This window comes from Arvicola amphibius, chromosome 1 (assembly GCF_903992535.2).
Source record: "Arvicola amphibius chromosome 1, mArvAmp1.2, whole genome shotgun sequence".
Classification (NCBI taxonomy): Eukaryota; Metazoa; Chordata; class Mammalia; order Rodentia; family Cricetidae; genus Arvicola; species Arvicola amphibius.
The window spans coordinates 142,056,476-142,124,952 of NC_052047.1; the positions used below are offsets into that span (position 1 = coordinate 142,056,476).

The 68,477-nt window shown below is 49.6% G+C and overlaps 5 protein-coding genes across 6 annotated transcripts in view; 1 reads left to right on the plus strand and 4 right to left on the minus strand.

Annotated features, from left to right (window-relative positions):
- Positions 1–2,325: 2,325 nt before the first annotated feature.
- Positions 2,326–6,465, minus strand: LOC119827935 (60S ribosomal protein L37-like). Its single transcript, XM_042054289.1, has 2 exons — positions 6,335–6,465; positions 2,326–2,668 (listed from the first exon to the last, which is right to left on the minus strand). Exons 1-2 carry the CDS (start codon positions 6,463–6,465, stop codon positions 2,368–2,370), a joined length of 432 nt encoding a protein of 143 aa, XP_041910223.1. The 3' UTR covers positions 2,326–2,367.
- Positions 6,466–20,306: 13,841 nt separating this feature from the next.
- On the minus strand, positions 20,307–25,540 carry LOC119806465 (sperm flagellar protein 1-like). Its single transcript, XM_038318185.1, has 7 exons — positions 25,405–25,540; positions 24,876–24,987; positions 23,767–23,917; positions 23,203–23,404; positions 22,790–22,877; positions 22,611–22,707; positions 20,307–20,441 (listed from the first exon to the last, which is right to left on the minus strand). Exons 1-7 carry the CDS (start codon positions 25,538–25,540, stop codon positions 20,307–20,309), a joined length of 921 nt encoding a protein of 306 aa, XP_038174113.1.
- A 357-nt stretch (positions 25,541–25,897) lies between these two features.
- Adam8 (ADAM metallopeptidase domain 8) lies at positions 25,898–40,145 on the minus strand. Its single transcript, XM_038343308.1, has 25 exons — positions 40,052–40,145; positions 38,999–39,108; positions 37,960–38,036; positions 37,766–37,844; positions 37,615–37,691; positions 36,905–37,088; positions 36,609–36,671; positions 36,459–36,527; positions 36,075–36,241; positions 35,825–35,906; positions 35,427–35,575; positions 35,167–35,344; positions 34,783–34,872; positions 34,487–34,676; positions 34,329–34,404; positions 33,953–34,118; positions 33,434–33,511; positions 32,984–33,077; positions 32,393–32,507; positions 31,602–31,761; positions 31,093–31,146; positions 30,768–30,821; positions 27,122–27,196; positions 26,803–26,877; positions 25,898–26,380 (listed from the first exon to the last, which is right to left on the minus strand). Exons 1-25 carry the CDS (start codon positions 40,089–40,091, stop codon positions 26,330–26,332), a joined length of 2,553 nt encoding a protein of 850 aa, XP_038199236.1. The 5' UTR covers positions 40,092–40,145; the 3' UTR covers positions 25,898–26,329.
- A 3,118-nt stretch (positions 40,146–43,263) lies between these two features.
- Positions 43,264–66,033, minus strand: Tubgcp2 (tubulin gamma complex associated protein 2). Of its 2 annotated transcripts, none has more exons than XM_038310166.2 (18): positions 65,752–66,033; positions 61,763–61,946; positions 60,357–60,485; positions 59,284–59,460; positions 58,027–58,186; positions 54,767–54,974; positions 54,363–54,562; positions 53,837–54,026; positions 53,021–53,166; positions 52,087–52,267; positions 51,628–51,808; positions 48,594–48,766; positions 48,168–48,296; positions 46,627–46,747; positions 46,148–46,291; positions 45,363–45,491; positions 44,064–44,227; positions 43,264–43,428 (listed from the first exon to the last, which is right to left on the minus strand). In XM_038310166.2, the coding sequence occupies exons 2-18, from the start codon at positions 61,910–61,912 to the stop codon at positions 43,293–43,295; spliced, it is 2,718 nt and encodes a 905-aa protein (XP_038166094.1). In that variant the 5' UTR covers positions 61,913–61,946; positions 65,752–66,033; the 3' UTR covers positions 43,264–43,292. The 2 variants fall into 2 exon arrangements, with proteins under 2 accessions (XP_038166094.1, XP_038166084.1); XM_038310156.2 differs by having other exon boundaries at positions 65,653–65,765.
- The window catches only part of Znf511 (zinc finger protein 511), a 4,443-nt gene continuing 1,778 nt past the window's right edge, over positions 65,813–68,477 (plus strand). Inside the window, exons 1-4 of the mRNA XM_038310177.1 lie at positions 65,813–66,011; positions 66,251–66,324; positions 66,602–66,803; positions 66,898–67,022. Of these exons, the coding sequence (XP_038166105.1) occupies positions 65,859–66,011; positions 66,251–66,324; positions 66,602–66,803; positions 66,898–67,022 (554 nt within the window). The 5' untranslated portion in view covers positions 65,813–65,858. The remainder of the gene's footprint in view (positions 66,012–66,250; positions 66,325–66,601; positions 66,804–66,897; positions 67,023–68,477) is intronic.

A 68,477-nucleotide genomic window follows, 5' to 3' on the forward strand; every position in this document is an offset into this window, starting at 1 on the left:
TTAAAAAGTGGGTAATTTCGACAGGGCAGTCATTCCCGAATCAGCGGGGGGTAGGGGGGAGGATGCAACCCCTTCCCTTCCCCACTCCCCCCCCCACCCCACGCAGTGGGTACCTTGACTATAGATGTTTCTGAACCTTGTCTGTGCGGACATAGGAAGAGCACTGTAGGATGCATTAAACAAAACTGTCTGAACAAAACAAAAGGAAACCTTGGGTCCCTTGGTCATGGGGCTGAGTCTCACTGGACTCTGCTTCATACGCGCAAGCTTTCTCACTGGCTGACTGTCAGTACTGCATGGGATGCTGGAACAGGAATGGGCAGCTGATGAGAATTTGGCCTCTGGGCCATTCCATTCCCTTCGTCTGCTCACCACCTGTAGGCCCCAAGCCATTGCAGCCCTTCTGAACTAGGAAACATGCCTTATGTGCACAGTCTTTAAGCCCCGTGGACCCAGTGTTCCCTCCTCCTCCCTAGGATTAAACAAGGAACCTCTCACCCCACAGCACCCTGTACATACTTAGTACTTTGGAGGGTGTCTTTTAACCCCATTCATTCCTAGGGTTCCTAGAACGGGTAAAAAGTGCAGGTGGGCGGGCCAACATCAGGTTGAGCTGGGCTGGGTTCTCACTCCTACTCTGGGCTTGTTTATTTCTACAGATAAACATGGTTTCAGAATCATCAAATGAAGCAAAGGTCCAACTCAGGACTCCCCTCTGAATGCACTCTTCTGGGGACATCAGCATACACCATGACTTTCTCCCTGTCTCCCACCCTGGAACATGACTCACAGCTACCACACCCATGAGCACTCTTGCCCTGGCTCCAGGCTCTCATGGTACCCCTGACTCCTCTTGGGAGTTCGTCAAGTGGGTCAAGTCCCCAGGCCTCTGCCTGCCTGTGCATCCCACCTCCCACACCCTGGCAGCCAGGTACACACACTGGGATCAGCTTTGCCTGTGGGTCCCTGGGTTTGTGGGCTATGCCCATGACAAAATGTGTCTTTTGAGGAAGCACTTCATTCTGTGTCTTTCCACTGGCAGAGTTCACAAATCGTGCCTGGTAGATCTGCTAGGTGTTCTTTTGTTTTGTTTTGTTTTGTTGTGACATGGTTTCTTTGTAGCTTTGTAGCCTGTCCTGGAACTAACTCTTTTTTTGTTGTTGTTGTTTTTTTCGAGACAGGGTTTCTCTGCAGCTTTAGAGCCTGTCCTGGAGCTAGCTCTTGTAGACCAGGCTGGTCTCAAACTCACAGAGATCCGCCTGCCTCTGCCTCCCGAGTGCTGGGATTAAAGGCGTGCGCTACCACCGCCCGGCTTAGATGTTCATTTTTTACATTCCTGGTATGGTAGCCTCATCCCGTACATCGTGGTATGAACGCTCCCATTCCACGGAAGGGACCTGAGCTCTATCTAAAATACTAGGGAATTTATGACCGAAGAAGTTTGTTTATTTTTTTAAACTGATCCTCCTCCCTTCCCCCACCTCACAAGGTGTAGCCCTGGCGTCTACTCTCTACTCTCTCTGTAGACCAGGCTATCCGCAGACTCACAGAGATCCACCTGTCTCTGCCTCCTGAGTACTGGGATTAAAGGTGTACACCACCACTCGCCATTTTTATTTCATTTGCTTTGGTGTTTTGCCTACATGTGTGTCTGTATGAGGTCACTGAATCCCTTGGACCTGGAGTTACAGACAGTTGTGAGCTGCCATGTAGGTGCTGGGAACGGAACCTGGGACCTTTGGAAAAGCTATCAGAGCTCTTAAAAACTGAGCCATCTCTCCAGCCTCGATTTTTTTTTTTTTTGGTTTTTTTTTTTTTTTTTTTGAGACTCTGTAGTTTCTAGAGCCTGTCCTGGAACTAGCTCTTTTTTTTTTTTTTTTTTTTTTCGGGACAGGGTTTCTCTGTGTAGCTTTGGAGCCTGTCCTGGAGCTAGCTCTTGTAGACCAGGCTGGCCTCAAACTCAGAGATCCGCCTGCCTCTACCTCCCGAGTGCTGGGATTAAAGGCGTGCGCCTTTTTTTTGTTTTGTTTTGTTTTTTTTTCGAGACTCTGTAGTTTCTAGAGCCTGTCCTGGAACTAGTTCTTGTAGACCGAGCTGGCCTCGAACTCAAGAGACCTGCCTGTTTCTGCCTCCCAAGTGCTGGAATTAAAGGCGTGCGCCACCACCGCTCAGCCTGAAGAAGTTTAAAAACTTCTTTCACTGAAAGGGTGGATTTGTAAAGTAATTGATAGGTGAGTACACAGATTCATAAACCAGATGTGGGCTTGTTATGTTTAAAGTACGTGTGCGTGTGTGCGTGTGTGTGTTCTTGTTTTGTTTGTTTTGTTTTGGAAACCAGAACATTTATTTTATGACAGACTGAAATCCTCAAGATGAACTGGATGCTGCAACAGCTGCCCTCTTGGGTTTAGGGGTTGTCCCTTCACTGAATCCATGTCTGAATCTTCGGTAGACAATTGTTAGGTGCCTTCTCCACCCAGTCCCGGTAGTGTTTCGTCTCTTAGCCTTGGCACTCCAGTTATACTTTCTCTTGCGCTTGGCAGGGTAGCCACATTTGCCACAGGTAGACTTCTGAAGGTGGTAGGCCTTAGAGCCACAGCGGCGGCACAACGTGTGCGTCTTGTTGCGACGCTTTCCGAAGGATGACGTCCCTTTCGTGATCTTTCTTCTGCCACCGAGGCCAAAGAGACCGGAAGAGTGTGTTCTTGTTTTTTGAGGCAGGATCTCTCTATGTACTCCTGCCTGTCCTGGAACTTTCGATATAGACCAGGCTAGCCTAGAACTTAGAGGTCCTCCTGTCTGCCTTCCGAGTGCTGGCATTAAAGGTATGCACTACCAGACCAGACCTCTGTGTGAAGCTTTTTACCATAATCCACAAGGATAATTTACTTAATAAAAAGTGTTGGCAAGCCTGGCGGTGGTGGCGCACGCCTTTAATCCCAGCACTCGGGAGGCAGAGGCAGGCGGATCTCTGTGAGTTCGAGGCCAGCCTGGTCTACAAGAGCTAGTTCCAGGCCAGGCTCTAAAAATGCTGCAGAGAAACCCTGTCTCGAAAAAAAAAAAAAAAAAACAAAAAAAAAATAAAGTGTTGGCAAAACTGGTTTTCCTACTGAACAAAATAAAAGTTATCAGCCTCACAGGTAATAAAGAGCTATGGAAGGAAATGCGGGTGATATGTTTTTCAGCTTGCACTTGAGTTTCTGAAAGCCCTCTAACGAGGTCCTAGCCAAGGTAGCAGTGGCAGCCGTGAGCACAATGGCCGAAGATCAGCAGCTTCCTGTAGGGGGTGGGGGATGTGGTTGTGATAATATGCACTGGTCTAAGGTGAACTTCCCCTTGCCTGTCCAATACTGAGGGTCTGCACAGCGGCAGCTGGGATGTAAGTTACTGAAACACGAAACACGCAGCAGACCCTGCTCAGTCTTTTTTAATATTTATTTATTATGTATACAATATTCTGTCTGTGTGTATGCCTGCTGGCCAGAAGAGGGCACCAGACCTCATTAGAGATGATTGTGAGCCACCATGTCGTTGCTGGGAATTGAACTCAGGAGCTTTGGAAGAGCAGGCAATACTCCTAACCTCTGAGCCATCTCTCCAGCCCCAGTCACTCAGTCTTTAGGAAGATAAGGTTGACCTGCCTGAGTCATGCCCACATGCACCACAGGTTATAGTGAAAGAGGAAATAGAAATCTGTTCTAAGGTTCTGCGTTCTCAGAAAGCCAACCTTGGACCGTGGAGCACTTAGACTTCTCCTTCTTGGTGTTCATGCTGTGGGAATGTTTACAATGAGCCCATGATTATATATAATCTACCCTGAGATGTACAATGACTAGTGTCTAGCCAAAGCCCCTGAGGACTGTGGGAGTTGGTGATAGCTGATTAGAGATAGGTCTGCAGGTCAATGGGGTGCTGGCCATGATTTGACAGTTTGCTTATTGTACTAACCAAGGACTCAGTCCTGAGTGTCACCACGGCTCCCTCAGTGGGTGAGGACTTGCAAGTTGGGCACCTCGTGGACTAACAAGTTTGAGCTAGCTGTTCTCCCTGTAGCAGACTACCCTGGAAACTACATTTGAACCTAGAGGGTCCAGCAAGCTCCAAGCGAGCAGTGAGGCAGAGAGCTTGGGTTCTTGCGACTGTGGCCTTCTTCACAGGTAAGCAGCCTCTACAAAGAAGCAGTCACTGGCCAGCCCACCATGCGGGGACAAGTGACTCCTATAGGCTTCTGACCTGTTTTCTGCCTCGCTGCTCTTCCCTTGTGAGTCCCTCTCGTGGACTTCGTGGCATTGGTGTTCCCGGGGGTTTGAGCCACATTTTCTTTGCTCTATGGAGCCCTTGTTTTCCCCAGATCTGTAGTGCTCCCATAGGCAGGCTGGATCCTGGCACTTCCCCCATCTTTAGTCATTATACTCAGGGCTTATCCTAACAGACCCTGCGGCAGCTGCTGACACTCCTCCCTCTCCACCCCTCCCCCCAATCTCTCCTCCTACTGAGCAGCTAGTGGCTGGAGAGAGAAGCAAGGAACTTTCCTCTGGGAATCCCTTCAATACTTCCTCTCCTCTTTCCCTTCCCCATACTCAGATAGTGGCCCGGGAAGGGAGATGCCCACTGGTGGCATTTAGAAGAGGTTAAGGAACAGGTGAGGCACAGCCTGGGGTGGATAGTGGGCCGTGCTGCTGGTCAGAGCCAGTATCTTGCTGGGCCCAATGTAGGCTAACGGGATGAAGGGCCCACACCCTCTGGGACCAGTGACTCAAGCTGCAAAGGCCTCAGGACTCAGCAGCTCAGTTCATGGAGGCTTGTGCTCCTCCTTCATAAAGACCCTGCCCTAGACTCACAAGTTTTCCAATCCTGGGTTCCACCGTTCCTGTTTCCTCACTGAGCAAGTTCCCAAGAGTCCAGCCCTCTAAAAAGTGAGGCAGTGTGTTCCAACCCCAGAGTCCTACTACGGAACCGGAGAATCCTCATCTCTTCATGGTTGAACATTTTGATCATATCTCCCAGTCTGTTCCCTTGATGCCCCATCCCGTGATACGGGACTCCCAGTATCCCTCACACTAATGTGACTCCCGCAATGTGACACTACCAATGTCTATCTTGCCCGCAATGTGACACTACCAATGTCTATCTTGCCCGTGTGATATCCCTCATGTCCCTCCCCTAATGGGACACTCCCATGTGACAAACCCCATGTGGTATTGTAATGTCTGTCCCTTTCCCCATGTGGTACCTCTGATGGCCTCCCTCCTCGAGAAGACACTTTCAGTCTGGCACGGGTGATGTCGCTCCCTACAGTGAACACCCTACCCACCCATACACCCCCCACACCAGTGTCATGGCAAGAAAGAAGAGTGTAGCAGAGCGGTTTGGTCCAAAAGTTTTATTTTTGTCAGCTTTCCTGATTTTTATTTTCTCTCAGTTCTGGAAATTGAATCCAAGACCTCTTTACCCATCAATGGAAAGCATTCTGCCACTGAGTGGTACCCAGCCTCAGCCTGAACGTCAGCTAGAAAAACAAAACAACCAACCACACCCATCCTTTTAAAGTCTACTAATGTGACAGCACAGACTGGACCCCGCACCCAGTGAACCCTCAGCAGGCCCTTTAACCTCCTCCAACATCAGACCCACGCTCACCCCCTACTATGAAAACGTGTTCGTACACTGAGTTCACACCTGTAAAGAAAATTTCCAAGAGCAAGTCCCGAGCCCATCCACCCCTCTAAGGCCTCCAGAACCCAGGATTGCCAAAGCGCAAACTCCTCAAACAGATCTGCCTCAGTTGCTGTTCTAACACTTTCTGCAAGACCTGGGATCATTTGCATCTGCCCCAGAGTTCCCCCACCTAGCACAAATCCTCCGATTCTAAACCTGACTGGTCCCCGAGATCTGCTTTTGTGGGGCCAACACTGTTCCCTCAGAGGCACAGGAAAGGCAGTGCGGCTCTTCTCATACAGTGTCCAGGAGCGGACAGGAAAGCGCCCAGCCCCGGGTCCAGTGGGAGTGAAGCAGAAGTCGCCTGGTCAGGAAGCATGTCTATCCTTCTGGCGGGGAAGATCTCACTGCTCCATTTTCCCATGCACTATACCTCTTTAGACAAGATCCACAAAGAAGTATATGCATAGGAAAAAGGAACAGCCAGCGAGTCCGTGCTGGCAATTCTTTCATACTTGCAGGTAGCGGCAACCACCAGAAGGGCCGGTCTCCTGCAAAAGACAACCAGAAATAGCTTAGGACTGAGGCCAGGGTCAGCAGGCGCTGCCATCCTGTGGGTATAATAAAGGAGCCCAGCTAAGCCCAGGTTGTGTCCTCAGAGGCAAACCGGTCTTACCTAGGTCCAGACTGCCGGGACACAGGATCCTTGGTGGCCTGAGAGTCAGGCAGAGCTTTGGAGTGGTGGAGGACTTGGCTGCTGCTCAGTGGAGTCCTACTCCTTGCTTCGGGGGCACCCCATTTATGCATGGCTGAGACCTTGACTACAGCAGTCCCATGTGGTCAGAGAGCTGTTCCGTGCCAAGGACCCTGTCCCACCCCCGCATGTGCGAGGCCGGGGCACAAAGACCTGCTATGAACAAGCGGGTCTTTTGGCAGTGGGGCCCCCGGGGTAGGGGGCTGCCGGCCCAGGAACTGGGACAGGGCCAGTCCTGGCCAGCTGCCCCTCAACACTTTATCTCTTGCTTGCGTCAGGGGCCTGGGAAATGGATACTGAGGAGAACTACTTGTCCAGGGAGAAGAGCCCTCCTCCTCCTGTCCTGGACCTGCCCGGTTCAGTGATAATTGTGTTTCTAGGTGCGCCTGCAGCTCTGAGGCTGGACTTTGCTAGGTACCAGGCTTGAGGTCTGTAAGACAGTGTCTCATAACTGTCCTCTACTTAGCTGGGCACTGAGATGCAGACCTCTGCCCCTGGAAAGTCCTCTTCTGGACCTCTGGTGGCTTCTGTACAGAGGGTCAAATGGATGCTGACCAGGAGGAGCCCCAAGGCCCAGGGAAGGTTCTCTGTTACAGAGCTGACCTGTCACTTTCCCAGACCCCCCAGGTGGGTATGGAGGACATTGCTAGAAGATTTCAGGAGCAAGAAAGCATGGCCACATAGAGAGGGCTCTTCATAGAGACAGTAAAGAACCAAGGACACGCACACAGAGACCTCAGAAAAGGGTCATTCCCTAGCATCTCATGGACTAGCCCTGGCCGGGCATCTTCCAGGGTGTGGGCCGTCAGAGGCTGCCAGGGAGCAAAGCCAAGGTCTCTGTGCTCCCATTCCTGGGTTTGTGTTGGCCTCAAGCTCCAGTCCTGATCTGCAGAATCAGAGACCAAGTACAACAGACATCCAGGCATACGCAGCAATCTTTGCCCAGGCTGGGCAGCTCAGTTCTCACAGTGTGCGAGAATCAAGTGGCCAGTGCTAGTCAGGGCTGGGGATAACCAAACCCACATGACAAGTGTCCATAATATTCAGAGGGAGGCCACACTGCTTTGTCTGAGGTTAACCAGGCCTAAGGCTGCATCTGTAACCATGAGTCAGATGTGCCTTCCAGCAGCCCTTGGGTAGTCCTTGCTCACCTGGGCAGAGAGCAGGGTCTGACAGATTCTGAGAGCAGTGGACAAGGACAGGACTCGCAGTGATGGGCACATGCAAGAAAATTCAGGGAGGACCAATAGCCCAGAGCCTTCCTGACAAAGGCCTCAGCCCTGCATGGTAACACACAGCAGAGCACTTGAGAGCTGCAGGTGCTGGGCTGGCATAGAGGCTGGGGCTTAAGGATCTCTTGGGGCTCTAGGGGAGACAGGATCTGCTGACTGAACCCCGTGAGGCCTAGGCTATAAAACCCTGTGAACCCTGTCCTGGTGAAGAGCTGTTTCACAGAGAAGGGGGTACAACCCCAAGAATTCAGACATGCTCACATTCACACACACACGGTGTATACAGACCTACGGTTTTCCTCTCTCTATAGCTCTAGCTGTCTCAGGACTCGCTCTATAGACCAGGCTGGCCTCAAACTCACAGAGATCCACCTGTCTCTGCCTCCTGAGGGCTAGGATTAAAGGCGTGTGCCACCATGCCTGGTTTCAGACACATTTCTGAGCTCCTTGAGTTGGAGGAAGTGTTCTCGGGGACACTGGTAGGTAAGAGAACCACTTATCAAATTATCATGGGCCTAAAAGAGAGCACTCAGAACCAGTCTTCTGAACCTGAGCCCGAAGGGCCTGAACAGAGAGCCCATCCTCGTCTACCGCCTTCTAGCGGAACGTCATGAAAGTGGCCTCTGCTGTCTCCCTTCTACAGCTGCAGCTACGGGGGTTGTTCCCAACCTTGGGCTGTGTTCTTGTCCTCACATTTGGGATGGAAGAGAGAAGAAGAGGAGGGAAAAGGAGAGATGGGTGGGTGGGGGGGCTGAGACTTTGAGTGACAGAGACTGAGAGAGGGTGAGAGACAGATGAGGTAACACATGAGGCGAGTCTCGGACACCCTCTAACGCTGCTGCATTCGCTGCTTTTCTCCGTCTTCTCCCCTCTTCCAGATTATAAAGCCAACACTTGGTAATGGCAAGGCCCTGTAAAAGACCAGAGGACCTCACAACAGGAGAGCTAGACTGTGGCCCAGTATGGGAACGGATGTCCCTCTAAAAGTATATGAGGTACTGTCCTTCTCTTGGCCTGGCCCCACAGCTGGGCTTGCTGAGGATGGGGGTTGGCTAGGTAGTGGCCCATTATGTTTCCCATGGGCCACAGGGACTCACAAACATTGTGGAGGCTAAGTGACCCATGTTTCAGAGACCCCTCTTGGGTTGCTGTGCTGATTTCACTTGGAGCCAGGAAGTTAAGGTTGAAGAAGACTTTAGCTTGAGCCTGGCCTTCTTGGCCATAACTTACAGAAGGTCCTTTGTGTGACCCCTGGGGTCTCAGCCCCTTTCAAGGACTGCCTATCCATCAGGTTTACCCAAAGGTACCCCTTTGCCAAGTTCCTCCACGTCACTCCTATACTTTGAGTGACCCCTAAACCTGTTAACAGGATGCCTGGACTGCCTAGGGCAGCCCCACTGCCTGCAGAGCCAGGCTCTCACCTGCCCCTGGGCTGGAGCCTGAGATCTGCAGTGTCAGGGAGAAAGGGCCTGAAGGCAGAAGGGGACACTCTAGCTAGACATGGACCCTCTTCCCATCCCTCATGGTGAGTTCTCCATGGGTATCCTTTCAGCATCTGGTAAGGCTGGGGGGGTTGCAGCCTGATTCCAGCCCCAGGAAGACCCCCCCCCCCCAGTGCTCACATCAGAAGATCCCTGCTGCCAAGGGCACCACGTAGCCCCCAGCTGTGGCCCCTGCGCTAGCACACGAGGTTGCCTCCCTCTGCTGAGGAGACAGAAAGTATCCTTGTGCATCAGGAGGACGTGCTTGGCACGGAACTCCGACGATAAGCCATGGCCTTCAGGCTGCCTCACTCACTCCTTCCATCCCGTGCCCTTCAGAGCTGGGGACGGGGGGGGGGGGGTTAGAGGGGAGCTGCAGCTGTCCTCACACGTAGTACCAGGCTGCAGTCTCCAAGACGATAAACCCTCAACCTTGTTGCACTCCCCGGCGGCCGTTCCCGCCAACACACCCAGGAAAGGACCTGCCAGCCTGCCTCGGTGGAGATCTCAGTCCCTGCACTGGCCACTGTGTAAGGCTGAGCCCCTCCTCCAGTCTCTCCGGTACTCCAACATGCCTTGCGCCCTAGCATGTCTGGCAAACCAACATGACCCCTAACCTAGTATGCCCCGTGGCTCAACAAATCCCACACCCCAGTATACTGCACTGCCCACATTCCCCAAATTCAAGTATGCTTCATGGCCCAACATGCCCCGTATCCCTCCATGTACCACAGCCCAACATTCCCACACTTCAGTATGCCCCACAGACCACAGGCACCACGGCCAAACATGTCTCACACATCAGTGTACCCCACACCCAAGTAGGACTCACACTGTATGTAGCATGTCCTATAGCCCAACGTTCCCTGTACCCCAACATAACCACATACCAGTATGCCCTGCATCCCAACTTGCTTCTCCTCCCTCCATGTGACTAATATTCTGGGAATAACCACATTTCAAGCCCAGGACAGACTAGGCGGACTGCCAGCGGTACCCTAAACAGTAGCTCACCACAGCCATGCTGCTCAGCCATTTCTTCTGGCCTCAGTGTACCCATCCACCAGAATAAGTGCGGAAATGGCGCAAGCCCTGGGAGTCTTATAAACTTGCTGCACCCAATGGCTGGACAATTTTTACACAAGATGTGTGCCCAAGGTAAGAACACTTGAAGTCGCTGGTCTCCCAAGAGTGAAGCAAGGATGATCCCAAGCTGGACCCCACTCCACAGACCACAGGTAGGGTGAGAGCCATGAAGAGGGGACCAGTAGGTAGACGCTGCATGTGTCATCACGATAGACTTGCCAGGATGCTGTGTCCCAAGAGGTGATGCTCACAGCTGCAAGCACTTGACAAATCCCAGGATAGTGAACCTGAGAGGTTTGCTTGTTTTGGTGGTACAGGGGATTGAACCTAGGGCAACACATATGCCAGGCAAACATCCTACCACTGAGCCCCAGTCATGAGGGGTTTGTGGGTCACACCAGATGCAAAACAGGTCTCAAAATAAAGTAGAAATGCAATGAAAGCTGCCCGGCGAGGTGGGGGAGGTGTCCCTATTCTGAGACAGTTTTAATAGCTGATCCCATAAGGCCTTACTGAATAAACACGAGCCAGACTCGGGAGAAGGCTCGGTGGGTCAAAGCACCTGCCTTGGAAGCAGGAGGACCTGAGTTCAAATCCTCAGTATCTGTTGAAAAGAAAGCCAGGCATGGGTGCACGTCCTTGCAACCTCAGCACTGGCAGAGACAGGCAGACCCAGGGAACTCTCTGGCCAGCCAGCCTAAGAGAAACCTGCCTAACTTCTGGTTCTGTAAGAGATCATCTCCAGGAACAAGGCAGAGAGAGTGAAAGAGGAAGATACCAACATCCCCAAATGTGTGCCCACCGGTGCAAGTGCGTGTGAGCACACACACAAGCCTGGGACACGTTTGGGAGCCGTGGTCAGATTTGAATCTCAGAAAACACGAATGAGGTTTTTTTTTTTCCCTTTTTCTTTTTTATTATGTAATTTGGCCCACGTATTGTGGACCTGGGATGTGTCAAATGGTAGCACTTCCCCTGGTCTTTGAATTCTTTCAGACTTCTGTCTGCAAACTTGACTGTGACAGCAGAAGCGGCGTAGGCCAAGCCTCGCCAGCCACTCATTCCGGAACCACAGTGCCAGGTGCCAATGGCACAGAAGAAGCCAGTGCACGTGGTGTGCTGGCTGATTTCAGTCCACCATTTCCCGGAGGAACACACCATAAATGTCTCATTTTTGAGACAACTTTATTTTCTGTGTATATATGTATGCGCCCCATGTGCATTCCTAGTGCCCACGGAGGTCAGAAAAAGGTGCTGGATCTCCTGGAACTGGAGTTACAGATGGTGGTGAACCATGTGGGTGTTGAGAGTCAAGCCTGAGAACAGCAAGAGCAGCAAGTGCTGTTAACCAAGCCCTTAGCCCCAGCTGCTTCTGTATTTACTAATAATCCTGACCTCCTTGGTTAGCCACGCCATCATGGCCTAGGCCTGAGGCTGGAAAGAAACATGGGCAATTTTTTAACATAAATACTTCCCATTCCAGGATACCCAAACCAAAAATTACCCTTTCGTCTGAACTTTGAGTTCAACTGGTTGTTCTGGATTTTCACCTGCTAAATGTAGTAACCTTAATCCAGTTTATATAGAGAATATGGATTTGAGGCCAGGAGCTAGATCTTGGTCTGCACCCTCAGCGGCGAAAGACAGGGGGCAACATGGGAAGTCCTCAGGGTTTGAGAGGGTTTTGTGGCTAGTGCTGCCCACCCTGGAGGTGGGGGTGGGGGTAGCACAGATGGCCCTGGGCTTTGGGTGGAGCTGGTCCCTGCCCCAGGGCTTCATTTCAAGGCTGAAGCCTGTCACTCCCTTCAGGGAAATAATCTCAACTTCTTGATGTTTCTTTCCCTCTCCCCTGCCCACACCAACAAATCAGAAAAACTCAGGCCGTGGGAACTCCTGCTGGCCCTCCAAGGCCACAAAGCAAACAGTTCTCCAAGTTCCACCCTAGGAGAACTGGGATTGCGTTGTCCAGCGTGCTCACCTGACTGCCCACCGCAGGGGACCCTGGTGCTGGAAGCCAGAAACCTGCACCTGAGCTGGGTATCCTGAACACAAATGCACGGGCATGCCACCCCCAGGAACACACATCATACATACTCCACGTGCACGTGCAAGTCCCTCCTCGCATGTGCACACATCACACATATACACCCGTGTATAACACATGTCAGCCTGCATGTTTGGTTGACATTTTTCTGTCCTCATGGATCTGGACACCAAACTCAAAGCGTAGCCAGTCCCAGGACGCTAGCTCAGCATGGTCACTTCCGTTGATTCCTGGAACCTGGGAGTCTCTTGGGAAAGAGCTAAGCTTCCCCATGGTAGGGAGGCATCAACACTTTAGGTCCTATCAAACCCTGCCCTTGTTCCCTTAACCAGCTGAACCGGGAATGACTCTAGGCTGACTGTGGCAGGTTCGCTCGTCCCTGGCTCAGGCCTGGGTCCCTCAGCATTGCCTGGGCCTGTGGCTTCTTCCCCATTTGCTGAGAGGAAATTGAGGAACAATTAGGCACCGGTGCCTAGCACCCGTGTCTCCTGATTCCAGCGTCCAGAGTATCTCAGGAGACCTGTCCCTCCTGATCAAGGGAGAGGCCACCTGGCCTGACCTGGCTGGGCTGAAGGCTGTCGTCTCTCCAGGGAGCTCCCAGGCCATGCAGCCAATGCAACTCATGCCCTGGGCCTTGGGATGGCTGGAAAGGCTGTGTACCTCCTGAGTCTGGAATGGTCTGGGTCCTCTGTGTTGGACTCAGGGATGCTGTCCTTGAACTTATTTCCTATACACGTGACTTGCCTTCCATGGTGCCCACTACGAGGGAGTCCTGATAGGTCCTGCTGCCAATCACTTTGAGTTTACCACGGAGAGATGCGACCTCCAACAGCATGGAGGGAGAGGGAGTGCCACAGGAACATTCTCAGACACTCTGAGCATCAGAACCCCCCATGAGTACTCTGGGTCATGGTCCCCCCCACCAGAGTATACACTCATATGCATCTTTTTTAATGTTTTCTTTATTATTTATTCTGTATACAGTATTCTGCCAGCATGTATACCTGCGGGCCAGAAGAGGGCATCAGATCTCATTACAGATGATTGTGAGCCACCATGTGGTTGCTGGGAATTGAACTCAGGACCTTTGGAAGAGCAGGCAATGCTCTTAACCTCTGAGCCATCTCTCCAGCTCCACTCATATGCATCTTTCACTTCAAACAAGTTGTCCACTATGGCATAGGATCCTCTCCTCTCCTATTTGCCCATAACACCTACTTCTGATTTCCTTTTATTGTTAAGTCTTCTGGTATAATCTCTGGCTTGACCTAAAGCAGTTGGAATGAAACTTTCAGTTTTTTTTTTTTAAATTTGTTTATTATGTATACAACATTCTGCCTCGCTGTATGCCCGCATGCCAGAGGAAGGCGCCAGATCTCAGTACAGATGGTTGTGAGCCACCATGTGGTTGCTGGGAATTGAACTCAGGACCTCTGAAAGAGCAGCCAGTTCTCTTAACCTCTGAGCCATCTTTCCAGCCCGAAACTTTCAGGTTTTAAATGATGTTGTTTCCTCAACATGATATCACAGCCGGATCTAAGTGAGTTTTTTTTTTTTAATTTTTTGTTGTTTTTTGAGACAGGGTTTCTCTGTAGCTTTGGAGCCTGTCCTGGAACTAGCTCTTATAGACCAGGCTGGCCTCGAACTCACAGAGATCCTTCTGCCTCTGCCTCCCAAGTGCTGGGATTAAAGGTGTGCACCACCACTGCCTGGCTGAATTTTAAAATTTTTATTTAAAAAAAATAAATAAAATAAAATTTTTATTTTTAACTATGTATTTAAGGAGTCTAGAGGAGAGTGTCAGATCCTCTGGAGTTATAGGCAGTTGTGGATCATAGAAATTCAACTTGGGTCCTCGGCAAGTGCAGTGTGAGCCCGTAAGTGCTCAGCCATCTCTCCAGCTCCAGTGATTAGAGAGCACTGTCATGCTCTACCAACCTCTCTTAGCTGAGAAGGTCCACTGTGTGCACCCAGCACTTGCTGACCACACTCCCGGCCAGCCCCACCTTTTAAAGTACTCCGGTCGGTCTTCGGTTGGAACTCTAGGCAAGGCGAGGCTTCTCTGTTATCAGGAAGTGCCAGAGGCCTCTCACAAGCAGGCCCAGCACAGGTCGTCTTTAGCTTTGAATACATCAGAGGGGCTCCGCATCCCAGGTGCCCTCCCCAGGAGACCTTGCAAATGGTTGATGTGAACATCAACGTGAGCCCGAGTCCTTTCTAGCCAAAAAGGGGAAGAAATTAAAAGAAAAATGAGGAAAATGAGACTTTCTCATTGTGAATGCCAAACTTCACGGAAGGGAGATACCTAGATTGGCCAGGTGGGGTCATCCGGAGATGGAAGGCAGCTGATCTTGCTGAACGGCAGCTGCAAGCGTCTTAACCACTTCCAGTCCGCCCACCCGTTGGAGTCACACCCTGCTGTATCACCCCGGGGAGTCTGTGTTTCTCATTTGCAAATGAGGAAACTGTTCAGCTGGGCTCTCAGGCTTCTGCCGACCTGACCAGGCACGAAGGGACTAACAGCAGGTCATTTCCATCCCTGTGTGTCCTTGAGTGTTAATAGTTTCAGGACAAAAGCAACGGGAACAGGCTTAGCTACTTCCCTGGTGTGCCAGTCAAAGAACTCAGTAGTGGTGAAGGATGCCGAAAAGGGGTCTCAGCAGAGTGGACACATTGGGAAGAAGAGATAAGGGGTTCAGTGACCCGAGTCCATCTTCAACGAGCAAGTGGAAACTAAGATGTTACCGAAAAGGGAAACAAAAGGGGTTAGGTTCGCATAGCTGATGGAGCTTGGTCCTGGTCAGTGGTCTGACCCGTCAGAATCTCAGCTCTGCGGAAATGGTTCCTAGGCGCTCACTCCTCTTCTGGGCGCAGCCCTGGTGTCCTGACAACCACTCTCTTTGCAGGGAGTGTGGTAAGTCCTGCAAGAGTGGATTCCACCGGTTTAGTTTTCCTTCTTTTCATAAAGACGGTTAGTGAGTGCTGACCCCCTAGAGTGCACTGTAACTAAAGGGCAGATGCAGGAGGGACAAAGTTTCAGGGGTGACAACAGCTAAGATGGGGCAGTGGAGTTAGTGGCACAGAGAAGTGTTCTTCCTAAAGCTGTCCTCTAAGACAGGCCTGAAGGCTCAAGACTATAACCTCCACGTCCAAGTGGCGGAGCAGGGCCGCAGAGGTTGAGGCCGTCTGAAGAGGATTGCTTCAAGTTTGAGGCCGGTCTGGGCTGTATAACAAGACTCTCCCCGCAAAAAACAACAAACGCCTTTAATCCCAGCATTTGGGAGACAGAGGCAGGCAGATCTCTGAGAGTTCAAGGTCAGCCTGGTCTACGTAGTAAATGCCAGAAGAGCCAGAACTACTACGCAGAGAAACCCTGTCTTGAGAAACAAAAACAAAACAAAAAACAGCTTGGTGTGGTGGCCTATCCCTTTAATTCTAGCACTCAGGGGCAAAGGCGGGAGGATCTCTGTAAATTCAAGACCAGCCTGGTTTTCAGGAGGCCATATTAAAACAACAACAACAAACAAACAAACAAAAACCCTAGGATTACAAGTGTGTACCACCACGTCGGGAGTGAATCCTTCCTTTTTCTTTTTGTTTGTTTGAGACAGGGTTTCTCTGTAGTTTTTAGAGCCTGTCCTAGAACTCATAACCAGGCTGGCCCTGAACTTGCAGAAAATCCACCAGTCTCTGCCTCCTGAGCGCTGGGATTAAAGGCATGTGTCTCCACTGCTCAGCCTGAGTGAATCCTTTCTTATGGGCACTTAATTTGTTCTGGTATTTTTCATATTTCTTTTATTGCATAGCAGGAACAACTATAATTTTTTTTTTCAGAGACAGGATTTCTCTGTAGCTTTGAAGCCTGTTCTGGCACTAGCTCTTGTAGACCAGACTGGCCTCAAACTCACAGAGATTCGCCAGCCTCTGCCTCCCGAGTGCTGGGATTAAAGGCATGTGCCATTATCGCCTAGTTTATAAGGTGAAATTTAAAAAGCAATCACAGCAAGGACTGGGTCCTGTGGCTCCACTTAGCTTCTCTCTATACCTAGCCTTTCATGGGCTTAGCTCTGGCCCTAAATTCATGGGAGACATTTCCACCAAGTGGGAAGTGACACCAGCTGGTTCCTTGTACCTCACCAAAAAGTCTCTAGTTTCTCTGAAGTGGGAGTGAAAATGGGTATTTCCATCAGCAACCACTGAGAGCAAAGGGAAAACCTGGGGTCTGCGATCACTTCCTGGGGCTTTTGAGCTGGCAGGGCAGGCTGACCTCCAGGCGTCTCTCTCCTAGGGGTGGGAGGTGAAGGCCTCAGCTGCCCTTGGAGAACTTCTTTATTTGGGTCAGAAGAACAACCTTAATGACCCTTAAACTCTAAGGATCTCAGGGTCCAACTGCGTGCCTTTAAGCCCTTGGGAGGCAGAGGCAAATGGATCTCTGTGAATCTGAGAACGGCTTGGCCCACATAACGAATTCCAAAACAGCCAGGGCTACATAGAGAGACCCTGTCTCAAAACAAACAAACACAAATAAACAAACAACAATAACCACTCAGGGTCAAGATGTCTTGACACACTATGTAAGGTCCCTAAGGGAAGAGACCCTGAGACCAAGGTAGAGAATGTCAATAGATCATGAAAGCTAGAGTCCTCTCCAAAGAATGCCCCAGCAGCCCCAGGAATCATGCCAGGTCTTGCAACGAATTTTCTATCCAAAGATACTGGTAAATCTGGGGAGGGGTACTGTAGTAGGGGCCTTGATTCGTCATCTGTCCACAACATTTTTTTTTAAGACAGGGTCTCTTTATTATGTAACTCTGGCTGTTCTGGAACTTGCTCTGTAGACTAGGCTGGCCTCAAACTCACAGAAACTCACTTGCCTCTGCTGCCCGGGTGCTGGGATTAAAGGAGTGTGTGCACAATAACGCCAGCTTTGTCCTTGGGAGACTTTCATGGACTAGGTTCCTCCTGCACTTGCAGCACCACAAGTCTCCTCCAGGTGGCACCCTAGGTTCTCAGTCTCTCTCTCTCTCTCTCTCTCTCTCTCTCTCTCTCTCTCTCTCTCTCTCTCTCTCTCTCTCTCTCTCTCTCTTCTTCCCCATTCCCTGTGTTACCCTCTTCCCATCAGTTTACAGAAACCAGGTGCCCCTAGCCAGGACAAAACAAGGATTTATCCCTGAAGCAAGCAGCCTGGTGTATTCAGTGGCTCCAGCCACCCTATCCCCAAAACTGTAGTTTGTAACTGTTAATTTTGTCAACTTCAATCTAGAATCACTTGGGAAGGGTCTCAATGAAAGACAGTCTATGTGAGTATGTCTATGGGGATTATCTTGGTAACACTAATTGAGGTGGGAAGACCCACCCACATTGGGTGGGACCATTCCCTGGGTTTGGGTATAATAAAGCAAGCTGAGCATAAAGTATTGTGTGCATTCCTCTCCCTGTTTCTGAGTACAGTGCAATAGGACCAGCATCCTCAAGCTGCTGCTGCTGCTGCTGCCGCTGTTGCTGTTGTTGCTGCTGCTGCTGCGGCTTTTCCACTGTTGAAATAGACCCTTTCTCCCCTACATTGTTTCGGCAGGATGTCTTGTCACAGTAACTGGAAATGAAGCTAAGACACAGTCCTTTGTGACTCTAGACATAGCGATAGCATGGGTGGTACTCCTGAGAGGACACTGGCCAAGAAGAGGTCAGATGATATCATGGTCAGGGATGCAAAAGAGGAACCTTGGAGTTGTGGGCACAGGGAGTGACCAGGATTGAGTTCTCAGTCCTGCACTTCGTTGGTCCTGGGCAAAGTCAGCTGAAGTAATTGCTCATCCTGGAGTCCTCAGGCACAGTAGCCAAGGGTTAGCATCTTGTGGGGTTGCCATCACTGTGGTCCTGATTCCTGCTCTAGCATGACTATGTGACTTCTTTCAGGTCACCTGGGAGTGGGTATCCTAGTTCCTCATGCCTGGGGTATTGCAGCTCAAGTCAGGCTCCTGCCCTACCCATTCTACTCCAGGTGCTTCTTGGGGTGCTGGCCTTGGGTGGGCAAGGCAGGGCTTGCTGGTGAAACCCCTGAGGTCCCAGTTACCTAAGCCCCGCTTGCTTATCTCTGTTTGTCCTTGGCACAACACTCACTCCAGTATTGAGTGAGTCCCGCCCCAGGGAGTGACATGATCACCCCAAAGCCTTGCTTTCTGTTTTCCCAGTTATACTTTCTGCCCCGAAGCCCATCAGCTGGCCCAGGCCCAGCTCGTGAGGCCCAGCAGGCAGTCCTGGAACAGGGAGAAGCAGCCAGTGCGGGGCACACTGCCTGTCCCGCCAGCATGAGAGCCACAGCCTCTCAGGCCCCTGGGCGGCGTCTCTGCCATCCATCTTGGGGCTACCATTCTGGCACCTCTACTGGCCATCACACTGTATATATTGTCACATCTACAGTCACATATATAATCACACAGTGTCCCACAGTCAAATACACCGCCACACAGTGCCACTGCCACTCACAATGCCAGTTATATGCAGTCATACTTTGTCACGGCATGAGGAACATAGTCACAACAGTGTTACCTATAATCATACACAGGATCACACTGTCACATACAGTCATACACATCGTCACACACTCAGTCACACCAAAGCCCACAACACTGGCCTCTGCTTCCGGGGATAGTCTGTTTACTCCTAAAAGAAGCAGCCTCCACACGGGTGCAAGCGTGTTTGTGTGTGCTACATGTCTGTTCATGCAAGCATGTGCACACGTGTGCATGCAGCTGGCCCGGAGAAGCTGGCCTGTACTGTCAACTGCATGTGGGGACTTGGAGGGCGGGCCAGATCTAGAGCTGCCTGGACCTGTGCTAAGCTCCTTGGCCCTTCTCCTGAGGTACAAGCATGACTTTATTATATCTAGAGCTGTGGAAGCCCCATCTGAGAGGTTCTATAGGGATTTAAGGAAGATTCCCTTGCTTGGACACTAGGGACCTAAATATGCCACATGCAAAAGAGATGTCCCCCTCTATAATGTACTTTGGCTAGGACTGTGGGAAGACGATAGAGACCATTCTCCTGGAGGTCCCCTGCCTCAGCTCTGAGCACCAAGCTTCTCTTTCCAGGCAGCTGACCAGAGGTGACCACTGCTGACAGAGCCAGTCATTAGGAATACTACTGTCTTCCTGACTAATGTTCTGAAAAGTGACTCAGAGTGGAGAGGGTGATAGACCTGCGGCTAGTGACGTGCTTCTGATTCTGACTCAGAAAGGAAACGGTGCCTGGATCTCTGGGGGCAGTTGTAAAACCATGACCTCAGTCTGGGTCTTCTATTACTACTTCCTGAGACCCTTCCGGGGCCAGCCATGGCCTAAAGGCACAGAGGAGGCTGTCCCTGGGGAGAGTGGTGACTGTGAGGGAGTAGAGGAGGCCCCAGTCAAGCCCCACTGCGGATATAGGAGCAAGGCAGCTAAACAGCAGACAGTTATGCCCACTCCCCTGGGATGTGGCTGGCGTCCAGGAAGGTGAGGATGTCCCAGAGCCTAGTGGAAGCAGCCAGGTCTTGAAACCAAAGAGCGGTACAGTTTGCCATGGCCATCTAGGCTCAGGGTTCAGGTTCACCTGGCTCCCCAAACTTTCAGGGCAAAGTAAGTAACCAGCCTACTTTAGAAGTGGTGTGGCATCCTCTCCTGTAGCCCCCCCTCCTGCCATGCCCTGTGACCTTCCCCATTGTGTCCACCTGCAGTGGAGAAGCCCAGCAGGCTCAGGCCTGCAAATTCTTCCAGAGGTCCCACCCATGGAGTCTTCAGAAAACTCTAGTGTGGCTGTCACTGGGGCGACATGGTTAACACTGCCCACCCACCCTGGAAGGCGACCCTGAGACATTGCCCATCCCAGCACCTCGTGAGCTCACAAGTGTGCAATCAATAATGATGACAAGACACTGGGGGATTGGGAGAACCAAACTCCAATCTGTCCAAATTTGGCCCCGGCCCCAGGGTGCTCTGGCCTTTACACCTGTTCTGCATTCACTTGTCCCACTCTGAAGCCGCCTGGTCAGTGAGAGGCTCCAGCTGGGCTCGGGGTCAAGGTCTGAATGACTCTGGATCGGGCCCCCTCCAGCTCTGATGCTCCTCGGGCCCAGATCTCATCATCTCCCAGATCCGTTGGTCCTTCAGCTGTACCAGATACTCCAGCCTCATCACCTTCATCTGCAAAATCTTCAGAAAGTACACAAGTCTGAACATAGCCAGAGATGCCCCCTACATACCAGTTAGTCCCCCAAGCCTAGGTCTCACGGTTAGGGGCTGGATAAAAGGCTCTTTGTGGGGGCACTGAGAAAGATGAACACCAGGATCCTTGGGGAAGATTCTACAGCCAATGAGCCTGAGGAGCTTAGGGGGCTGGCAGGCCAGGAAGGGCTGGGTTTTCCTCCTGTTCCCTGCTGGGATCTCTCTGACCTCTCTGTCTACTCCCTCTGTGTCAACTAGAAGGACTAGATTCAGGGCAGGGCAGAGAGGGAAGGGCAGAGAGGGCAGGGCAGGGCAGGGCAGGGCAGGGCAGGAGCCTTCTCTGCTTTGAACCCAGCCGAGGACTGCTAGGCTCAGGTATCTAAGGTTCCTCCACACCTGTTTCAAGGACGACCTTGTCTCAAACCTTCTCCTATCAGAAACATAGACCCCACCACACTCCTCAGGCAGAAAAAACGGGATCTACCTCATTCCCAGGTAGTGTGAAGGAAGGAATCTGTGGAGCCAGGTGGGGAGGGAGCCAGCCTCACAGCAGACAATACAAGTGTGACGCTGTCTATAGCCAGTATATAAAGCCTATTTTCTAGACACCTTCCTATGACTCCTTATTCAGTGACAAACTGAAAAGCCAGGGAGCTGTGGCTAGGCCCAGCAATCGAATCCATCCCATGTGGCCCAGCCACATGCGTGATACATCCTGTCACCACATATTTTTCCTATGACTCCCGGTGTCTCTTCAACTCCAAAGTTGTGTATCTCACTTAGTGGCCACTTACAAGTGGTACTCAACCCTTAAATGGCCAGTTGAGTGTCAACCCTTAAATGGCCAGTTGGGTGTCAACCCTTAAATGACAAGCTGTTCTGTTTCCTCTCTGGGTCTCGAGTGAAGAGTTAGTTCCCTTGGTCAGCATATGAGCCTGGGCGGCAGTGGGGCGAGCTGGGCTGTGAACAAGCAGGGCAGACGGAGGCAGCAGCTTCAGTTCTCCTTACTGCTTCCTCTCTTCTGCTCTGTAGCTCCAAAGCCACAGTGATATCACATCACTTTCCTGTTTTCACAAGAAGATAACTCATCAAGATTCGGGTACAAGTGCAAGAACTGAGATGGTATCGCAATTTCCGACAGCCCCTGTGACTCTGAGGCCCATTGGCCCAGACTGTCCACTCTTCCTGGTTGTCTTAGCTCTTGTAATCCCGGGGACCAGGAGAGGGAAGAAACAGCAAGGGGCACTGGAAGTTGCTGGTGAAAGAGTAGCAGGACAGATGTGTCTGCAGAACCGAATGAATGCTCTACCTCAGAGAGTGAGTCATGCACTGCATTCCCCATATATTGCAGAACTGGGTGTGTACTCACAGAGCCAGGAGTTCATCCACAGACCCGGAGGTGCATCTGCAGTACCAGGTATTAGCCCACACAGCATGGCATACACCACAAAATCAGGTGTGCACGGCAGAACCTAGATATGCACTACAGGATCAACTGTGTATCCTAAAGCCAGATGTGCCCTGCAGAGCTAAGTGTGTTCCATAGTACCAGATGTGTACCAAAGCCACGTATGCATGCACATCTAAATGCTCACTAGATTCTCCATGTGGGTTCTTTCCAGGGCCCTGGTCTTTGGGGATGGGAAGAAAGATGGGGCCCAGTTCAGGCTAGTGGGAGGTAGGCAGGAGCTTCTCCAGTAAGCGTCCCCTTTTATGTGCTTTTCAGATGCTCACCCAGAACCTGCTTCCTGAGATGGGCTTTAGTCCATACAGCCATCCTGTACCCCTGATCTGAACTTGAGTGTGGTGTGGATAAATAAATAAATAAATAAATAATAAATAGATAAATAAATAATAAATAAATAAATAAATAATAAATAATAAATAAAGCAGATGATGAGTGCATCAGGGAACCACCATATCATTTCTGCCTCAGAGAAGGATTAAAATGTTCCACAAACTGTTTCCTAAATAACCCTAAGAATGTCGCTTCTCTCTGGTCAGGGCCCTGCACTCCCCTTATGCCCTTCACTGGGTCAGTGCCAGCTCTGCAGAAACTCAGCCAAGGAGTCTGAAACTGGGGCAATGGGTCCCTCTGCATCCTTGTCTTGCAGTTCAGATGGTTCAGGCAGCAAGGGATGCCCAACAGGACCATACCTTGACTGTCTCCTGCAGAATGGCTATTGCTTGCTCCTTATCCTCCAGCTGCTGCTGGATGCCGGCCAGGTGATCCCAGAGCCCTTCAACTGGGTCCCTGAAAGGTAAACACTGACCTTTAATCCAGGATAGGGATCATGAGGAGTTGGGCAGGGAGAATTTGAGAGATAAGGGTTCACCCTCTGCAAGCACAGCAGTCCATTCTCTCCGGATCCTTTTGACTCTGAAGGGTCTTCGTGCTGACGGGGGTTGGAGGGCTCTGTAGGCCTATATGACAAATAGACACCATCAGCTGAGGACCCTGCTTCCGACTGGCCCCTACCAGTGATAGTAAATATGGATGAGGGGACATGGTTTACATAGAAGGTAAAGCAAACCCAGGATCATCATAGAAGGACTTGGTCCTAGCCTGGTGTCAGGGCCCTGGCAAGCTTGGAAATGGTTTCCTTGCATGACACACAGGCTCCCCCTTGGATGGTTGCTCTCTGGGTATTGATGGAGCCAGGACCTTAAGTATTCTGCCTACACAAGTGAGGGTGCCTTCCTCAGAAGCCGACTAGCCCCTCTAGGCCCAGGGTATACCACAGCATACCTGCCCTCTTTTGAAGATTTGTGAGCTCGTGATTGTCATGTGTCCAGCCTTCAGGAATGCAGCGACGTTCTCCATAGGAGTCCCAGAGGGGCTCTGACAAGCTGCTATTATCCACATTAAGATTTTGAGTCCTAGTGGTATATGAGTGGGTGCTTAGCTCTCCCCGAGGTCGGACAGCATCCACACTGGAGAGGCCTGGTTCCTGCAGAGTACAAAAGTTGGGAGGTGAGGTGTAGCAGGGTTGCACATGTCTGGTCTCCACTCTGGGTGGGGTCTGTGAACAAACTGCAGAAGAAGAGAGGGAAGGACTTAGGGTGGTCGCAGTTGGAACAATTCTCAAGCGCTTTCACTGTCTCAGGTAGGTGGTTCAGGCTGGGGAGGAGATGGGGGTCTGGGAAGATCCCAGACAGCAGGAAAGTCAGGAATGAGCCTCAGTGGCTACTGTGACCTCATGTATGGACTTCGTTTCTCTGTTTTATTCTCACACAGGCAGATCGTCTGACTGTGCTCAAAGCGCAGCAGGCACAGCCCACTTGGAGGCTGAGCTGATGGGCAGACACTTACAGCTGCACCGGCCGGGCCTCCGTGAGCGGTGCCGGCCTCCATTTTCTCCTTCAGCGAACACAAGATAGACTCGATAACCCCAGGCTTGTTGGACACCACCTTTTGGATATCGGCCTCTGAGATACAGAGGTGCAGCTTTTGAAAGACTTTCCTGCAAAAAAAAAAAAAATGGGGGTGCACTCTCAAAACAGTGCCGCCAAGGGCTGGGAGTGGAGCCTTCCAGCCACAGGACAGCATCTAGCTTTCTCAGAGAGGAGAGGCTAACAAGGTCTCCTCTTTGCTCTGGCTGTCTCCTTCATGGCCTAGTGGGCCTGTGTCTCAGGAGATCATAGAACACTTGATGCACTCTGTTCCACCAGGCCAGGTTCTCTGCACCCAACCTTGTTTCCCTGACTGCTTGCCCTCTGCTCTGGAAGTCCTGTTGATACAGCTAGACAGTGCCAGAACTCGGCGGCTGGGCCCGCTCAGGCATGATCACCTCCCTTGAACCTTCATTCCAGCTCTCACCTCTTTTTTTTAAATATTTATTTTTATTTATTATGTATACAACATTCTGTGTGTATGCCTGCAGGCCAGAAGAGGGCACCAGACCTCATTACAGATGGTTGTGAGCCACCATGTGGTTGCTGGGAATTGAACTCAGGACCTTTGGAAGAGCAGGCAATGCTCTTAACCTCTGAGTCATCTCTCCAGACCCCAGCTCTCACCTCTTAAACATAAGTTCAGGCCTGAGTCCTTCAGTGCCCCCAATCCAATCTGAGCCATTGTTGGGGGGCTCTGACGTCCCCCATGCAGCACCAACACGTTGCTCTGCTCAAGCACCTCCTGGGTTCCCTCTTGATTTGACTACGTCTGACATGCCCATCCTACTCTGGTTGTTCTTGGTGTCATGTAGCACGACAGACACACAGGTAGGGGCTTGTCCGAGGACAGTTTGGGAGGTGGAGTAAAATGTGCCTCCAATAAATCTGTGAGAGATCAGGCTACCTGGTGGGCTGTCCCATCAGGGAGTCCCCAGGAACCCTGGTTGTGGCATAGTCAGAGACCCGCAGCTGGAAACTTGTCGGGAAGGGGCATTAGAGAGTGTCCCTGGGTCAACCATGCCTTGCCTGTTGAGAAGGCTCCAGTTGCTCAACTTCTGGTCTGTACTGCAGGCTGGTACGTAGCTATGCAAGTTCACCAGCCGAGGGTGGAAGTGCTTCACAATCTCGGCCACCAGCACTGTGGGAATGCAAGGTGAGCTTGGCTTGCTTGGCTAAGACCCCGGGTTGCAGCTGTAATCTCTGACCACAGGGGAGGCACGGAGTGAAGGGGGAGGGCACGAGCTTGTCTTGGGGAACCTGTGATTGTCCCTGAGAGTTCTCGGCACCGCACCTAGACTCTGGGACAGACCAGGGGGTAGGATGGCCTACGAAGTTACCACAGCGTGAGAGCCCAAGAGGAGCCAGAAGAGCCACAGGAGGCCATGTCTGACACAGCCTTTCCTAAGGAGCATGAGTCTGGACTCAGGAACCACCCCCCCCCCCCCCCCCCCGCCCATCACCGCCACGCCCCGGTATTGTGGGCGTTGGATTCAAGAGAGGCCCTTATCTGAGCCCTCTCGTCATCTGCCCCATCGCGCCTCGCCCTCACTCGCACCACCATCACTGAAGTCCCGAGCCAGATGGCGCTTGGGGCGGCTTAGTGGAAGCCGGTCCAGCCAGGCGCAGAGGTTGTGAATAACCTCAGGCGGTGGCATGAGCCCAGCAGAGCTATGCCTGAAAGCACTGAGCATGGTAGAAGGGTGTGTTTACAGAAGCAAAAAGCGGCAGAGTAAAACGGGAGGCTTCAGACTGTTGCTAGGAGACGAGGCACAGCCGGAAGGGGGCGGGGCCCACGCTGCACCCGGCCCTCCCTCGAGTCCCAGATAGGCTTGGTCCTCCTGTACGTCAGTCAGGGGACAGGACTAAATTACGATGGATGGTTAACATAAAAGAAGGTAGGCGAAATAGTTTGATCTGGTGTAATAAAAACAATCTACTTTTTAGAACATGGTCTGTAATCTAGTGATAAAATAAAATCTTTATTAATGACTAGTGTTTAGCAGTAAGTTAGACAACCATTCTGTTCCAGACTCGGAAATGAAGGCGATTCTGGTCCCATACACCCTCTTCCCCACGTCGGCTTTTCCTGCCTACGTCTCCTATGTGACTGGGATGTAGGAGATACAGGAACTGTGCAAATCTGCCCCGGCTTTGGGGAGGAGTCACTAGGTGAGGGAGGATGCAGAAGTTGCTGGGAGGGGGGCTCCTGGCACTTTGTCCACACCAGAAGACAGGTACACTCGTCACCCCAGCCTAGCAACTGCAGACAGGTGGCCTAAGCTGGCCAAGGCCAGTGAGAGGACACTGGTTCAGGTGGGCATCTGGACAGCAAGAGCCACATAGAGATTATTCCTGAGGTAGGAACAGCTGGACTGCAGGTCAGCCTGAGCGGGGGCTGTTGCTGACGGAGCATGTTCATAGGAGCACTGGTATCTCCAAACTTCCACAAGCCTGCAGTGGCCCTGGGGTGCCCTAGCTGGTCACCTCTTCTGGACAGGGACCTTCAGAGCAACTTTTGGACCAGCAGTGCTCTGCCAGGAAAAAGGGGAAATTGATGTTATGAGCATTTGGTCCGCTATAAGAGGTACAGCTAAGTAATTCCCATTTATAATTCTTTAAATTTAGATTCTCACTTCCCCTAACAGCAGAATTAATGACCCCGTCCACACAAGATGACTACACTAATACTTCATACATGGTGTAGACTCATTGCTATAGGAAAAGGAAAAAATGATAGCCCCTGATAGCAGCAAGCTCCGAAATGTTTTGACAGATTATAAAGCAGAATCAGTCTATTACTGAGGGTTTTTTCCCCATTTTCCTTTCAGATGTCAACAAAACTTACCAGTTAATAACCCTCCTCCCCCCAAAAAACCCACTCTAGCCTCCAGAGCATTGCCATGGTCAGCAGGATGTTGCTGGTAAGCTAGACTCCCTCTCTACGGGGGCTCACCTGAGTCACCCCAGGCGTGGTCCCTCCAGTCCCAGGCTTGACTGGTGGTGTTGGAGGTGCAACGTTTGGCTTGACCTGAGAGGAAGCAGACACAGCAGGTGGAGGGCGTCTCCCAAGAAGACCAAGTACTGCCCAGCTTTATCCTCCCAAGGCTGCCCGTCTCCAGCTGAGCCCTGAGGCCTCTGTCTTCACACAGCTCTGTAGGAAACCAGTTAACAACAACCCCCCCCAAAAAAAAACCCCACCCCTACCTCCAGAGCAGTGCCACAGTCAGCAGGATGTTGCTGGTAAGATAGACTCCCTCCCTATGGGGGCTCACCTGAGTCACTTCAGGCACGGCCCCTCCAGTCCCAGGCTTGACTGGTGGTGTCGGAGGTGCAATGTTTGGCTTGACCTGGGAGGAAGCAGACAGAGCTGTTGGAGGGCCATACCACTCTGAGGATTAAACCTGAACCTGGCAGAGCTCCTCTTCTTGGCTAGCTGTCCTAACCCATCTTGCAGCCTCGACAGTACCCCACGATGTTACCAGAAGCTCGAAAGGAAAGAATTAACTACTAAAACACATTTCTTTGCATTTCCACATTCCTAGAGAGGATGGTAACCTGGCATTGGCATTGGTTGGTTTTAGCATATCTTGAAGGCTTTGCTGAGCTTTCCTTCTGGGCGAGGCACATTTTGGCCTTCCTCCTCATCCAGTTTCTCTTAATCCTTGCTCAGAAATCCCTGTGCACTGCCCTCATTTTGCCTTTAGGATTGCTTCTAGGGTTTTCTTTTCCTTCCTTCCTTCCTTCCTTCCTTCCTTCCTTCCTTCCTTCCTTCTTCTTGTCTGTCTGTCTCTCTCTCTCTCTCTCTCTCTCTCTCTCTCTTTCTCTCTCTTTCTTTCTTTCTTTGTTTTTTTTTTTTTAAATTTTGTTTTGTTTGGTTTTTCAAGACAGGGTTTCTCTGTGTAGCCCTGGCTGTCCTGGATCCTCTGTAGACCAGGTTGGCCTTGAACTTAGAGCTCCACTTGTCTCTGCTTCCTGAGTGCTGCTATTAAAGGTGTGATATGGGATTACCCTCTGTATCCTGTGAATATGTTTTATTATCATTGGTTAATAAAGAAGCTGTTTCTGCCAATGGCTTAGCAGATTAAAGTCAACAGGAAATCTGAACATATATATATTCGAGTAAAATGTGCCTCCACTAAATCTGTGAGAGAGAGAGAGAGAGAGAGAGAGAGAGAGAGAGAGAGAGAGAGAGAGTAGGCAGAGTCAAAGAGACACAATGTAGCTCCCAAAGGAGGCAGACACCATGTAGACCCAAGAAGTGAGAGGTAACAATCCACAAGCCTTGTAGTAAAATATAAAATAATAGAAATAGGTTAATTTAGGATGTAAGAACTAGCTAAGAATACATCTGATCTATTGGTCAAACAGTGTTGTAATTAATATAGTTTCTGTGTGATTATTTGGTCTGAACAGCCACAAAATGAACGTGCAGCCTCTGTCTACAAAGGTGTGTGCCACTACCACCACCTGGCTAGACTTTTTCAGCTCTTATGTAAGTCTAAAATTAGTCCCCGGCTAAGCACAGTGATGTGCATTTTTAATCCCAGCACTCAAGAGGCAGAGGCAGGTGGATCTCTGTGCGTTTGAGACCAGCCTGGGCTACACAGAGAGCTTCAGGCCAGCCAAGGCTACATAGTGAGGCCCTGACTAAAAAGCAAATAAATTAATAATTCCCCTCTTCCCTCCAGAAATGGAAAAAGAAAACCAGAAAATCACACCTATAATACCAATACTCAGAGGCTGAAGCAGGAGGACTGCCATGAGTTTAAGGGCCAGCCTGGGATACACAGTTAGTTCCATATCAACCTGGGCTAGAGTGAGACTAAATTTAAAAAACAAAACAAACAAAAACCAGGGGCTTGTAGGATGGCTCACTGGGTAAAGACACTTGTGCAAGCATGACAATCTGAGTTCAAGCTCTGCAGCATATGTAAAAGTGGAAGGAATGAACTAGTTCTACAAAGTTGTCCTCTGATCCTGCTTGCATGCTATGGCATGCATGCACACATCACAGCACACCACACACAATAATAATGATAATAATTAATAATAATAAACAGCAGTAGCAGCAGCAGCAACAGCAGCAGCAGCAGCAGCAAGGGCCACTCAGACCGATCACCCAGTAAAGGTGCTTGCAGCACAAGCCTGACGACCTGAGCTTGAGTCCTAGAACCAAGTAAAAGTTGACCTCCATGTGTGCATACATGCCCACGTACATCACACACACAATAATAAATAAATAAAGGAAGAAAACATGAAATTGCTATAGCAAGATATAGTGACAATTGTTAAAGGCTAAGTGTCAAACTTTCCAGAGATGTGGAATTTTAGGAGTCTCCAGATGGGGACTGGAGAGATGGTTCAGGGGTTAAGAGCACTGGCAGCCCTTCCAGAGGTCCTGAGTTCAATTCCCAGCAACCACATGGTGGCACATAACCATCTATAATGAGATCTGATGTCCTCTTCTGGGCTGCAGGCATACATGCAGGTAGAACACTGAATACATAAATAAGTAAATAAATCTTTAAAAAAAATTAAAAAAAGACCTCTTGAAAACAGTGAAAGGAACGCAAGAACAGAATGAAAAGGTCAGGGGGGCTGTGAAGGCCAATGTTGGTGCTGGTAAAAAGCCAAAGGAGTAGATCTGCAGTGACTTATTTGCTGTGATATACCGACAACTTCCCAGAGGACAAACAAACTAAAAGCTTATGTGTCTGGAGTCTGCTGTTTATTGGATGTTAGAAGTATCAGGTGGCTGGGCTAGAGAGATGGCTCAGGTTAAGAGCACTGACTGCTCTTCCAGAGGTCCTGAGTTCAATTCCCAACAACCACCTGGTGGCTCACAGCCATCTATAATGAGATCTAGTGCCCTCTACCAGTGTGTAGGCAGAACACTGTATACATAATAAATAAATTTTTTTGAAAGAAAAAAAAAGTCTCGAGATGATCTCCCAAGCATTCATTCCTTTCCCTAGACATCAGTTCATTTAGTACAAAGACAGTTCCCAGCAAAGAACTCACTGGCATTCAGACCCCTATCCTGTCTTGGTAACTTTCCATGCTCTTCCTGCTAACAGCGTATCAACCCACATCCACTTACAATAAGAAGATAAGAAGTAGACAAACGGAAGGACACTCAGAAAACTGCCAACTAGCACTTTCCGAATGAGCAGTGTAGACTGAAAGCCACTTGAGAGTCACAAGTACCCAGAGAGCAGCTAAGGCCCTTAACAAGGTCTCGGGCAGAGCAAAGAACAAATAGTCACCCTTCAGGTCCCACAGGTCAGGTGGGCAGCTGACCTGTGCAGTTAAGGCCTGTGTCAGAGTTCAGGGGCTACTGGGTACCTGTCCTGCTGCTACCTTGCATTTGCTCCCTGGGACAGGCAAGCCCATGCACCTGCACACAGGTTCTCTTCTGGTCCAGCCATGACCCAAGAATAGCTACCTAGGGCTGGGGCTAGAGCAGGGTCCCACGGATTCTCAGAAGTAGGAGAAGTTGGGGGGCATGCCCAGGAGTCCTGGATTGTCTGCCTGGAAGTGACTTCACCACTGTCTCTTTTTCTCCCCGTGGGTGTGATACCCAAGCCCACCCCAGGACTCTCCAAACCCCTACTCTACATGGGGGACAGCAGCCTGCCCGATAAAAGCAGGCCTCCAGGCCCTGCAGAGGTGGTTTCTACCAAGTGGCCTCCGAGACCCAAGACACACAGGTCTAAGAAAAGGGGTTCCTGTTCATCTAGAGGTGAGGAGCCTTGCTGGGAATAACTCCAACACCGCTTTAGTAAGTGGCTTTTTGAGACCTTCCAAATCTCTATAGCTTCCTCCCAAGGAAAAGCGTAGGATGATTTGTCTCTGGCGCAAAGGTCCACAGGCCTGAAGGAGGGGGGCGTCTCCTCAGAGTTAAGGCTGTCTCTTTACCTGCTTGGGTTTCAGCTTTGGGAGGGGCTTGGTAGGCGGGACAGGTCTAAGCTGCTGGAAAAAAGAGATAGAATCAGGATCTACAGACCAGAGCAGTTCAGGGATGGGGGGTTAGAGCAGTAGTACCCCCTCCCTCCCAGGCTCCCTGAATCCACCCTTAGGTTCAATCTACTATCCTGGCTAGGCAAGGGTAATTTACTTTGCCAGTACAGCAGCTGTTTTCCTAGGCCCCAGGCCCACAGAGTCAGCCACTAGACGCCACCTAGGAGGTTTCCATGTCCTCAGAACACACATGGCTGTTTCCCAAGGCTTACTAATTTGTTACCTGCTGAGTATAAACTGGAACTGGAAGTGGTGGACTGGACACAGGAGCTGGAGGCTTCAGGGGACAGAGGTGTGAGCCTGGGCCCAAGAAGCAGTGCTTGCCCCCAACCCATGTCCACCAGGTCCCCTGCTTTAGGACCCAAGGCTCTTACACTTCCCAAATGGTACTTCCCCACCCCCGCTTTCCTGCTCACCCTAGGCGAGATGCATGGCCTATCCCATTTTCCTCTCACAGTTCAGGTCTGAGAACCCTCAAACTCACAGGTCCATACTCCAAATATAGATCCTTAGAGGACACATCTTGATTTAGTCCCTCTCCTTCCCTTGGGGTGATTGAGATACTTCTCAAGACTCCAGGCTGTTGCAGGGCTCATGAGTTAATTTATACAACAGGCTTCACTATTCCTAACAGACTCACCCCTCCACTATCTCCACTGGGCCGCAACCTGAGTTCCCCTCTGTTCAACCCCACGAGCAGCAGTACCTCCGCCCCCAGAGGACAGTACTTACTGCAGGGGGTGGCCTCTTTGGTGTCATTGTAGGTCTGGGGGGCTGGTTGGTACAAACCACCTCTGGGGTGCCTGGAGGCCTTCTCTTATCTGGCAGGCTGCTGTCCCTCATGTAAAATAGAGGGTTGGAGAGCCCTCTGGTGGGCTTGGGTGCCACACTCCTGGGGAGACAAAGAGGCAAACAATGGTGTAGTCATTTCCAGGCAAAGAATCCAGGATTCCTGGGTATGCCCCCACCCCTACTGAGACTAGCATCTCTGCCCTGGTACACCCTACACAGGATGCAAGCTGTAGTCACAGGCACACGTGTGAACCCAGAAGGCCAAGGAGCAAGTCTCTTGACAGCTGTGCTAAGGTGTTTGGAGAATCTTGGAAAAGCTGTGCTTTGGCAGTCAGTTTGGGGGTCAAGATCTTGGTGCAGGGCACAGTAGGAACCTAGTGGGGCATATATGGCCATGGCTAGGGGTGGGAAGGTCATCTCAACTCTAGACTTACCGTATCCCTACACTGTCCCTTTAAAGCCTCGAAGGGGGAGGGGGAGGAGGAGGAAGAAAGGAGAGCAGCAGGAGGAGGAGAAGCAGCAACAGAAGAGATCCTGAGAGTCTTCTGAGCTTCCCACCAAGCCTGCCCAGCACCCAGAGAACCCCAAGGTCCACTGAATGCCTCTGCCCGGGCCTGCTGACAGAAGCAATGTTTTTTCTTTCTTAAGTAGCCGCAAAGCCACTTCCCAAGTGCCGAGTACAGGAAGTATGTGTCTCATATGTAGATATGTCACAACTTCCATGTCCTCACCTCCTCTGGACTTGGCTCTGGACCTTTCGGTAGAAGATGACACCTGCCAGGATGACCATCGCCGCCACCAGGATCACCAAAGCCACCACCACACCAACTGGAAGGCTCCCAGATGCTGTGTGACACATGGCCACATGATCATCCAGGACTGGGACCAGCTGGATCAAGAGCTGGGGAGGGCCCTTGGGAGCTACTGGCCCAAGGATCAGTCCCTTTTGACCATGTCCTAGTCCCACACCCCACATGTGGTCAAGTGCCTGAGGACCCCAGCAGAGGGCCCGGTACATTACACCAGTTCTTCAGGCGCTCCGGCAATGGGTTAGATGTGGTGAGTGCCAGCCCCACAGTGCCATCGTTGAGGCCTAGCCGGGCTCCCGAGGCTGCGGTACTGTGGACAGCCGCAGTGACCACTGGGGAGGAAGACACTGTGGGGGTTGTAGGGAAGGCCCCGGATGCCTGGGCCAAGGCTATCTGGCCTTGTTTTGAGCAGGACATAGTCACCTTTGAGAGGTAGAGATATGGGATCCCTCCTAACCACCCTCAAGCTTGGCAACCCGCAAAGACCAGCTCTTGTAGTCCTCAGGACCTTACCTGCTCGCCCAGCTGGTACATCTGCCAGCAGCTGTGCACAGTGGGGCGGGGCCCAGCCCGCATGGCAGTGGCACTCTCTCTTATGGTTGCATACCTGGAGGGAAAGCTGGGTCTCAAGGACGGGTATCCCACAGAGCAGCAGAGCAGGTCGCAGCACACATAGGATTCTCCTCCATCCACCCGCATATGTCAACCTTAGGCTTAAAAGGAGTCTCCCTAGTGACCACACTGGCCACTGGTCACGAGTTCAGTGGAGGGCACCTGTCCTACCTTAGCCTCAGAGAGGACTTGTTGATACCTCCATTAGGAGGATGTAGGCTAGTCTGAGCCCACACTGCTATGCCCACAGCTATCTCTGCCACAAGCTCCATCTGACAAGTAACTGGTGGTATAGCCTGAGGGCACCAGTCAGTGGGTAAAGCATGTCCTGAGGTCCCGGGCCACACGTACCCCATGGTTGTTGCACTTAGCAGAACAATTCTCAGATCTATATACACGGAGGTCCTGGCAGCGTCCGTCCATGCAAACCTGGAAGGTGGAAGGGGCTCTTGGGTAGCTGGCCTAGACCCCACCCCCACCCCACTATTTTCAAACCCAAAGGTCAGTCCAGGACAACTGGCATGTTCACACTCTAGTATAACTATGCCCTCATACTTGTGCGTGCGTGTGTGCGTGTGCATGTGCGTGTGTGTGTGTGTGCGCGCGCGCACGCGCACACACACATATGGGATGGGGACTCATCCATGAGAATGGTACTGGACTGGCTGACCCTGGGGACACCTTGGGTGTGGTGGTCTCCAGACAGGTGCCTCTGCTTGCCCGGTTACCTTGTCAGGTTTGACTAGGGGATAAGAGGTTCCACGCACATGCCTCCACCAGTCAACACTGTATAGGACATCATCGGAGACTCATAGGGGTACACTTGGTCTTCAGCAGCCTGGGATAGCTTTCAAGCGCTTCTCAGCTCACCTTCCCCTCCTCGCACTTGGTGCCCTGGAGTACCAGCTCATAGGTGCCAGTGTTGCCGTCTGTGCCGAGAGCGTGGCAGATTCCATAGTGGGTGGAGAAAGTGCAGTAGGAACGTTCAAGGGGCTTCTGGCCTCCCTCACAGTACAGCACCCCACACCGGTTCATTCTGCAGACAGAGGGCAGGCTGTGGTCACTGGTGTCCTGGGTGCTGCAGGAGGTGGCCCCAGGCCCTCTCCTTCCTCAAGGCTGATAGGTTTAGGTTGATGACTTGAAGCAGGGCAGACTCCAGGAGAGCCACCTGTCTCACAGAGCAGTCCTCCTCTGTGGGGAATTGTCAGTGAAGACATGCCGCCCCCAGCCCCCAGCTGTTACTTACTTGCCAGCGTACATACTGACACTGCAGCCCCGAAGGATGCTAAAGGTAAAGCAGGAGTCTGGTGCAGCCTGGGCGCCTGGGGGGCAGGAGAAGTTAGCCTGGTGTAGGTCACAGACACTACACAAGCTTGCCCCATCCTACGCTCATGCCTGCCTCACCTGGCCCCCATAGATCCTGGCACTGTTGTGCCAGTGTGGGGCAGCTCCCATCAAAGCAGTAGCCCCCCGGGCAGGGTGTGCCATTCTCTTGGAAAGCATCTTCAGGGCATGTTGGCTTCCGGCCATCACAGAACTCCTCCAGGTCACATCTGTCCCTCATGGGACGACACAGCTCACCAGCTGGCTTCACCTGGTACCAGAGAAGCTCACCATGGAACAGGTCCACATGATGCCTTCATGGGTATCCTGTTGTCCTGGGCTTGACTGGGGCAGATCCTGGGTGGAGTCCAACTTACCTTGCACTCATGACAGCAGGCACCAGAAGCACACTCTGCCCCCTTGACTAGCTGGCAAGTGGTGGCATTGCAGCAGGGGTTCCTACAGTCCTAGAAGGACAGTGGTTTGAACAGCTATGCCCTAGCCAGACCTGGCTCTAGGGTAAATTAGCTTTTGGTGAACTTTGGGCAAGGGGCTACAGACAAATTTTTTTCCGTTTCCTTAATAGGTTATTAGGGGCTCAAAGGGAAATGTGGTAACGTGTGATTCCCATGGGTTACATGTGGTGTGGGCACATAACATCAGGCCTGAGAGGCTAACCTAAGCAAAAAGGACCTTGGGTTGAGGCCTATACACTAATGCTGAGGCTGACCAGCAAGGGGCAGGGAGAGGGTGAGACAGACCTGAGGTGTACCACAGTCACACTGCTCTCCGTGCTCTACAAATTGGTTTCCACACACGGGGCCACCCACGAACCGGTTGACATCTGGGACATTGGTCAGGCAGCCTGTCTGGGGCTTCATCACGAATGACTCTAGGTCAACCTGGCTACACCTGCTGAATTTCCTTGGGAACTTGGAGCTAAGGGAAAGGGATATGACCATCAGGGAGTTCCACATGCCGGTCTGTTCCTTCCAACCCAACATGTCCCACCGGACCTCACCCAAATGTTTGGGTCATGATGCAGCCGCCACCCTCACGTGGCACAGGGCAGTAGCAGCCTGGGATGCTCTCATCATGGTTCATGCCCAAGTTGTGGCCCAGCTCATGGGCCATGGTAGATGCTACACCAATGGGGTTCCTGTCATGGTCCTATGAGGATATGATCATTAGTACTGTCTTGCTACCATCTACCCACATGCCCTCTGCCACCCTAGGTGTCAACAGGCATGATACTGCTTTCTGCTAATACCCTAACAAAAAACAGGTTCCAAATCCATCCCTGGAGTAGGTGACAGCTTCATGGTTTCTTAGGGACCTGGACTGACACTCAGTCAAGACCTGTGCTTGACTGTTCAGCCACCAGACAACTTGGTAAAATTGGGGGAGAGTTCCATTTACCTGGTTCACAGCTCCCGAGTGCCGGGAACACAGGGCAGATACCTTAGCCAGTCCAACAGTGTTGCCGACGAAATCAACCCCTCTAGAAACAGACATAACATGTAATCTCCTGGACATGGTTCCTGGCCCCTCTTCATCCCTTCACAGCTCTGCCCTGGCGTCCTGCCCTTGAGGCCAGGCCGTACAGAAGCCAAATCTCCAGGGCCTGGCTCTGTCTCACTGTGGTGGATGGGTGTGCAGGCCCACTCACGTGATAAGTTGCACGTTGTCATGTGGGTGCTGTCCTAGCAAGTTCTGTTCCCTCCAGTTCAAGAAGTTCTCCAGTGTCACATTGGCATGGTGGCTGATGTAGAACTTGTCTCTGCTCCAGATCTCCAGGCCCACCAGGACCACACGGAAATTGAGCTCCTGATAAAGCTGCAGAGGGTGAGATGCCACCTAGGTCAGGCTGGGGTTGGGGCAGGCAGGGGCATTACATCCATTTCACCACTGAGGGGTACTGAGTCTAGGTGATGGCCAGGTACTGAGCTCAGTGGAGAGCCCTGAACTAGTTCCCCTCTTAATCAGCTATCTTGCCCTTTCCACCCTAAACAGCTACACCTTCTCAAGTGTCAGCATCCCTGGGGCAACCTACCTTGTCCACGTGGTTTACTACCTCCAACACACGCTGGCGCACGGCCTCTCTGCTCCCCAGCTCCCGGAACTGAAAACATATGGTCTTTAGGCTGGGACCTGGTAACCTCATCCCAGCTCATCCAGCCCCCTCAGCCCCTGCATCCCATACCTCTTGGCTGTCTGTGACCACATACAACTCCACATAGCGGGGTTCTCTGGGTATCAGCCAGTTCTAGGGAAAGAATCTAGTCAGCATTCTTGGCCCTGACCCAACTTACCCCAGAGCCCAACTCTGTGCTGGGAGGCAAAGCCTAGACATCTCCAGTGCAGTGGGCTTTCTCTGTAGCTGCAGGATTGAACCAGGTCCAACCACTAGCCATGGAGCCTGCTTCAGAACTACAGACAGCCATGCGTAGGCCCAAACATAAGGCTCTGTGGCTGGACTGGCCAGCAGGGGCTGCTCACCCGGGGCTGAGACCTGTAGATTTCTAAGGCCCGAGGCCCTAGGTCATCCAGGCTAGTGTCGCTGACCCCACAGGTCCCAGCCTTCTCTTGCAGGTGCTTCTCCTGGTACATCGCATGCTGCCCCTCTTCATCACCATCCAGAGGCTCAATCAAGTGGACAGTGGACCCAACTCGGAAAAAGCCCCTGAAGGGAGAGTCAGGTGGACAGAGGGTATGGTCAGCTTGCCTATTAGGGATTACAGGTAGTCCATGCCTACTGCCTCGGAACAACCACCTCCCACCCTTGTGGGAGATGCCCAGGCTTGTGGACACAGGAGACAAGAAGGCACATGGGTTTGGCATGGCTGGCAATTCCTAATGGAGTCTAAGAACCCCAAACCTTCCAAACACAGAACGGCAAAGACATTTTTTTTCAAAGTCTCATGCCAAGGCCTTTTTTTCTTTATTCCTTTTTTAAGATTTATTTATTTTTATTTTATATGCACTGGTGTTTTGCCTGAATATATATCTGTGTGAAGGTGTCAGATCTTGGAGTTACAGTGGTGAGCTCCTCTGAGGGCACTGGAAATTGAACCCAAGTACTCTGGAAGAGCAGTCAGTGTTCACAACTGCTAAGCCATCTCTCCAGCCCCAGGCCCTTTTTTTTTTAACATTGCCTCAGTTTACCCTTCTGTAGAATGGGACTTCCTGCTTGGGTCTGCAGTACATACCTGAGGCCAGCACAGGTGCTAAGGCTGGCCGCTGAGCCCTGGTGCCCTTCCACATGGCCCTGGTAGAGGCAGTGGTCCTGAAGAAGGGAGAGGGTCATAGGTCCTACTGCCACGGTCTCACTGGCCCAGGAAAGGCTGTCCTGGCACATACCTGCCCATGCAGCTGTTCTGTCACCTCGGAGCCATTGGCAGCTGAGTAGGTCTCTGTGTAGCTTGAACCCAGCAGGTCCCTGGAAGGGAACCACTTAAGCTCCCTAGTTTCACCTTCCCCCTGAGCAGCCCCTATAAGGAGCCTACACTTCCCACTGGACTCAGGAACTGACTCAAGAGCCAGAATCTGCTTACCTGTTCTTCCGAAGGTGCAGGGTGAACATGTGTTCTTTGGTCCCAAGAGCATAGCTTAGATTCTCTGGGTACAGGCCCTGGATGGGGATTCAGAGTGAATGGCCTTCAGCTTATGGCCAGCGTTTCTCATAGCAGAGAGCCCCAGAAGGACCTCCCTAGGAGATCTTGGCAATTCATTAGTTTCAGGCAAGAAAGTAGGTGGCTGGGACCAGGTTGAGCTATTTGGGAAGGACAGGCAAAGCAAGTCTCCAAGATGAAGAAGAAAAACAGAGCTTCTTGGCCCCTTGAGCCACTTTCCCATTTGTTCTCATGATGATGATGATGATGATGATGATGATGATATGACATTCCTTCCCAGAGGAAGCAGGGTAGGAAATGATAAGGAGCCTTATCCAGATAGCCACTGAATCCAGGGCAACATGGGGGTGGGCAAGGTAAACAGACCCTCTCAGCAGCACCATTGCACACCTGGCTATGGTGTCCATCCTGAGGTTCAGGACAGGAGTGTGCTCTACACTCTATGACCCTTCACTCATATACCATGTGCACAACCAGCTAGCCCTAGGGACAGCATACACCAGGAAAAAGGAAAGCCCAGGCAGAGATGTTTCTTGAAGATCCAAACAAAGACAGGACCGGGAACCTTCCTGGAGGTCTATAGGCTATACTAGGTTCCCAGCCCCAGGAAATCCCATCCGGAGAGGTTCTAGTCGCGTTTACATAGCTTTAGGGTGAGCAGCTGCTAGCTAATCTGAAGAACCACTGCCAACTGAAACTGGGGAGTGGCCTGGGGCAGCACAAGCTGCTGTACCTCTCCTGGGTGACAGGCCTCTACAGATGGAGCCAATGGCCTCCAAAGGAGTGAGGCCCTAGACTCTGATTCAGGGTGGTGGCAGGAAGTGGTGAGCACAACAGGGAGAGACCATAGTCATGCCCAGACATACAGACAGGTTTAGGTACTGCAGCTGTGCAGAGCAGCCCCCAGAGACTGCTGGTCCTTTTACAGAAACAGGTTGTGCAGCGGAGCTAATGGACTCACCCAGTGGGAGGGCAGGTCTCTGCGGGAGCGGGACCGGGACGCAGTCAGGCGCCGAGGCCATACCACCTCATACTCTTTCACATAGGGCAAAGGGGGGCCAGGAGCTACGACTGCAGGAGAAAGGGGTCAGAAGGCACAGCACAGGCAGTGCTACCCCTCTTATCTGGGGAATCACCACATGGCTAGGTACCAGCAATGGGATCTGATCTGGTGGTCCAGGTAAGAGCTTTGTGCCTAAAATACCACCAGATCCATGGCACTAGAGTCAGCGGTCTGAACCTAGCACATCATGCACGGTGTCCCCATCCTTCCCCAGTGCCTATCTAAACCTACCCAGAAAGAAAACCCATAGGCCCTTGGTCTGCCTGCCAGACATCTAGAGTTGACCTGATCTCGTCTTTAGTTACATGATCAGATCTAATTGATTAAGAAAGCACACCCTCCCTCAGGTTTTCTTCTTCCCAACAGAAAACATGTCCAACAACAGATGAGGGACCCTCGATAGGCAAGCCCAGTTTTAGAGACCACCTATCCCAGAGAAGTGTCCTCTCTTGGCATAGGCAAAGGGTGTAGCTTCTTAACCCCAGACTTCCAAGACTGAGAGGTAAGAGGAGAGACCATTCCAGCCAGATGCCTCCTGGGACAGAAGTAAACTAAGCCTTCCAGTGGAAGTCAGGACCCTGTGTTCCTAGGGCGCTGGGACCACTGCATCTCTAGCTTCTGACCCTGCCCAGCTAGAGGGTCCAGCATCATCCATGATCCCACAGTAAGTGAACCTTGCTGACTGGACTCCTACAGCAGCCAGGGAAGCTGCCCTGTGGGCACCACACCTAGTGGTGCCACTCTGTAATCAGCTCAGGAGGGAAAGTCCCTGGAGCCAGCTTCTCTTACACTTCACTTCTGAAAAATCCAAATTCTGACCTTTTCTGTATCTACCTATTTTCTCCATACCCAAGAACCAACTCTAGGGAGGCAAGGTGACCTGACTATGATAACTGGCTACTAGGTCGAACACCAAGCCCTGAATGGGTTTCTTGAAATCAAATCACTCACCTGGTGTCCACAGGGCGCTGAGTAGCCAGAGGCCAAGCATGATGGATCTTGAGGACACTAACCCTAGAGGTTCCACAAAGTACTGTCTTGAGCACTGGCTAGTGTGGTTACTTCTGAGAACCCTTCCCAGAGATCAGGGCTGGCCAATCGCTAAGTCATGGGGCGGGCTGAGGTGGGGCTGGGCGGGGCGAGATGTGTACACCTCTGTACCAGTATCCAGCAGGCAGCAACCAGCTCCCAGAGCAGTCTGGAGTTACAGAGGCTCTTCCCCAGTGGCTTCTGGGTAGCTTTGCATCTCCCATAATTGTGGACCAAATTAACAGGAGCTGGAGATGGTACAAGCTCCTAGTCCTGGTGGAGAAACCAAGAGCTTGCCTTCTAGTCCTACCAGAGCTGGGGAGTGCTAATTGGGTGGAGTCTAACTGGAGGAAGATGACTTTTGAAGGGGAAGTTACTTGTAAGCCTGAAACTTCAGAAGGTGGGGACCCTTTGACTTCCAGGGCAATTGAAAGCCTTAGGGAGAGCACGGTCCCGGGACCACTCTGTGGGAGCTGACATTTTCCAAAATCTCTGCCTAGCTCTACCATGCTTTTGAGGCTTCACTGGGAAGGGAAATGCAGGTAGGAACAGGTAGGTGGATATCTAGGCCCAGGTGACCAAGTGACAGCAAACAAGAAGTCTACCTGACTGATCCTTTGGGGTCCTGTAGGAGGGTCCTGATGCACCAGTCTCTATGTACAGGCCTGAATTCTGTCCTTCGTGTCCCAAAAGTAGTGCTGTCCCAGAACCAGAGGTCTTAGCACCCCTATATGGCCTAGTTCCCAGCTTCTCCAGGTGGGTCTGTTACTGTGGGAACCCAGGACTGTTGGGAATGTAGTCAAGCCTGTTTTATTGTTTGTGGTAATGTCTTCTTTTGTGACCCAGCCTTGTGGACACATGTGGTTAGACCTTAACAGACTCCACAAATCTACCCTACCAGGGGTAAGTGACCTAAAGGGGGAGACACCCATACTATCAACAGGGCTTGACAGTTCAGCCAGAAGAAACTAGTGGGGCTGGGCTGGAGTCTTGGACCATATCCTGAGGGCTGTACCTAAGAATTTAAGCTGGGGCACAAATGACACCGTTACCCCCACTGGTCAGAAACGCAGCAATGGTTTAGGAATCTCATCAGCAACCTGCTGCCAGAGGTATCAGTCCACAGTGCTTAGGGCTAGAACAGACACCAGGCTGCAGAAAGCAGCAAGCAGAGCTCTTGGGAAAGGCTGACTTCCACATACACAGGACCTTAGTGACAGTGAAGGTTCAAGGCAATTTTTCCTTAATCAAATAGGAGGCAAAATTGAAAGCTGTTGCCAGTATGTATGTACCATTGTCTTGTAAGTCCAACCATCTACAGTGAAGGCAAAGGAAGAGGGTATAATCAAAAGCCAGGACCAGGTGGGGCCAATTTTGTCCTGCCCTGGCAGAAATACATTGGAAATGATGGGTACTCACTCCACCACACAAGACAGACTCAACTTATTGCTAACTTCACCCAGCAGGTGCTCTGAAGGTTTGTAGTTGGGTCCCACACAAACCTGGGAGCTGTAGATCCAAGACTAGAGACACGGGAAGCAGACCACTAAGCTCTGCTTAGTCTGGCATTTATTCTGACAACACTGGCTTGGCCAATGTACGTTTACTCAGGCAAGCCTGCACATGCTGCAGACCAGAACTGTGGGCCGAAAACGAAGCAAAGCAAAGCAAAACACAGGCACTCCAGGGGGGCTCTGTTGAGCTAGCCAGTCCTGACTGGGTCATCCACCAGTCTTTCCTTCTGCAGAGTCAAGAGATTTGCCTCCAGTTCTCACTCCTCCAAACACTTCCTCATTCCCCAAGTTCACCTGGGGCAGATGTTTAAAACTGTCCACTCCAGGACTGAAACAAAAAGCCATTGAGATGAGGCGGCCACAGCACAACTTGTTAGATACTTTGCTGAATAATTTTCAAAAGGAAAGGTCTGCATCTAATGGATAAAGGGCATCCAGACCCTGGTGGGCAGAAGTAGCGTCCGGCTTGAAGCTTAGTCTGTCTCCAAGGACACGCCTCAAGAGAGTACACCTTAAGGGTTCTGGGTGAAGAATTGGGCACACACTGGCGAGGTGAGAACACCTTCAGTCAGGGATAATGCTGCCCCCTAGCGTCCATAAAGGCAGATCCAAAACATGTAGAGAACAGTCCCAACCCCCAGGCCACACCTCCCTTGCCTGGTATTTTCTAATTATATTGCTCCTTGCACAAACATGCTTTTACTGTCTGAGGCTAAAAGCACCCCCTCCCCTCCACACACAGACTGGACTTTGAAGGCAAACACAGTTAAGTTTGAGGAAACCTTACTCTGGTACTGTCAGCTTCCGTTTTTATTCCTTTTGCAAGTACATGTACATATTTGTGTGTTTGTGTGCATGCTTGTGCATGTAGAAGCGAGAGACTGATACCAGTTACTTCTTATTACTATCCATCCTATTTTTAATTTTTAATTAATTAATTTAAAGACAAGTCTCTTGACCTCATGATTTAGCTAGAATGGCTGGTCAGTAAGCCCAGGGACTCTCCTGTCTCCCTGCCCAGCCCTGGGAATAGAGCTTCGTCACTCTCAGCTTTAGACAGGCGGTGCACTGGTGAAATTTACATCAATTTCAAATAAGATAGAGCCATTTTAGAAGAGGGAGCCTCAACTGAGAAAATGCCTCACAAGGCTGTTCTGTGGTGCATTTCCTTGATTGATGCTTGAAATAGGAAGGGCCAGCTCAGCGTGGACAGTGTTGCCTCTGAGCAGGCCCTGGGTGTGATAAAAAAAAAAAAAAAAAGGCAAGGTCGAGAAAGCCATGGGAGAAAGCCAGTAAGCAGCCCTCCTCTCTATCAGTTCCTGCCCTGATTGTCCTGGATGGTGGACTAGATTACAAGCTGCAAGATGAGACAAACCCGACTCTCTTCGAGTTGCTTTTGCTTATGGTGTTTCATCATAGCAATGAAAGCCCTAACTAAGAAAGATGGTAAGGATCTGAACTCAGGTCCTAAGACTTGCACAGAAAGCACGTACTGACTAAGCTATTTCTCCGGCCCTCTGGAAAGCTCCTAAAAGGAAAAAGCACCTTGAAAAAGGAACTCATTGAGCCAAGATGGAATCTCAAACCACACTTACACAATAATAACACACAACGCCCACGTTCAGAAAGATGATATTTAAAAAGGGAGCTCATTGTGCAGGGATGGCCACTCTGGGTGTTGATGCTGGGGGCCCCCTTGGGATGGGCACTTGGGGGGCAGCCTTCTGACTCCTCTCTGCAGACAGACGTTCCAGGCGTTCGGCATAGAAACCATTGAAATCCAGCCTTTAGAGGAGGGAAAGGAGTGTTAGGGAAACTCCAGGATAGGCAGAGTCCAGCCCAAGCTGAGAAGATATACAACATCTGCCATGGGTTGTCCATGTGGCAACCCCACTTCTCCCAATCACGTAAAGGTTAGTAACAGACACAACTAGGACCTCTTCCAGGTAGAGGGAAGGGCATGCTCCACCTGCCAGTGCATGGATACCCTTGCAGGTCTCAACCCTGGTGGGCTTTATTGACAACCATGGGTGAGGGTTCCTATCACACAGCATCTCCTGGCAATGGAATTCTGAGGGTGCCTCAGGCTTGGGAAGCCTGACAGTGACTTTCGGTGCTAGGAACCCTTGAAACTAGGGCATTGTAGGACGGCACAATGTACCAGAGGATTCCAGTGTACAAACTAGCACTTTTCAAAGGGTAATTCAGGGATGGTACCCAATTCCTGGATGAAGTCAGAGCCCCTTCCTATCCCAGTGATAAGCAGACACCCCTTCACCAGAGTATTCACAGCTGGCCCCTCTTCCTTCTTCCACCTTTGCCCAGATTAGGATGCCTGCTGCTAGGGATACGCGGAGCAAGGGCTACAGTGAAAGCAGATGACAGGGCTAGGCTTCAAAGTCAGCAAGGGTGTTACTTACCTGGAGATGACACTGGCCATGCCATGTTCATAGTTACTGGTGCTGTAGACGCTTAGTCGGTCCAGTAAATCAAGAAGATGGGCAGAAAAGTTTTTGTCAAAGTTATTGATGGTGGCCTCGAACCCAGAGGCCAGCTGAGGAGTATCCACATGATCAGACAGGTGCTGGAGACAAACCCCAGGGAGCTCAGTATCAGTTACCAGGTAGGCACTTAGCCTCTCTGCCAGCTACAAGGATGTTCTTCCCTTTTTGTGTTACTTGTCTTAGTTTTGAGACAGACTGTTTTTACCATAGCTCAGGCTGGCTTGTGATTCCCCTACCACAGCCTTCTGAGTGTAGGAATTACAGCATGTGCCACCACTTCTGGCTCTTTTTTGGAGACAGAGTCTCATGTTGTCCAGGCTGGCCTGGAACTCACCTTGAATGCTTGATCCTCCTGCCTCTACCCTCCAAATGTTGTTAATGAGAGAAGTTGTGATGTTCCCGTTATGATAGAAGATGGGAAGCTGGGGTATCAGAACACAGCAAATGGAGAAATACTAGGGCAACAGGCCAACTGGGGCTTCTCCAGGCTCACAGCATGGAGAACCAACAGTGGGGTACTGCATGCTCTCTACAGGTCTGATTTCAGCACTGGTGTGCTTTCCTCCTGACCACTAAGAAGCAAGGAGGACAGACCTTATCTCCTTTTGTCCTTGGCTTCTGACCCTCACATGCTCCCAGACCATCCCCCAATTGCCAACTCGTGGCCATGAATCCTAAAGGCTGCATAGGTCATCAGTACCAACTGACTGTTCTGAACAGGGATAAGCACTAAGCACCAACTGCAGCCAAGCAAAGCTCTGTTCTCTAGGGCAGTCAGGCCTACTCCACACAATACTGTTGTATAGATGACTTGGCCACACTCTGGAGACCAGATGTCTGGAGGCTCTGTGGTGAGAAAAGGAAGGACTCTAGTGGCTGTGTTTTGAACCTAACTGCAGGACCCGTTTTTTCCCCCATCACATGGGTGATAACCAGGAAAGGGTTAAAAATGGTTAATGTTATTTTGTTTGCTTTTTTGTTTTTTTGGTTTTTTTTGGAGACAGGTCTGGTCTCAAACTTGTTATGGAGCTAAAGCTGGCGCTGAACAACCGATCCTGCTTCCACTTCCCAAGTGTTGGAATTCCAGGTATATGCCACCATACCTGGCTTTGTATTTGTTTTGATTAAGGTTTTATTTTCTTAAGTTTGCAATGCCAACACTGCCACAGCTGACTAGAAAGACAGTCTTTCTGGACAAGCCCCACGGTCACATACCTTCCTGGTAGGCTCCTTCCGGGGGCGATCCTCAATCCGCTCAGTCTCTGTGGGTGGCCCCTGTGCAATACCCTGCTCGAGTGTCAGCCGGCCTAGTTCACTGTCCAGTTTCATGCTCTGTGTAAATTTCTAAGGGTAGGTCATGAGGAAAGGTTATGATTAGTTCCAGACACAGCATACCATAACAAGACAGCAAGTACTTACAGGCACACAGTACCCAACCCAGAGACACAGGGACACAAAGCTGTAGACAGGATGTTAGTTCTCAGCATTTGCAAAGCTACATTTCTCAATGATTATCAACTGATTTTCATAAAATTATAGTTGTTTCATGTTTTCATATGTGGGAATTATCATGGCCTCTAAACACCTAAAGAATGAGTTTCACAGCCCTGTCTCCTCTATAACCCATCACCACCTAGATCTCCTACCTCCTATCTGCTCCAGAGTGCTGCCTGAAGAGCACTTGGCTCCCAGCATCCTCCAGCCCAGAGACCTTGGGCTACCCTTTTGTTACCTGATATTTTCTGCATTATTTTGGACAAGTGCTTGTGACAACTTTAATACTAAGTTTTGACAAATGAATGCAAAAGCATTCAGAAGAGGCCTAAGACAGAGACCAGTACCAGGGATACTATGAGAAATAAGGCAGGGCCCCTAAATAGCTTCCCTGCCAGAATGGGATGGACTGGCCACAAAGACCAGGGGCTCTGAAGGGCAGAAGCTGTGGGACAGACTGGCGTGCCTGGACATTAAACAGTCCCATGTTGCCTCCTTGTCCTCACCTGCATACAGTTGGTGAACATGACACACACAGACATTAGCTTGGAGAAAACCTTCAGCAGCTCAGGGTTGGTCAGCATGCACTCCTTCAGGCAGTTGTCAAGGAAACTTGTGTGGTGGCCAAGCACGTCGTCAATGTTGGAAGCCTGCAAACAAAGGCCTGAGACTTCCCTGAAGTTACTGTGCATGTGGCTTTCAGTTCTGTTTGGTGCTCTACTGCCTGTACATTTCCGTTGTCTCTACAGGCCTGTCATCTCTTAGAGACTATGTCGCTACCCCGTCTTTTTCTGTCTCCTCTCTCATGTACCATGCTGGATGGAAGCCCTGTCTGCACATGAGAAGGAAGCAGGCAGATGTGAGACTGTGGACATTTCTGTGGCCACCATGACACCTGGCTACACATGCCGGTGCTATGAAATGCACTCTGGCTGGGAAAGAGCCTTTCAGATGCTACATGTATTTCTGCAGAGCAGAAACTCACAGATTTCAGGTTTTTCTCAAGGATGTGCCAGGTTGGTTCCATCACTTCAAACATCATGTAGTACTGAATATTCTGGACAAAGTTGAGCATTCGCTGCCGCAAAGTGAAAGCACCAGCAAACCTGAGTGCGGAAACAATAGTTACTGAGGATGTAATGAGAATCATCACAAACTACGTGCAGTACAGTGATGGCTCCTGCCCCCAACTCCACTGCAGAGTAGACTCTCGTGAGTGATCCTACCTCTCATGTGATGATGGTTCAGACTCAGGGACAAAGGACATTAACAAGGAAGGTGCCTCAATGCTGAAGTCTGAGGACACTCACTTCTGGCTTCATCAGGGTGTCAAGTAAATATCCTACTCAGCACAACTCTTATTCCCCTGTATCCTGAAAGAGTGTGCCAACTAGCCATACCATGGAGAGGCAGGGCAGGATCTGTAGCTAAGTTACTCAGTACAGGTGTGGAGGTTTGGATGGCATGTTCCCAGATGGTGGCTGTCTGGGGAGGCTTAGGATGTCCAGCCTTGTTGGACGAAGCTTGCTACTGGTGGTAGTTTTTGAGGTTTCAAAAGGGTAGCACCATTTGAGATCTCTCACTGTCTCCTGCTTTCTATTCAAGCTGTGAGTGCTTAGCTGTTGTTCCAGCTGCCATGCTCCCCACCATAGCAGTAGTGGGCTCTTATCCCTCTGGAATTATAAGCCCAAAATAGACTCTTTCTTTTATACACTGCTTTGGTCATAGTGTTTGATCACAGCAGTAGAAAAGTAGCTAAGGCACCAGGTAGGTGCTAATACCAAGAACTATGACCATGGCTGGCTCCACAAGCTTGTGTTTTACCAGGACAATTTTTTTTCAGATTTCTTTTTTAATTATGTATATATGTGTAATGTATGTGGTATCCTCATGTAGGTGCAAATGCCCACAGGTGCCAGAAAATGATCATCCCTTGGAGCTGGAGTTACATGTGCTAATGAGCTTTTCAGTGTGGCGCTGGGAACAGAGCTCTGGTCCTCTGCAAGAGCACCACATGCTCTTAACCCAGGTCACTGCTCCAGCTGAGGTCAATTCTTTGTTTTTGTTTTTGTTTTTTTTTTTTTGAGACAGGGTTTCTCTGTGTAGCCCTGGCTGCCCTGGAACTCACTCTGTAGACCAGGCTAGCCTCAAACTCAGAGATTTGTCTGCCTCTGCCTCCTGAGGGCTGGGACTAAAGGTGTGTGCCACCATTGCCTATCATCCTGAGGCAAATTCTTGAAATTTTACCCTCAACCTTTCCACACACTAGTGTACAAAAGATTACTACCAGAGCACTTCCCAGCACTTATTGCTCTGTGTACTGAAGAAGAGGGAATATAGGGAGGGGCTTGTGTGATGCAGACCAAGCCTGGAAGTCAGCTCTATGAGGATATAGACAGTGAGTGTGCAGTTAGTAGAGAATTATGAAAACAGTAAAGCTACAGTGACTTTCAAACAATTTTTCCAAACACCTAAAGCGCAAAGCCACTCTTCTTAGAATGACAGGGAGGGCAAAAGAGGACATACCACTTTGCTGAGTGCAGCGCGTACTGCTTGGCAGTCTTGTTGCTGATCCAGACACTGCAGAGCTGCCGCTCCACGTGCTTGCAGTAGAACATGTGCCGGAAGAGCATCTGGTAGCGGGTGAGTGCCTTCCTGCAAAGAGGGACATGTCAGGAACCTTGGCAAGGCAGCCTGTGCTCCTGGCTATCTGCAGGGTGGCACCAACAGACAGCAAGAGCAACCCAGCATCCTGCAGCATGAGGCTGTCCAAAGAGGCAGTTCTGACTCCTACCCATACCTGCACTGAGCTGGAAAAGCAATTAAGTTTCTTAAATACTATGAGAGGTTAAACACCAACTGGAAAGCCTTAACTAAAAAGTCAGGTCAGGGTAGAGTTCAGTGGCAAGCACTTGGCTCGATCATATGTGGCCTGGGTCATGTAGGCCTCACCTATTGATAATCAGTGACAGGGGCCACTTGACAACGTAGTCAAAGGAGAAGGCCTCCAGACCACTCAGTGTGAGCTCCGTGGGGTCAGCATGAGTCATTGCCTTCTCCTGCTTGGTCTCAATGGCCAGAACCCGCAAAAGCTGAGTGATGAGGTCATGAGGCATCAGGTCAATCTTGGGGAAAAAGAAAAAAAAAATGATGTATGCAGAATTGTCTTAACTCTTACCTACTCCTGAATGGAGTTAGAAAAGCAAGCAAGTTTCTTAAATACTATTAGAAGCTAACCACCCACTGATAACCCTTAATTAATAAGTTAGGTTTAGAGCCAGAACAAAGACCCACATCTTTAATGCCAGCACTTGGGAGGCAGAGACAGATCTATGTGAACTGAACGCCAGCCTGGTCTACATAGTAAAGTCCAAGACAGCCAGGGCTATGTAGAGACCTTGTCTCCAAAATACAATGTTAGGTTGGGATTAATGTAGTACAATGGCATGTGTGAGGTTCTAAGTCTTTCTACAGTACCACACAGGAAAAATTAAATTAAATCACCTTCTATCAAAATGGAAGAAAAAACACAGGATGCTTACTTACATAAGGACTCATGTTTCTATTATGTGCGTATGTGTTTATGTATGGATATATATATATACATATATACATACATACATACATATATATATATATATATATATATATATATATGAACATTTGGTGCCTGTGGAAGTGGGAAGAGGGCATCAGATCCACTGGAACTAAAGATACAGGCTGCCCAGTGTGATTACTGGGAATCAAACCCAGGTTCTCTGCAAAAACAGTAAACACTTTTGTGTTTTGGTTAGTTTTATGTCAAATCGATACTAACGAGAGTCATTTGAAAAAAGGGAATGTCAATTATGAAGGTGCTTATTAACTAGCCCATAGGCAGGTCTGTAGTAGATTGTATTAGTGACTGATGTGGGATCACCCAATCCATTGTGGGTGGATGCTACCCTGGGCAGGTGGTCCTGGGTTTTATAAGAAAGCAGGCTGAGCAAGCCATGAGGTGCAAGGCAGTAAGCAGTACTCCTCTGTGGTCCGTTCATCAGCTCCTGCCTCCAGGGTCCTCCCTGTTTGAGTTGCTGTTCTGACTTCCATCAGTGATGGAGTATGATGTAGAACTGTAAGCTGAAATAAACCCATTCCCGCAAGGTGCTTATCACAGCATTAGAAGCCTAAGATAACTCTGAACCACAGAACCATCTCTCCAGTCCTAAAACAGCATTTTAAATGTTTCTACTGTTGCTGTTATAAATGAGAAACCATAGGGGAAACTGAATAAATCTTAGAAGTGAAGACTTTTTACTTTACCTGTGAAGATGAAGCATACTAGTATATGACAATAATTATTATAGACAGTACTGTCTACAAAATTAATTATTAAAATTCTTATTAAGAGCCAACCACATGCCAGTGTGGCACGGGCTCCTGTAAAACATGAAAGACACAGAATATAAAAGACAAGAATATAAAAGCACAGAGAATAAAGGAGGGAAAAACACAAAGAGCTCATGAACAAATCAAATGCTCACAACCTCCTAACAGTCATGAAAATGTAGACCACTCTAATCCTGCCTGTCAAAGTAACACAGATGGGGACATCCCGTGAGCAGACATTACTATCATTTGCCCCATGGCCAGCACCCGAGATGGCTCTTGTGTGGTCCACCTGGATGATCAGGCCACAGACTGTCACTAGGAATGTACCCCATAAAATTACTCCTGTACCTAACAAGAGATCCAGAAATATATGAAGAAGAGCAGAACTGCAAGGAAAAATGAAGTTCTAGGAGAAAACTGGAGACTCAGGCCCACTCTCAGTAATAGATGGAAGCCACATGGACAGCACTAAGAACCATCCAAGACCTGCACAGCAGAGGAAGAACCCATGTGGAATCCCAGGACACGCCGTGGTACTTTACAACTGATACTACACAAAGCACACTCTACCAGCATGGCAGCTGAAGTTAAAACTAAGTAACAGTGCTGGAAATATGGCTCAATGGTTAAAGAGCACCGGCTACTCTTTCAGAGGACCCAGGTTCAATTCCCAGCACCCACATGATGGCTCACAACTGTCTGTAACTCCAGTTCCAGGGGATTGGATGCTCTCGTCTGCCCTCCACAGGCACTGCACACATATGGTGCAAAGATACACATGCAGGCAAAATACCCACAAGTTTATAGTAAAATAAACAATATTTAAAAAACAAAAAATCCTAAGTAACAGGAGAAAACCCTGAAAATGTACCAATTAGTGGAAATTAAACAAAACAAATCACTAAAGAAGAAATCATGAGGAAATTACAGAATCTCTTGAAACAAATGAAAACAAAGCATGCTAAAATAGCCTAACTTCAAACCTCAAAAAAATAAGAACAGAAACTAAGCCCTATGCTAACAGAAACAAGTTAATAGAAACAAAGAATAGAAAGGGAGAAAAGTAATAAAACTGAGTTCTTAAAAACATCAATGAACTGACAACCTTTCAGTTACGTGAGGGAGAAAAGAAGACACAAACCACTGGAGTCAGAGAGATGGAAGTGGAGTTCTTACTGCCAGCTTTCTAGACCACAATAGCTTTCTGCACTGCATGGCAGCAATTGCACACCCTGTTGATGGTGACAGAAACATACAGGATGAACTCTAGAAGCAGATGTTAGGAAAGACCTTGACCTGCATGAGATAGAGCCTTGATGCAGAATCTCCCAGAAAAAGCCGAGTGACAGAACTCAAGTAACTCACCGAGCACTCACCACACCTAAGAACATAAAGAAGCGGCATCTATCTCCATACACTCTGTGAGGTGAGGAGAACCTAATCTGGCACAGGTGCAAACCAAACCCACAAGAAAAGCACACACCAGCGTCCCTTGTGAGAGCAGACACAGAGCCAAACAAAGTGTTTACAAGCTAGTGTTCTCAGAAATAAGGACGAACACAGGGTGCTCACTCTAATGTCTCAGAAGCCATGTGCCGTGACTAACTGCACTCACCTTGAGGTCATCTTTGAAGGGGTCAGTGTTAGCAGTGCTCATTCGCAGGGCCAGCTCCAACAGAGCCTCTAGGCGTGTGGGTGTGATGTCCTCTACTGGCTTCCTGAGCTCCTCCTCAGTAAGGTCCATGAAATGCACAAAGAAGTCCCCCTGGTCCATCAGGAAGTAGCGTTTGATGGACCTGTGGCGGGGGGTGGGAGTGGAGATGAGGTGTTTGAACCCAACCTTCAACATATACAATAGAGGCTTGGCAGTTCTCCATGGGACATGGAGCGACTGTTCGGACATGGCAGGGGAGGGGACAGCAAGGAGCTGAGAGACTTGTTGGCTTGGACAGGATAGGGAACCAAGACCCTGGCACCTCACAGTAGGGTGGCAGAGAGCCTGTGCAGAGACAAAAAAAAGTTGCTAAGAGGGACATTCTACTCTCAGTCACATGGATATGAAGTGAAGTCTAACCTCAGGTGGGCCACCAGCTCCTTCTCCTCCATGAGGAAGTCCAGCAGCACCTTGCTGGCATAGTTGAATGCTTTCTCAATCTGTTCCACGTATGCTCGCTCTTTGAGTGTGTAGATGATCTCCTTGGCTACGGGACAGGTGACATCATGACCACATTCTCTGACCACATTTAGATATTTTCCTGAAAAAAATAAATAAATAAATGAAAAGAGGAAGGTGGATTCAGTATCGCTGTACATGTTGTATCTCAAGTTGGAGCTTTATGACACAAATCTAACATGAGGTAGTGGGCAAAACATGAGGTAGTTTGCTTCCTGCCCCTGAAAAGATTGTGCAATAGTGGCCTGCAATGGCTCCTGAGGACTGTACTTCATGGGAAGGATTTTTTTTTTTCATTTTAATCATTTTATTTCAAGTATATTTTAAAAATCATAAATGGGGTTTGTAATCCAAAGCTGAAACACAGAGTCTGACAGGCAATTCCAGAGCATACTTTCCAAACCCTCATGGGAAGGATTTTGAAAAAGCCTTGAGAGCTAGGTTGCTGAATCATCTCCTAGCCCTTTCTGATGCTGCTAAGCTCACAAAGCAGAGCATACATGCCAAGGCCCCAAACACTTGCCTAATATCTACATCAGGCCTAACCTGTGCAATGAAACTAAAGGACACAGTTGGCCTGGGAGGTGTGGGTTCCTCATGGCTTTTCTTGCTATAGAATGGAGTTTTAGAGGTTAAGACCCAAGAGAGAAAGCTATGTGTAAGGCAGATAGCTTCCAGATTGGGGGCAGAATGAAGCCATGGAGAGTTAGGAACTACCAGTAGCTAACAGTTCAGGCTAATAGGTTATTCCCAGCTACATCACCTCCAGGGGCAGAGGAGCTGGAAGGCTGTGAAGAGGCCACTGACCTCCCTAGTGAGAGAGCCAAGTAGTTACCTGTGCTGAGGATCTTGCCTGCTACCTTCTGCAGGAAGGATGGGATCTGCTGTGGCAGCACAGTATAGCGCTGGTCCCAGTACTTGTCATTGTAATCCTCCTGGATCTTCTCCTTCTGCAGTTCGTGTTCCTCCACCATGAACTCACTGCAAGTTACACAGTCTCTCAGGGTACTATAGGGGAAGCCTGGCCAACCTCGAGGTGGTCACATGCTTCTAGAAACACCTGCACAACCACTGAGTAATTGTAGCCTCACTTGGGAGCAGGTGTCTACTTTGAGGAAGAGCTAGGTGGCTTCTTCCCTACTTTTCCATTATGGTCAAAGGATGGACACAGAATGACTTGTCCTGGGTCCATCACCAACAGAATCAGATCCTTCCCATAGAGTTTTAAGACCCATTTCCCTGTAGTCAGATGGAAATGGCATTGCTTTCTAGGCTCACCACACCAGATTCTATTTGGCCCCTCAGTAAAGAAACACTAGGCCCACTGTGATAGAGCACATGCAAGGCCTGGGTTTCATCCCCAGTACAAGAGAACGGAGTTCTCTATGAACTAGTCATTTACATGTTCAAAGGTATCATGCCAAGGTGGCACACACAACCACATGGAGGTAAGGACATGGGCTCCAGATTTAGAACCCAATGTTCCTCATTCAACAGGATAAAGCCACTGAAAGGTAGCTGAGTGAGTGACACACCCCCTCAGCTCCTGGCTGACTGCTGTGTTGAGGACTTGCATCTGGCATGTCCCTTCTCAGAGGCTATCACATAGTGGAGAGTCCAGGTGAAAGGTGTCGGGCACCTATAGGCCTACCTGTATGGGTCATGAATAATGCCCCTATAGATCCACTTCTCCAGGATCTCAAAGTAGGGTGCACTGGCCGCCTTGGTCAGATAGAGGCACAGCTCTTGCGCCTGGCTGTCCCCTGTGTAGTTGAAGCTCCTATCATGGAGAAGGCTCAGCGTCAATCCGCCCACACACTCGCCTTTATCCACTGAGGTGGCTGTGGATAGAAAGGGGTGGCTCACTCCCAGGTGTCTATGCACCCCTAGCAGGCAGGTAGGACCTATCCCAAGATACCATGCTCAGATGCTAAAGCTTCAGTTGCTAATGAGGTCAATCAAGAAAAGCTTCCAGGCCCGATATGATGGCACACATCATAATGAGACCCTGACTCAAAAAACAAGAAAAAAGAAAGATGCTCTGGCACCTTCCTTCTACAGTTCATTAAAACAAGATATGACAAGTGCTTTGCCGCACCACCCTGCTACCAGAATGGCCTGCCATGCGCTGCCTTAGGGAGCCCTCCACCTACAGCCCCTCCACCAGCAGTCCGCACCAAGAGAGGCGAGGATGTCGATGGTCCGCATGGCTGGCTGGATGTAGAACCAGAGCTTCTGCAGCGACAGGAGGCCCTGCCTGTGCAGCTGTTCCAGTTGTGTGACCAGGATCAAGTATTCCTTTACCAGGGTCCTCATAGCAGCAGCCAAGGCATGGTTCACCTGCCCATATTCGAACGACGATTTCTCCTCAATGAACCTACAGCAAAGATACATGAGACACCTGGGAAGGGGCTAAATTTCCAAACAAAGTTGAGCCCATTCCAAATCCCATTCTTATCCAAGAAGCAAATTAGTCACTTCAGTACTTATAGCCAATGAGAATCTGTGGCAGTAAGAGTTAAACTGAGTCAGGATAGGGATTGGTGACTCACAGGCTCTTCAAAATTTATGAAGGACCCACCTGGTTACTGTAGAGTAGCTGGCAGCCACAGGGAGGATTCTGTTTACCAGCTCCCGGATGGACAGGTCCAGGTTGGGGTCCACAAGGAAGGTACGGTTCTGTCTCCCAGCCAAGGGCTGAGCAGTGATGTACCTGCCATCCACACCCACAAGCACATAGAGCAGATCTTCCACCACTGCTGATTCCTGGGAGGCCAAGGGCAGTGTACCTGCAAGGCAGAGGCAACACTAGACTTTGGCTCCATAACCTTACTTACCATCTTCTCTTGTACACAGATGGATGGAAAGCGGAAGCGATTCCCTGATATGGTTTGAATATGAACACACTCCACAGGTTGTGTTGAAGCTTGATCCCTACTTGGTAGCTCTACTGGTAGGTGCAGAAACCTCAGGACACAGGACTTATAGAAGTAGGACACTGGAGGAATACCTTTGAAGGTTATACAGGATCCTCAGCTCTTTCCTTAATCTGCTTCCTGTCCACAAAATGAACAGCTTTCTACCACACACTCCTGATGTGATGCCTCATCTGAGGGCCCACAATGAACAGACCAAAGGACATTAGCTAAAATCTCTGAGATTGCCCTGCCAAAACCCTTCCAACTTTAAGTTGTCCTCTGCATTATTTTGGTCACAGCAAAAATAACAATACAGAAAGTTGATATGAACAAGTTCTGTTAAACCTGGCCAAGTGGTTCATATGCTTTGGATTAGTTTGTGGGAAGAAAGTGGAAATGTTTAGAAATGCAGGCTGGAGGAGCCTAGAATTTAAGCAATGGGTGACTCGACCCCCTGTCCTCTCCTCCTTCTTGTTCTCTTGCTCCTCCTCTTCCTTGTTTCTCCTATTTATCCTCTCTGCCTGCCAGCCCCGCCTATCCTTGTTCCTGCCTTGCTATTGACCATTCAGCTCTTTATTAGGACCATCAGGAGTTTTAGACAAGCAAAGACTCACAGCTTCACAGAGTTAAACAAATGCAGCATACACAAAAGCAACACATCTTAAAATAATATTCCCCAACAAATGGGCAAGTCTTGAGTGGCAATGACCAGAATACATTAGGAATAGAGAGTGAAAGGCAGGCTTCTCAGGTGTCAGAGAGGAACACAGACTTGAGGCCACTTGTGCTACATTTTGGCCAAGAATTTGTCTTCACACAATTTGTGCCCTGAAAATTTCTGCGTCTGAGTCTAAAAGTAATAGACCAATTAATTAATCCTGGTAGGTAACTTTGAGGCAGTCATTCATTTAGGCTATGACATGTTTATTCCAGGCCCCCCTCCAACTTTTTTTTTTTTTAAAAGACTTATTTATTAATTTTTTATTTATTATATAGTGTTCTGTCTGAATGCCAGAAGAGGGCACCAGATCTCATTTATAGACTGTTGTGAGCCATCAACTGGTACTAGAACTCAGGACCTGTGGAAGAGCAGTCAATGTTCTTAACCTTTGAGCCATCTCTCCTTTTAGCCCCCAGACTTCTTTTAGATGGGTTTTACAGTGAGAACTGGGAGCCTAAAATAAAATGCAAAGTGTAAAGAAAGACTCCTCAGAAAAGCCCGTGTGAGACTGCAGCTAAGGTAGGCGTGGTTTCTAAAGAGATCATCACCATTAAAAAGAAGCCAATTAAACAATGTCTTCAAGACACAGCAGGACCGGTGCACGTCGGAGACTGTGGCGGCAGGCACAAGACGCGTACAGTTTTAAATAAGACCGGGTCCCAGCACTGAAAGGAAAATGAGCACAAAGTCCCACCCCTAACCAAGGAAGGACAAAGAACAATAGGCAAGTATTGCCAGATCTTCAGGCTGAGGTCTGAAGGAGTTGGGGAACAAATGTGCAAACACCCTGAGATAGCAAACTTGGCTGGTATGCGGGGCCTGAGTGAAAAATGGAGCTCGAGGGCCAGAAGGGGCCAGCCTGGGCAAACTATCAGGGTTTCTGGGGGGCGGGCGCTAGGGTTGTCACTGGACAGGCTGATCCAAGACTCAGGCCTTGCACTGAAAGTAGGCTCTAGCTATGTTTACAGGAAGTTCAGAAACTACAGAAAGGGGAGGAAGATTGGTTGTCAGATTCATGCCCCTGCATGATGCCATAGCTACTTGGATTAAGTAATAAAACAGAAAACTAGTTGCTTAGTCAAACTTACTGAATTTCAAGGTTCAACAGTTATAGGTGTGAGTAAGCCACTGGAGGGTGGCAGGTACAGCAGCAGAGCGGCAATAGGTGACAAAGTTTACCTAGCCACTTGGAAAGGGGAGATAAAGGTGGGTCCAGGACTAAACTTCAAGGAGCAGAGGCAATGTGAGAAGACAGGGGAGCTTACTGGAAAGAGCAGGTGGAAGGGCACAGAGCTGGGACAATCGGGGAAACGTTGATTCATGATGCTAAGTATTGCTGAAGAGAGTGGAATCCCATAGGAACGAGTCCTGAGGACACAGTATGCAGAACACCAATTACACCCTCAGGCTGCAGAAAGAGAAGGTCTAAGGTTGAGGTTCCACCAAGGACAATGACTATGCTGACCACATGGTCCGTGTATAGATAGGAATGCAGTTACCTCTACCAGGTGATGGGACAGGTGACAATTAGGTAAATACCAACACTGCAAACAAGAAGTCCATGACGTAAAACCAGCTGTCTCTACCTTCCCATTAACTTGCAGCAGAATATGTCTGCTTAGGGACAGGAAAAAACACTGAATTTGTCTAATAGCCCTGTAGGGTATTTCTAAAGGTGACAGTAGACCTCTGCACCAACACACCGACACTACCCAGGACTCATGAACGTGGCAAGGCACACCACTCCACGTTCCTCCTGAATTGGGGCTGCCATCAAAGGGGTAGGATACCATATGTATGCTACACGAATGTATAAAATTTCATATGATCTGAAAAAATACTGTGGATTTCATGCCGCCCATGGCATGCATCACACACATCTCAGATTGCAAGAACCTGCCCTGAAACAGTGTGCTGTCAAGTAGTCACAACTTCTAAGGCCTTTGTAAACACGGTACTAATATTTGATGGACTCTGTAGTAATCACAGATCTCTTCAGAAAAATGTGTCCTCCTGGTCCGCTCATCTGTGCACAGCCTGGGAGACCAGCTTCGGACTGTCCCAAAGGTCTGGCAGGAGGAATGCACAACAACCACATCAAGTCCTCTGGGCTTCAGTGTGACACCCATAGTTCCCCAGCCTGCTGAAGCACATGCAAGCAGGGAGAAGTTCTCAGGTGTCAGGAAGAAATCCATCACATACCTATAGGCAAAGCTGTGTCTGAGCTTAAGCCCGAACCAATCAGGAAATCTCCAGCCAGTGTTGGCCTCTCATATACCCATGCTGGGAAGACCGGAAGGGGCTGGCCTGAATTTTTTTTGTTCTGTTTGTCTCGAAGCATCTTTCTTGTAAGTTCCAGAGACTAGTAAGGACATTTTAAAAAACAAAAACAAAAAAATATACCACAGTGCAAACAAAACTAAGATATCTACACAAATTAACACACCTTTTGCATAGAAAAAGTCCATCGTTTCAGCACATAGGACATTTGATCTTACTTAAAAAGGCGACATATTTCTATCTGCCCATCACAACATCTGGGCCTAGGAACAAGAGAGCCAGGCCCTCTGAAGGTCTCTCTGTCCAGCAAGGAGCCCACAGGCATCAGAGCACCAGCTACGGGAGCCATGGGGGCCATGGAGGAATGTCTGCATTTTACCTCAGAGCTGTGTCAGATCAGGACATAAACCAGGAAGAACCAAAATCAATTTTCTTAGCAGTGACTAGATCAAATGCCACTTGCTGAAATAAGACAGGAATTAGCAACTGACATACATCCTTGCCATATGGAGAAAGCCCATGACAACGGCTAGATTCTAGGCCATGCACACAACACTGGCCTTCCAGGGAGACTAACAACCAGAGGCTAACAATGCGTGGCAACTTTTGGAAGCACCAACTTAGCTCTGCATACTTGTAGGTCACACAGCATGAGAGGTATGAGGGCAATGGTACAGGGATATACCTAAAAGATTTTGCAGTGTCCTCTGTGCTCGTGCTCAGCAAACAGAGGGGAGGCTAGGGTACTTTACAGAGCTGGGGCTGTGAAGAGGGGTCTGAGGGTCTCAAATGCAGGCATGTGATGGCTATGACTCTCGAAGCTCACAAAAAGGTCAGTGTGAGGCAGGATAAATCCAAGCAGCAGCAATTACAACAGGAGAATATAACCTAGAGGAAATAACTGGTGATTTAAAAAGTGCTATTGTATTAGAAACTGTCACAGATTCTGGTAGGAATCACAACTGGTGCTGGCTCGGATACACGGCAGGTGGACATGGTCAGACCCTCACCGCACTGCTTATTCGTATGAGTCAGAATTATGACTATAGAGCACAATCAGCCTTAGCCTCACTTATGGCAGATTATTTTTCTTTACTAGGAATAGAAATATCTGCACAGCTAGCACCCAGTGTTGCTGCAAACAGTGGGTGGACCTGCGGACCACAGTAGATCTGGTACCTGCTGCAGTGTGGAGCCTGTGGCCACACCCCCAAACTGGTTCCTCAGCTCTTCTAGCTCCTGTGTGGACATCTTAGAGGCTGTAACAGGAATGTTGAAGCTGGTGCTGCTGCTGGTGGCAGCATTAGCTGCGAGCTCAGCTCTTTCCTTTGCATTTTGTTGTAAATACTGCAGTGTCTGCAAACACATAAAATCATCCAGTTACACCGGGCCACAAAAGCTCACTGTGTTCTACCACCTGTCACATCACCAAAGCAACAGGGGACGGAAAGCCTACAGTCTTCTTTGACAGTCAATCCATAATTTTACCCACAATGGACCAATGTTCTACTACATTCTACTTACAGCACCCAGGCTGCAGTGCCACTTTCCCTGTCTGTCCTAGTGCCTGGTATATACCTCTGCATGGATGGAGAGCCGGGCTCAACACACTACTCTCTGGCTCCATACTAACACATGACACATGCAGCACGGCATCAGAGAAAAGCAAATATGCACACCTCATGCTACTACATCCATGTTTCCTGGTCTTGGCCCATCCCGCGTTATTATGATTCACTGCTATGGTTTGGATATGAAATGTCTTCCCCAAAGGTTCACATGTTAAAGGTTCAGTCTCCAGCTGGTGATGTTATTGAAAGAGAGTTGGTTCATGAAGACTCTAACCTTATCAGTGGATTAACTCACTGATAACACAAACTGAACTCTTCCTGCCTGTTAGTCCATTTCTTTCTGCTTTCCAGTTGCCAGCAGCTCTGTCACCTCTCTACCAGGCTACTCTCTGATATTCTGCCTCAACCTGACCCCAAAATAATGGGGACTGAAGCCATGAGCTAATACACCCACTTCCCTTTAATTTTACAGGTATTCTTTCAGTATGGAGAGGCTAACATTTCGCCAAACACATGCCTTCAAAGTGTTGCCTTCATGAGTTACAGCTGCCAGTCAGTAAAAGCAGGGAAAGGATGTGCAGGAGAGGCTTAACCTGCACCCCAGGCTCAGTGGAGACACTGGGGGGTGTTTCCAATGTCCCCAAAGCAAGTGTGCTGATGCAGATGAGGCAGGAAGCTCACCTCTTTGTCTTCTGTGAGCTTTGATAACAGGTAAACCAGCGGGTCAAGGTTCCTTGTATTTTTAGACTTCAGTTCATCATATTTCTTTAAGAAGTCCTCAGGAGTACGAGAAAATTCTGCAATTTTAACCTCAAATCACAAGCAGAAGTAAATTAATGACAGTAACAAATCAAATACTTAAAAAAGGAAACACAAATAAATCACAGCTGAATTAGGTGAGCTAAACAATCACATCTCTGAAATAAACAGGAAATTAATGTCAGTGGTCCACCAAATCTAGCCACCCTTCTTTATGATTTCTCCCATCTCCTGCACACAGCCTAGGAGCACTCAACTCTCCTACAAGCTCATGCATCCTCTGACACTTGCTGCCTCTTGAACTTACTGCCTGTACCAATTTAGGGACGTTTCATTCAGCAATGTTTAACGACTGGGCAACAAACCAAATGAGTGTGTGTTTCCTGAGCCATGCTCCGCTCAATCCGTCTGACTGCACTGGTGCCATCATTAAACTGGTTAAATAAGTGAAGCTTCACAAAGTGTTTCATTTTAACTTTCAAAAGATTTACTTTATTATGTGTCTGAGTGTTTTGCTTACATGTACATTTCTGCACCATGTGCAAGCAGTGTCCACAGAGTCATAAAGGGCATTGAAGTCTTTGGAACTGGAGTTACAGACGGTTATGAGCCACCATGTGGGGAAATAGAATCTGAATCAGGACCTCTGCAAGAACTGCAAGTGTTCTTAACCACTGAGCCGGCTCTCTAGTGTCTATATTTTTAAGCTTAAAAACATAGAAGTAGATTTCAAATTCAAAGGTATCTTTTATTAAAGATGCATTATTGAATTATGAATTCTTTAAAAAAGAAATAATTGAACCAGGTGTGGTGTGCCACACACCTTTAATCCCAGACAGATCGCTCTGAGTTCAAGGCCAGCCTGTTGTACTACCTATACAGTGAGTTTCAGACCAGCAAAGGCTACACAAAGAAAGAGAGAGACAAAAAGAAAAAAACAAACAAATAAAAAAACTGAAAGAAATTTCAACGTGATTAATACCAGTAGCTTTCCTTTTCCCACCCAGTAATTTTTACATATATTAAGTCTCCTCCCCAGAACAGAGGAGGACTGTGTAAGTGAGAGTTCAGTCTCTCTCTCTGGACATCTGCTGATTCATTTATTTAATGGACAAAATAACAGGAGCTATTGCCAGGAACCTGAAGACCAGCAGAGCACAGTGAATGCCAGCTTCAAAGGAAGCATCCACCAGGTGCTGTTGGCCCAGTACTAGCCATGCTGTGGCTACTGGGGACAGGCCAACCCCATGGCCCTAGGCTGTGTCCACACCCATGGCTGCACCTTTAGGCCCCCATCCTATGGTACTGTATCAGGAACAGGTACTCACCTTGGCACTGTGGGCAGAGACTGTGGTTGTAACATATGGCGTCCGGTTCTTCTGCAGCAGGTCAATGTAGACCTCAGCCCCGCCCCCGCCATGGATGCGCAGCAGACTGAGCAGCTCATTGACATCACGGTGAATCCGAAATTCACTCATAGTTTATCTGAGACACCAACATAGCAATATTCTCCTGAAGGCAGAAAGAAAGCTGTTCATAAAATTAAAACCTAAACAAGATTGGCTACTTTGGCTTCCAAAATTAAAACCTAAAATGTCTTTTGACTGATTCAAGCTTTTGACATAAAAATCATTGCCAAGATTATGTCAATCATGAGCTTCTCCCTGTCCCTAACAGTCTGATCTATCAAAATGCTACTGAGATCTGCCAGTCATTGTCACTGCGTTCACCTGTGTCATGCCCCTATTGACAGAGCCTCCAGTTGTTTTCCAGCTCACACCACCATTACAGGAGCCAGCTGTCCCGGGTAAATGATAGCTCCACAAGCCTGTTCTCATTTGCTGGTCCAGCCATCCTCATGTGACATGGGCCTGCCTGGGCAGACACAAAGACCCTGCCCTTGGAGGCGCTTGCACAGGCCTAGGTTATTGTCTTTGTCCTGGTGTATTAAAACCTCCCACTCAGGAGGGCACACCCAGTTCTTAAACCCTAACTGTAAGGTGTAAGTCTGGCAGCCTTTTTTGCACTCTAAAGCCTTCAATGTTTCCTTTTCTGGCCCAGGCCTGGCAACATACACAGATATTTTAGGTAGGTAAGATTTCCACATATTCTAGCTTTCCTGATGTTCTAGGTAGAGACATTGGCCAAAGTGGTGCAGATCAAAACGACTTCGGAGGCTGTAACCCCAGAACGTGAGAGGGTAGGCAGAAAGATCACAGTCAAAGCTAGTCTGGGATGCACAATAAGAACTTGGCTCAAAATCAAACAGAACTGTATCCGATGTCACAGTGCAATAGCAGAAGACAGCATGTGAATTTCTAGACTTATGTTCTACTGGTTAGGAAAAAGCTGGTGACTTCATCCCATCTAACCCATCATTCCAGTGGAAAGTGGCTGACCATGTGGAGACTGTATATAATGTCCTAGTGGTAACAGATGTACCAATATCCTGGACCAATAGCTGGCAACATGAGGTCTTCCACTCTTTCTACCGATGGCTGAACTAGTCAGTATCAGAAGCACTAATAAAGAGCATTAAGGAAAACAGATATTAGCTACAGATTCAAAATTAAGCCTAATAAACTTGATGGATATTATAGGAACATAGTAATAAGCTTTTATAGGATTGTTAATTTGAGATCTACAAACATTAGTGAAGTTATGCTTGGAGATGAGACTTTCCTATTCATACCTGTGAATTTTCTGAGCATTCTTGTAGATTCTCAAAGGTTTTGTAACTCAGAAATTAAGAACTGCTATGCTAACATCTCTCCAACTGAGACAAGCCTTGAGTTAAGCAGTGCCAAGGGCACTCAGCACATACTCCCACAGTATGCTAATTACAAACAGTGCCATCTTGGATCTCTACCTTGAGAGTTTCACACTGTAAACCCATGTAATAGAAAACAGTTTCTTAGTTTATCAACCTCTACCAATGGTCAAAACAGGTGTCTCCAAGAACTAAAACAAGATGTGACAAAATGCTAACTAGCCTCTTACATGTTTCTCAGGAGAAGAGGGAGTAACAGAGCTACCTAGAGTTGCTATGGAGATTAAATAAACAAATGCTGCTTCAACATGTTTGCTGTTATCTGCAAACTGGTTATGCTTACTAAGTAATGCGGGCATTGGTTGGTTTTAGAGAGATACTAAGACACTGACAGTATTTTAAATGACAGGTCCCTTAGGGCTGGATACACAGGTCAACAGTTAAGAGCATCTGGCTGCTCCTGCAGTGGACCTGGGTTCAGTTCCCAACTCCCACACGGTAGTTCAAAAACCATCTGTAATTCTATTCCAGGAGATCTGATACTGGCACTGCACGCACATGGGGCACAGATAAAAATGCAGACAAAACACCTATACATACGAAACTAAAAATAAACGTTCAAGGAATATTTTTTTTTTAAATATTGGTAGGTCTCAAAAAGAGTTGCTTTAAGCTACCTGGCAAGCAGAACACAAAACCCCAAACTACCCCCACATATGCTCTCTCCAAATTCATATATGCTCTCTCCAAATTCAGCAGTACCATGTGGTTTCCCAGGCCTGAAGGCTGTCCTGCAACATGCTAGACGGCAAAGGTGTGAGCCGCCAACACACAGCCCTGACCATCAGACCCAGAGGGCAGAGCTACTCACATGGAAAGATCATCTACACAGATACTTGTTTAATATCCTATCCAAGTAAACATGTAAATTCTCAGATATCCAAGGAGCCTGCCGTGTTTCCTGATTTATACATAATTCCAGAAAAAAAGGCTTCTCTCATCTCTAAACGGTAGTTTCTTTTAAGGCTTTAGATATGCGCTAGGAGACATATCTAAACTCTTGGCAGTTAGTGGGCAAGGGACACAGATAGGAACATCAACAAAAGTGACATCTACGTACGGGAAGACAAGGTCACAGTTGAAAGATACAGCCTGCTGGATCTTCTCACCCTCCTTGGTTCCTACCACTCTCAGTCACTACACATGCACTGGAGTGAACACAACTTACTTGGCAAAGTCTGGCGCAACCAATTATGAGCAAGGCAGGTGCATTCTTTCAGTGAACAATGACAAAAATGGGCTTGGGGTGGGAGTAGAAAAGGTGTGAAAAGGGGAATCTCGAGCAGCAATTCTCAACCTGTGGGTCGAGACCCCACAATCCGTTCACAGGGGCTACAGATCAGACATCCTGTGTATCAGATATTTATAACAGTAGCAAAAGTTACTAAGAGCAATGAAATAATTTTATGGTTGGGGGTCACCATAACATGAGGAACTGTATTAAAGGGTCGCAGGCATTAGGAAGGTTGAGAACCACTAGACACTCCTGGAAAATAGTACAAACCAGCCTGTCTGTGCTGGTCGGGTTTTTTTTGCCAACTTGACACAAACCAAGACAGATCTAGGAAGACAAAATCTCAACTGAGGAACTGTCTCCACCAGACTGGCCTGTAAGCAATCCTGTGGGGGCATTTCTTTGAGTGACAACTGGTGCCACCCTTTGAGCAGGTGCTCCTGAAGTGTATGAGAAAGAGGGCTGTGTGTGGTGTGGTGGCAGACTTTTTAACATCCCAGCAATCAGAAGGCAGAGGCAGAGACGGGCGAATCTCTGTAGTTCAAGGCCAATTTGATCTACAAAGTGAGTTCCAAGACAGCCAGGGTTGTTACACAGAGAAACCCTGTCAAAAAAAAAAAAAAAAAAAAAAAAAACCAAAAAGCAAGAGAGAGAGAGAGAGAGAGGGAAGGAGGGGGGGAAGGGAAGGAGACAAAGAAGGCAGGCAGGCAGGCTGAGAAAGCTTGGAGCGTTTAAGCTTCTCTATCTTCTTCCATGATAATACCTTCTAACAGGTATTATCTAACAGGTAAGCCCTGCTCTGCAGTATTTTAGGAAAGGAGGAAAGTTAAAGCCCCGAACGTGTCAGCTGCACATCTCAATCGCCTTTTTATTTAGGTTAGGGTTTCTTCCCATGTCTGTCTCTACTGAAGGTGGGCGGGGGCTGACTCCTTCACTCCAGAAGACAGGCAAGTCAGTTCCGCAGTCACCACGGGGCTCTCAGGAGAGAGGGGGTCACTTTAACCGTGAACTTCCCACGGCCACTGCCTCCTCCAGCGGGACGCCTGGAGGGGACAGAAACAGCCAGAGACTGTCGCACCGTAGAGCTGTGGGGCAGGCCCGGGCTAGCAGTCGGAACTGCCGGCGGCGGACGCCCAAGAGAATCAGACTCTTACCACTGCAGGCTAGTCCGGTTTCCGTGCCCGGTCCCGGTGTCCGGCTCCAGCCCCGCCCCGCCCGGTTCCCGCCACAACCCAGACCCAGCCCTCACTCGCCTCCCCGCGCCGCGTTCCGCCCCGCAGGGTTGCCACAGGAAGTTAATAGACGTCACGTCCGTCCCCGCCCCGCCGACGGTGGCCGAAGGGCTGCGGCAACCGTGGAGATGTTGCTTCCCCCTTCGCTATATTCCCGCCTAGCCGGGGCGCCCGGGGCGGCCGAACCGCTGCCGGTGGAGCGGAACCCTGCAGCTGGGGCAGCGCCCTTCCGGTTCACACCGCGCCCCGTGCACTTCCCGCGGGATCACGAATTCTTTGAGGTGCGTGAAAACCTGGGCGGAAGGTTTCCTGAGCCCCCGCCACACAGGGCGGGGCCGAAGGGGCGGGACTGTGACTATGGGCGGGGCTAGTCTGGGCGGGGCTTGCCTGTGTGGGTGGGACCTGTGGGCAGGACTTAGGGGTTGAACACAACTCTATAGGTTGGGGCGTGGTTCAAAGCTGTAGGGCGGGGCTTCGAGACCCAGGTCCACCCAGGGCTCTTGGCGCCTGTCTTCTGTAGGATGGGGACGTGCAGCGGCACCTCTACTTGCAGGACATGCTCACGCAAGTGTCCGAGACGCCGGAGAAGTCCACGTGAGCAGCTTGGCTTCGAGGCCTTTCTCTGCTTGCTAGCGCTACCCTGGTTCCTCCTCTCCCGTCCGCTTACAGGCTAGGATTCGGACCCCTCCCAGCTGACACCCTGAGTCCTATTGGCTTAGCGCCACCCTGCCCGCGCTCACGCATGGCTTGGCTGGGTCCTCCCTCCCCTAGTCTATTAGTAAGGCTTGGGGTGGTACAGGAAGCTCAAATCCCTCTAGAATTCCTGCCTGGGGTGGGGGCATCCTTCCAAGTGACATGCCTCCTTTCCCAGGGTGCCCGAGTTCACCTGTCAGGTGGCTGGCTGCTGCCAAGTGTTCGCTGCGTTAGAGGACTACCAGCACCACTATCACATGCTACATGGAAACACCTGCTCCCTCTGCAGCCGGGCCTTCCCCTCTGGCCATTTGTTGGATGTCCACATCCTGGAATGGCACGACTCTCTGTTCCAGATCCTGGCCCAGAGGCAAGACATGGTGGGTGTTGGCTACACTCAGCACGGCTACAATGGTTCCTGGGATCGGAGCTTAGGGCAGGGTGAGAGTGGAGGTGACACCTTGTCTTTTGTAGTACCAGTGCTTGGTGGAAGGCTGCCCAGAGAAGTTCAAGACCAGCCAAGACCGGAAGGATCACATGGTGAGGCTCCACTTGTACCCTGCGGATTTCCGATTTGATAAGCCCAAGACAAACAGAGGGTACGTGAGGGAACCAGTTGTGACTGTCCCCAGTCTTGAGCCAGGGAACAAACACTGTAGTTAAACTTGACTTAGTTTTCATACGCAGGTAGCTGGAACTCTGAGCGCAGTGAGTTAGTATGCTTGGGTTATACTTCGGTGGAGACAGGAGGGCAATTCCTGGCTGGGAGCAGCGGGAGTGGTACTAGCGGGTGCTTGTGCTGGTCTGTGCCCTGCATGCCCCTCTGAATCTACCAACAGGGGAACAGGGGCATTTGGGGAGTGTCCCAGTGCATGCACGCTTCACACTTCTCCCATGGAACTCCTAGTTTTGTTTTGTTTTCATTTTTTTTCTCTCTGCTTATTTTTAAAAACTTATCCACAAAGCTGTTACCATGACTGTTTACACTGCTCTGGGGAAAATAAATTCCCGGAATAACTCTTAGGGTAATGCTTCTTTGCTTCCTTTAAAAAAATGATTCTTTTTGAGCCAGGCGGTGGTGGTGCACGCCTTTAATCCCAGCACTCGGAAGGCAGAGGCAGGTAGATCTCTGTGAGTTCAAGGCCAGCCTGGTCTAGCTAGTTCCAGACAGGTTCCAAAGCTGCGGAGAAACCCTGTAGGGGGGGGGGGTAGGGCTTTCAGTGAATTATCATCATTACATATTACATCGCTTGGGCATGGGGAGACAGATCATTCGGTGAAGTGCGTAAGCTTGAGGTTCTGTCCCTGTCACCTAAAAAAAGCCAAGCATGGTGGTGTACACATATAATGCTAGCACCAGGGAAGTGGAGACAGAGGTCTCTGGGGTTAGGCCAGCTAGCCTAGCCTAATCTGTGAGCTCCAGGTCCCAGTGAGAAACCCTGTCTCAAAAAAAAAAAAAAAAAAAGAAAGTAAACGGCTGCTGAGGAATGACACCTAAGGTTGGCCTCTGTCCTGCACACATACGCATACACCACACATATGGGTATACACACATAAGCACACATAATAAATAAATAAAAACTTCCTGAGTTGAAGTCTGTTTTGTTCAAATAGCGCACCTTTCTGTGTAAAATAACTTCAGAGCCTATTGCCTTGTGGGCTGCTCCATGTGAATCTGAGCCCTCATCATTCCTCTATGTCTGTGTGTGTAATTTCAGCTCCAAGGGATCCAGTGCCTTCTTCTGGCTCGTAGACATCCACCCATGTGTCGCACTGAAGAGAACACATACATATTCATAAATACAAAGATAAAAAATCTTAAAGAAAAATACCGGTAGGGACTGAGCATGGTGGTTCATGTCTCTAATCCCAGAACTTGGAAAGCAGAAGCAAGCAGATCTCTGCATTTGAGGGCAGCCTGGTCTGCATAACAAGTTCCTGGTCAGCTGTCTTTTTTTCTTTTGTGCCTGGGTGGGGCAGATGTCTCAGTATGTGTACGCTGTAGCTCTGGCTCACCCGGAACTCACTTTGTAGACCTGAGTAGCCACTAGAAC

What these genes read in the sequence shown, in the direction of transcription:
- Tubgcp2 (XM_038310166.2), bottom strand. Translation starts at nt 61,912, where the DNA reads ATGAGTGAATTTCGGATTCACCGTGATGTCAATGAGCTGCTCAGTCTG. An exon ending in AGACACAGCTTTGCCTATAG is followed by an intron (nt 54,975 to 58,026) that starts GTATGTGATGGA and finishes TCTGCCTTGCAG; the next exon opens with GTACACTGCCCTTGGCCTCC. An exon ending in TGTTCACCAACTGTATGCAG is followed by an intron (nt 45,492 to 46,147) that starts GTGAGGACAAGG and finishes ACCTACCCTTAG; the next exon opens with AAATTTACACAGAGCATGAA.
- LOC119806465 (XM_038318185.1), bottom strand. Translation starts at nt 25,540, where the DNA reads ATGCTCAGTGCTTTCAGGCATAGCTCTGCTGGGCTCATGCCACCGCCT. An exon ending in AACTGGAGCCTTCTCAACAG is followed by an intron (nt 23,918 to 24,875) that starts GCAAGGCATGGT and finishes TTTTTTTTGCAG; the next exon opens with GAAAGTCTTTCAAAAGCTGC. An exon ending in GACTGCTGTGCTTGCAGAGG is followed by an intron (nt 22,708 to 22,789) that starts GTGAACCCTTAT and finishes TTTACCTTTCAG; the next exon opens with GGACCCAGTTGAAGGGCTCT.
- LOC119827935 (XM_042054289.1), bottom strand. Translation starts at nt 6,465, where the DNA reads ATGCATAAATGGGGTGCCCCCGAAGCAAGGAGTAGGACTCCACTGAGC. An exon ending in TCCCGGCAGTCTGGACCTAG is followed by an intron (nt 2,669 to 6,334) that starts GTAAGACCGGTT and finishes CCTCGGTGGCAG; the next exon opens with AAGAAAGATCACGAAAGGGA.
- Adam8 (XM_038343308.1), bottom strand. Translation starts at nt 40,091, where the DNA reads ATGCTTGGCCTCTGGCTACTCAGCGCCCTGTGGACACCAG. An exon ending in CCAAGTGCGAGGAGGGGAAG is followed by an intron (nt 33,512 to 33,952) that starts GTGAGCTGAGAA and finishes TCCACCTTCCAG; the next exon opens with GTTTGCATGGACGGACGCTG. An exon ending in CAAAGAGGCCACCCCCTGCA is followed by an intron (nt 31,147 to 31,601) that starts GTAAGTACTGTC and finishes TGTCCCCTGAAG; the next exon opens with CCTCCAGCTCCTGTGTCCAG.